At 33.0% G+C, this 72,089-nt stretch overlaps 3 protein-coding genes and 2 non-coding genes across 6 annotated transcripts in view; 1 reads left to right on the plus strand and 4 right to left on the minus strand.

The window, feature by feature from the left end:
* Positions 1-2,509, minus strand: part of LOC107949920 (uncharacterized) — a 3,011-nt gene extending 502 nt beyond the window's left edge. The window contains exons 1-3 of the transcript XR_005911340.1: positions 2,294-2,509; positions 1,466-1,795; positions 662-777 (exon numbers count right to left, since the gene is read on the minus strand). This is a non-coding gene — a transcript (uncharacterized protein). The remainder of the gene's footprint in view (positions 1-661; positions 778-1,465; positions 1,796-2,293) is intronic.
* Positions 2,510-3,922: 1,413 nt separating this feature from the next.
* On the minus strand, positions 3,923-10,216 carry LOC121203138 (uncharacterized). Its single transcript, XM_041089890.1, has 12 exons — positions 10,073-10,216; positions 6,484-6,621; positions 6,316-6,394; positions 6,053-6,200; positions 5,775-5,898; positions 5,447-5,615; positions 5,168-5,196; positions 4,891-5,039; positions 4,699-4,801; positions 4,498-4,593; positions 4,354-4,406; positions 3,923-4,257 (listed from the first exon to the last, which is right to left on the minus strand). The coding sequence occupies exons 1-12, from the start codon at positions 10,214-10,216 to the stop codon at positions 4,011-4,013; spliced, it is 1,479 nt and encodes a 492-aa protein (XP_040945824.1). The 3' UTR covers positions 3,923-4,010.
* Positions 10,217-24,981: 14,765 nt separating this feature from the next.
* LOC107949808 (uncharacterized protein At5g01610) lies at positions 24,982-26,007 on the minus strand. The gene is made up of 3 exons (XM_016884574.2): positions 25,810-26,007; positions 25,636-25,690; positions 24,982-25,468 (listed from the first exon to the last, which is right to left on the minus strand). Exons 1-3 carry the CDS (start codon positions 25,873-25,875, stop codon positions 25,143-25,145), a joined length of 447 nt encoding a protein of 148 aa, XP_016740063.1. The 5' UTR covers positions 25,876-26,007; the 3' UTR covers positions 24,982-25,142.
* A 9,565-nt stretch (positions 26,008-35,572) lies between these two features.
* LOC121215859 (small nucleolar RNA R71) lies at positions 35,573-35,679 on the minus strand. Its single transcript, XR_005911828.1, has one exon. It is a non-coding gene; the product is annotated as a small nucleolar RNA R71 (small nucleolar RNA).
* A 5,647-nt stretch (positions 35,680-41,326) lies between these two features.
* On the plus strand, positions 41,327-44,145 carry LOC107949807 (protein WEAK CHLOROPLAST MOVEMENT UNDER BLUE LIGHT 1). Of its 2 annotated transcripts, XM_016884573.2 has the most exons (3): positions 41,459-41,593; positions 42,036-42,171; positions 42,649-44,145. In XM_016884573.2, exons 2-3 carry the CDS (start codon positions 42,070-42,072, stop codon positions 43,990-43,992), a joined length of 1,446 nt encoding a protein of 481 aa, XP_016740062.1. In that variant the 5' UTR covers positions 41,459-41,593; positions 42,036-42,069; the 3' UTR covers positions 43,993-44,145. The 2 variants fall into 2 exon arrangements, with proteins under 2 accessions (XP_016740061.1, XP_016740062.1); XM_016884572.2 differs by lacking the exon at positions 42,036-42,171 and having other exon boundaries at positions 41,327-41,593.
* The last annotated feature ends 27,944 nt before the right edge of the window (positions 44,146-72,089 follow it).

Here is a 72,089-nt window from a genome sequence, read left to right on the forward strand (position 1 = left end):
AGTGTATCTCAGGGAAGGTTTGAGTATAGTCCTGGTGGAGGATAAAATGATAGTCGGATTCATAGATATACCGATATGGAGACTTAATGGAGGATACTAACTTTAGAAGATGGAGGACAAGACAAATATGGTACAGGTTAGGGTAGAATCCATAGAAAAAGACATTGCTCAAGTTGATCATAATTTGAGCATAAGGAAGAATACGATTAATATGGCGCTGAAACTTCCTACTCCGTTGTTGCTATAGTCAGCTAGGCCTTATATCATTGTTAAGTAAGAAGAAGGCTAGACAAATTTCAGACTTAAAGCCTGATCTCTGGTAGGAAAGAACACTTAACAATGTCTGCTTTGAAAGAATTTGTGAACATGAGCCTCTTGACTGGAAGAGAAAGGCTGCGGAGGAGAAGACAACTTAACTGGGAAAAGGCAAATTTACATAACTAGAGAGCAAAAGTGAACATCCAAAAGGTTTTAGAAATTCATCTTCCGATAAAATATAATTTGCTTGAAAACAGCTAGGTAAGGTTCAAAATAGCAGCAGAAAATATGCATAAATTATATAATTCTGATTTAAGTGACTTATCTGACAAACCCTGATTATAAAAGCCTAGAGATTAAAATTTTATAGCCCAAAAGAGAAAGAAATAGTGTGCCAAAGTACCTTTTGTATCTATTCTTGGAACCACATGGACAAGGAGCATTACGGCTCATTTCTCCACTCTTTACCATGTTAAACTTGGCAAGATCCAATGGTGTTGAACCCATTAGCTTTTGCACCTGCAAAAGAGAAAAATAAAACGAATGACATTTCCAATGGAGAAAGAGAGAGATGCATAAACTAATACTTGTCATTGATATTTTAAACTGTGGGAGAAACATTCATCTGAACTCAAATGCGAATTTCAGCAACTGAAGATGAATGAAGGCAGACATCTCAGTCTTTTAAGCAATCTAGCATTGAACCAAAAAAGCATAACGCAGATCAGCAGACCAAACATCTGTAACTCTATGTTAGTTCGACTCTTTCTTTTCCTTTATGCATCCATGTTTGATGCAAGTCTGGGACCAGAATGAATATAGGGAGATAATCCTCTAAAACTCCTCCAAATACATTAAAAAACTTGGACAACAAATGAACATAACACACCCATGTCAAACATATACATCAGACACTCAAACTATAGTCTGAACAACAAGATATACAATCATCATTTTGACTCAGATAATATGCATAACTAACTCCCCTACCTTCTTAGACAAATATATTACTTATCTTTCAAATAGCTCATCCTACATTCAACATCATATTCACCGAGCAGCAGCCAAAAGACAAAATTACATTAACTTAGAGAATTTAAGATCAGACAAATTGAGCAATAAGCATAAAGACACTAGCTCATACATTTTAATCATTCAACATATGATCAGCAAAAACATAACTGAAAAAAACCAGTGGTGAACCTACCTTAGCAAAGTTCTTTGGCATCGGTTTGCCTTCCTCTTTCAGCTTAACCATCTTTTTATGAACTTCTTTAGCCCATGTGAACTTCGCAAGCGCATTCTCAACATCTAATAAGGTACAATCACACTGTTTTGCAGCTTCTTTCTTTTGACTCAATTGGAGATTCTAAATCCACAATCTAAATCCACAATCAGCGAATTCACCCGTAGGGCTCCAACCATGTTTTATAGTTTGGACGAGAAAATGCAGCACCTTCTTACATGCAATGTCACTGGTCAACAGGACTGGAATGCTCGCCTATTCATCCTGGTGGAATAGGACTGGAATGCTCGCCTATTCATCCAGGTGGAAATTAAATTCTTATATAAAACATAGTTAACATTTCTCAGCATAAAGCCTTCATCTTTTGTGCAAACAAATTTTAAATTAACAGAACTCAACTAGTCGAAATCACAAGCCATTCGGAAAACAATAGAATCAGACAAACATGCAATAGAATAAAAATTATCATCTGCTCAATCTGTTCAATCGAACAAACATTGAAAACATTGAAAAAATTTTCATTTGTTCAATCGAACATGCAATACAAAGAAAAGTTGAATGGAAAACGCTAGAAACGAATCAAAATTAGGAGAACAAAAACAAATATTCCAGATTTGAGCAAAAGCAAAACTAAATCGATTTTACAGAAAAGAGAAAAAAAGAAAAACAGGGAAAGAGTGCGAGCATTTTTCGTTGTTGACAAAATGGAGAAAAGAAAAAAAACGTGAGAAGAAAAGAAACGTACGAGAATAAAAGAAGCAGAAATCGATGGAAGGGAAAAAAAATTACCTTGCAAAAAGTCGGAGAGGATGAGGGCAGAAAACGGAAAAGATGGTAACGAATTGGGGGAATCCTTAATCCGCGCTTAAACATCAGAATGGCTATTACAACCAATGTGGGTAATAGATGCGGAACGCGGAACGGAATCAGGGTGTAATAGCATTGCACCCAACCAGACATTTGTTTGGTGGTGGGCCCGGGGAATTGGGGAATGCATATTGATTCCCCCAATCAAACATAGTATAAGGGTGTATTGGATTAGAGGTGTATTGGGATTAGAGGTGTATTGGATTAGAGGTGTAATAGCTAATCCACTGTTTGGTTGAATGTAATGGAATAGAGGCGTAATAGTAATCTTGTGTTTGGTTGAATGGAATAGAGGTGTAATAGCATAATGGAAAAAACTAAAATGACTAGAATACCCTTAGCATAAAATTGTTTTGGTAAATGATTATTGTTATTGTTATTTAAATTTTAATAAGATTATTATTATCAGTAATAAATATTTTAATCATATTTAAACATAATTATTATTAAATATATTTTAATTAATAATATATAATTTAATAAAATTCTTATAATTAGCAAAAATTTGTTTTGGTAAATTATTATTGTTATTGTTATTTAAATTTTAATAAGATTATTAATATCAATAATAAATAATTTAATCATATTTAAACATAATTATTATTAAATATATTATAATTAAAATATATAATTTAATAAAATTCTTAATAATTAATATTCTTATATGAATTTACTCAAATCATAATATATGATACTGTAAAATATAAAGTAACATAATTATTATTAAATATATTATAATTAAAATATATAATTTAATAAAATTCTTAATAATTAATATTCTTATATGAATTTACTCAAATCATAATATATGATACTGTAAAATATAAAGTAACATAATTATTATTAAATATATTATAATTAAAATATATAATTTAATAAAATTCTTAATAATTAATATTCTTATATGAATTTACTCAAATCATAATATATGATACTATAAAAGAAAATTTGAAATAATTAATATTAAATATATTTTAATTAAAATATATGATTTAATAAAATTTAAAATAATTATAACTAATAAATTATATTTCCAACTGAAACAAGCCAAACAACATAAGCAGTATTAGAACGGGGATTATTAAATCGACTTTTGTAGTATAAAGTTCCAAAAAATTTTTCTTTATCTGTAGATAGAGAGAATCATGTTCATAAAACATATAAAATTTGACGTTGATGAACTGCAGTCTCTTCCATTGTTAATGCAGGTTGAAAGGCTTGATTTCAATAGTGTTACGGCCTTTGTATTTAACTTCAAATAGAAGTTTGTACAATTGCTCCAATTAATATTTTTTTCTTTGCTTCTATTGGCTGGGTTAGAAATTCAAAACAATATTTTTGAAAGACTTGTATAATTTCATCTGCTCAATAATTGGAAAAACTCAATTTGATTTCTTCCTTTAATTGTCTCTTTTTTAAGTACTAATTATCAGCAACAGGCAGGGCGATTTAATGTGGTCAAAACAACCACATCAAGCACTCTCATCTCTTTGTTTGCAGCAAAGATGAACTCAACAGCTTCAAACCATGGCAAAATAAGTACAACATATATAACCAAAACAGGATATGCTTTCTTCAATAACATCTCAACTTAAATAACGGAACATTCATATTATGTTCGGAACACAAAATAGGTAACTTATAAAGTACTGAATAAAAAACAGAAGTGTCCACTGCCATGGTTTATGCAAAGTCCTACCAATTCCTCAACGATTGGCCTTGGCAACTCTCTCGATTTCGTCCTTCTTCTTGATGGCATAGCTGCACAAACAACACGAGAAATGTTCCTACGAGCTTGTGTAATAGTATTTTGTCTTAAGAGATGCTTCACAAAATACTTTGCAGATGATATACTAGCTGTTAACAGAGCAGGTGACCACCAAGTCCTGCAACCAAATAAATGTCCATGCTTAATAAACCGGTTTTATTTATGGATTCTACCAGTATTGCAATCTAGATTCTTCTTCAAGCTTATAATGAACCTTCTTTTATTCGATCCTGAGGCAGCTGAGTTCTCTTTATTGGCAACAAGAATCTGCAAAGTTATCAATGAAGATTATGATAAATCATAACAAACCTAATTTCTATTGTATGTATAGGAACAGATCTCGATAACATTTTCTTACCCGGAAAAGATTAAGAAGGCCTTCAGTTTCATCAAGAAAAGAAAAATCTCCATGGATATATGCATCTGCAAGGCCTATATCAGCTTCTTTCATGATCTGGAGGGAAAGCACATATAATGCTCATAAGCAAAGGTGACAATAGAGTTTAATATTAACAAGTAATCCAACTGAATTAAGAATTAAGTAATGTGTGGTGTGTACCCTCCAGTAAAACTGAGGATTATGCACTTTCAGAACTGTTTTAAGAGGACACTTTTCCATGTTTCCTTTGAAAGTGAAAATTCTGCCTCCTTCCTCTAAGAAACTGATGATAGCCACATGGTCAATTGTGTCAAATTCAAGTAGAAAAACATGCAGTGAACTAACATTGAGTGATTATATTTAAGAACTCACGTTACGCAGCCAATAGATATATATTGTTGAAAGAATTTAGTAACAAAGAGGCGTGCCGTTGTTTCCATGAAAGAGGGTGACATATTCTTTGGACTGTGCAGAACAGAAGAATGCTTTCCCAAGATACCATGTGCAGCATCCATACCAGCCTGAGAAAAAAAGAGCACCTTAGAAACATGCTTTGTGGATTCTTGTACTTTTATTGCAGCCTAAACTAAAGGAATTTATCTTGCTTGTTAAGAGTTGAAAATAAGCAGAAATTACTAGGTAGAGGTACCTTTAGTTCATCCTGATTGAAGTCATAGCCTGAAATAATTGTAAAACAGATACTCAGACGAGAGGCAGTTGACATCGTGTTTTATTATCTTATAATGACAGCTAATGAAGGTTTTAGAACACAAGAAATATAAAAGCACAGCACCATAACAGTAGCAATAATACTTCACAAATCTATAGCTAATGGAAGAGAACTAAAAGAGCTAGTTTCATCCCTTGATAATTTACTTCTCCCCAAAATTTTGGTCCAAAATGTTAACTAATTTCATGAGGATCTCACCACAGAACCAGATTCCTCTCTTCCCCTGAATCTGACCAAGCTCAAGTGAAGCTTTTGATGCAGCAACAGAGGGAATTGCATGGCCAGTCGACCACTTAAGCAAGGTATTCTTCGGGGTATGGTCTGGATTGACAGTCACAAAAAATGGCTCACTTGTTTTCCCAATATACTGTAAAAAGAATAAGAACCACTCAGCATTACTCAAGTTATAACTGGATAAACAACCAAGTATTTTAGTAATTCTGATGAAATAAATGGTATCTGACAAGAATCTTCTATGCTTCCCTAGATGTTAGACAATATTAGCAAACTTAATTTTTTGACATACCTGTAATGCATTGAGCCAGTATGTTAAGAATGCATTATTTTTGCTACTATTGAGAAAATTCAATGCACTCCAAGCTGATTTGTTTTGTGGCATTAAAGTACTATCCCGGTGAAGGAAAATATCACTGCCAACAGAAACAATTGATTAGATTTCATGAATTTTAGTAGCTCACTTTAAATAAACTAAAGAACGTGCAAAATAGATTAGATTATACTTGCATATTAATTTTGAGACGTTCGAAGGCAAACAGATCAACGAGGGAGTACAAATTTTAGTACCTGGTAGCATATTGGAAAGCACCCAGTACTCTTGTTTCTTCAAATGTTGCTTGATTTCCTAATAATTTTAGGGCAGTGGGAGCATCAACAGCCATTATGCATCCATTGTAAGTTTCTTGAAAACCATCTCCACAGACCATGGTGGTACCTGTCAATCCATTTATACACAACTATCCTCAGGGGTCTGTAAAATCTGATATGAAAAAGTCATATTTTTCCTGGTAAATATTGAAAGATGGATGATTTTCGAGGCAAGCACTCACCATTATCAGCAGGCAAAACAGATTGTACTTCACAACCAAGTTTAAATTGACAACCTTTAGTCTCCAGCATTTCACTAACCTGATTTCATTGAATTGGATTATACTTTTAATTAGCTTACATCAATAGAACCGTATGTGGAGAGTTTAGGAAACTAGAAAAATGCTCACCCTTTTAACAAAATGTGAGTGCCCTTTGATAGTCAACCACTGTGGCTGCCCAAATTGCTGAAGATGGAAAAGGAAAACAAAAAGATCAACAAACGAAACCGACACATTGAGTTTTATATAGGAAGAGTCTAATGCAAATTAAGCCTACAATATACGAGATAGAATGATAATGCAGGAGAATTGATAATTTATCCCCAAAAAACCCTAATTTCAACAGACAAAACCCACCATAGTTGAAGAACACAAATCTGTTTTTTGTCAACAAAACAATCATGAGGAAGAAAATTAAAAATCCAAATTAAGTAAAAAAGAGAAGAAGCACTTGCCGCTTCTGTTGATGTTGGTGAAAGATGCCAAGATGAAAGTCGGCGAAAGATCTGAGCGGGTGGAGGTTTGGTTCGGTGGCAACTTCTGTTGATGTTGGGAGGGAGAGGGAGAGGGAGAGGGAGAGGGTGGGGAGAACGATTTCTGCTGGGAAGGGTAAAACAGACACCGATTAGCTAATCCTTTCTTTTGGAAGGGATTGGAAATCAGCGTTGAAGCAGAGAAAATGAGGATTGCGTACGTAACGTAATAGGCCCGTATTAGGGCAATACACCCAACCAAACGTGGGATTAAGTGGGCCCACCGATTAGGGGTGTATTGGCTATGCCAATACACCCAACCAAACATACTCTAAGTTTTAATAGCTACATATATTCGACTTCTTTGATTCTTAATTTGTAAAATTAAAAACAAATTGTAAATATTTTAATAAAATCAAATTAAATTGAATGAAATTTTATTTTATAATTTTGTTATATTGGTGAAAATTTTAAAATTTTTTAAAAAAGTTATAAAGTGAATCTTATTTGATAGTTTGATAGTCAATAATATTCATCATCTCAAGTGTACTTGAAATTCAAGTCACGCTAATCACGTCGATTGTTCGGTCATTGTCTAAAAAATAAAAAGTTATAAAGTGATATGGTCAGACTATGAGTTTATTTCATTAAAAAGAAATAAAAGCATTAAACAGTACACATTAATAGCATTAATTTTGGGAAAAATAGCATTAAAAGCCTTTTTTTTAAATTTACCGAAATGGGCCGGGTATTTTATTATTTACCGGAATGGGTCATTTTCCCCGAAAAGGTATCAATGTCAGCGCGATGTCAGTGGACGTGTCAGCAAAACGCGTCCCTGAGGGCGCGCTTTGCCGCGCGCTTTGTTGCCACGTAGGCAAAGCGCGCTGACGTGGACGCGTTTTGATGTCACGTAGCGCGCCCCCGGGGACGCGTTTTCCCTGCTCGTGAACAGTGCAACAGTCATTTTTTTGACCGTTGCCCCCCCCAAATGGTAAAAAATATATATAAAACCCCCCACCCTTATATTTTTTTCACAAACTAATCCTCTCTCAATTATTTTCTTAATTGGCTCTCAATTTGCTCTCAGTTTTCTTCCAAATTTCTCTCAAATCCATATTTAATTTCAATTTTCTCTCAATTTCCTCTTAAATTTCTTTTAAATCCCTATTTTTAATTATTTTTAAAAAAATTAATTTTTTTAAATTTTTTTGAATCGTAAAAATTTGTACGAATTTAGCAATGGCCGGAGAATTGATTCGTCTTGATAACTAGCACATATCCGTCGAACAAATAAAAATGGTAAGTGTTAAATTTATTTTTTAAATATTATTTAAGATTTTTTTATTTATGCATTTTTAGATAATTAGATAATTATTAATTTATTATTTTTTATAAAAGCCTGTAGATCGGATATTGGAATGCTATATCCGGAATATGCATGGTCTTCCATCACCGTTGGTAGAGAATTACCTGCGGGAAGCAGGTTTTTGGCGCGTGGCGACGGTAGGCCGGGGATGCAAGTTGGACCCAAAACTTATAAGTGCGTTGATCGAGAGGTGGAGACCCGAGACACACACATTTCATCTTCCATGTGGAGAGTGCACTATCACTTTGGAAGATGTCAATCTGCAATTGAGATTGCCGGTAGACGGGTACCTAGTCACCGGGTCTATATAATCTGGCGATTGGGGAGCGGTGTGCTACGAGCATTTGGGTGTTATTCTGAAGAAAATTAACGAAGGTTGGATCGAGATGGGCTAGTTACGAGACACATTCCCAGATCCAGATGATGATTCAACCGAAGTAGAAAGAATTCGATATGCTCGAGCATACATTCTTCAGATAATTGGAGGTTATCTGATGCCAGACTTGTCACGGAACCTCGTACATCTAAGATGGTTGTTGAAACTCGTTGATTTTAGAGTAACTGGTGAATTGAGTTGGGGATCTGCCGTCTTGGCAACATTATATCGGGAGATGTGCGGGCGACGCGACCGAGTAAAGCGAAAATTGGAGGTTGCCTGTCACTACTGTAGTCATGGACACGATTTCGCTTTTCATTTCTACGTCCTCGAGTGGACCACCCATATACATTCCCACTCATAACGAGGTAAATTTTATATTAGATTTTTTACAATTATTATGTAGATTTTTAAAAATAATAGTATGCTAAAAATTTATTTAATTAGGTGGAACCATCCGACAAGTTATGCTCGATTACCTACCTCTCTTGAAGATATACGGCTTCTATTAGACCAATAGTCGGAAGCACATGTAGGTATTAAATAAAATTGATATTTCCATCATGAGCTAGTCGATTGGTATTTAGTATTTAGTATTTAGTATTATGTATATAACTAATATTTCTATCATATTCATATAGCTTTAATGGACACCATACGAGGATCCGACAATTCGGGCAGTAATTTCGGATGAGTTTTTCCAAAATGCAAACGCTTGGCACGCGAAAGTCGCGTTGATCAGCTATGCGACCGTGGAGATGCACCAGTCAGACAGAGTGTTACGGTAATTTGGATGTAGGCAACCGATTCCCGTGGCACCTGAGGTGTTAGATAATCACCACAAAATCAACCTACGGTAATTGCATACGGATTGCCCAAGATTCTGGTTCCACTACATCCAAATGTAGGAAGATCGGTATGATTATATACCTACTCGGGAACCGATCATCGTTCTGAAGTTAGCGTGCGTACCGGAATACATGCCATGGTTTAGGATCCATGGCAAGCTGTATTTACTGTCGGTAGAGGAGAGGCAGCGGTAATTACGTGTCCAAAGGGAACGACGTGGGCCTTTAAATCCAAGATGAATGGACGACGATGCAGGCCCATCAATGAGGCCCAGACATTCACCCGGCCTATCATCAGCGGTCATTCAATCAACAGGTCCAATGAGAGCACCGACACAGTCACCCGACCCAGCAGTTCAACCAACGATACCCACGGTACAGCCTTTTCAGATGATGCCAAGTGCGTATCCTAGCCTTTTTATGTATCCTAACCCTTATATGTTTCCTTTTTCGAGTCCTATGGCAGGTTGGAGCCAATGGCCCGGTTCATCTCCATTTTCTGTTACGCCGAGTGGACCGCCGATGTATAGGCCAGCATCGCATGAGGGATCGCAAGAGGGGCTGTCGGGGAGCTCTTCTTTTTACCAACCCCCATCACCGTATAGGTTTCAAACACCATCGCTGTTGGTGATGCAAACACCTCCACATTCACTATTCTATCAAGGTGGCTCATCGTCCCAACACCGACAACCAGATGCCCTATCGGAGTAACCAGAATCCCCACCGGAGCAACTACAACCTCCGCCGAAAGATGGATAAAGGAGGAATCCAGCGCGTAACCGTCGATGGCCGCCATGTGGTACTGAATCTGGCGGGCACGGAGATTGATTTGTATTTTAATATATTTGTACAAATATTTTGAATATTTTGATATTATTTGATGTAATATAATAGAAATTTATTTGAGTTATTACTTAAAAACCCTAAACTAATTTATTAAAAATTTAAAAATTTATAATTAAATTTATAATTTAATTGACAAACCCTAACAAAAACCCTAACTCTAACCCTAACCTTTAACTTAAAATTCCTAAACTCTTAACTTAAAAAACCTAATCCTTAATTTAAAAACCCTAAACCCTTAACCTAAAAAACTTAACCCTTAACCTAAAAATCATAAACCCTTAACTTAAAAACCCTAAAACTTAATTTAAAAACCCTAACCCTTAACTTAAACCCCTAAACCCTTAACTTAAAAACCCTAAACCTTTAACTTAAAAATTCTAAACCTTTAACTTAAAACCCTAAACCCTTAACTTAAAACCCTAAATCCTTAACTTAAAACTCTAACCCTTAACTTAAAAACCTTAAACCTTTAACTTAAAAACCTTAACCCTTAACTTAAAAACCATAAACCCTTAACTTAAAAAATCTAACCCTTAACTTAAAAATCCTAACACTTAACTTAAAAACCCTAACCTTTAATTTAAAAAACCCTAACCCTTAACTTAAAAACCCTAACCATTAACTTAAAAACCCTAACCCTTAGCTTAAAAACTCTAAACCCTTAACTTAAAAATCGTAACCCTTAACTTAAAAACCCTAACCTTTAACTTAAAAACCCTAATCGTAACCCTTAACTTAAAAACACCAAAACCCTAATCTTAACAAAAACCCTAACCCTAAACCTAACTCTAATATGATATAATTTGATAAATTTACTAACAATTAATACAATTAACAATTAATGATTTGACTAACAAAATGTTAGATTTTACAAAATGTTTTGACTGGTACTAACAATTAATAATTTGATATAATATGATAATTTTACTAACAATTAATACAATTAACAATTAATAATTTTACTAACAAAATGTTAGATTTTACAAAATCTTTTGATTGATACAAAAAATATAATATGTTTACAATGACATTCAACTATTGGGATTTGGGCATGATCGACTTGTATGGCCTGGATTCCTACACCATCCGCACAACTTCTGTTGACTGGTTGTTTCTCGGATATCCATATTGTTACGTATTTTAGTCGAGCAAGGTCGACCCTTTGGTTTGTGACGCAATTCTCTATCCGGTAACAGCTTAAAAGGAGCAAGAGATACGAGCGGCCACTTACGTTTATCAGGGACCGGTGGGAAAACGTGTCTCCAGACATTGTACATGTTTTCTAATTTGTACACTTCGTCCACATAGCTCATCGAATCCAGACGGAGATTCTGACAAGCTGCAATAACATGAGCACCTGGATAACGAAGTGCATCAAACATCCCACAGTCGCAAGTTCTATTTCGTAAGTGTACAAGATATTTCCTGCCAACAACACCTTGGTGCAGTCTGTCAAACTCTGTCACGCGAAACCATAAGTTTTCTCGATCGTGACACACTGTATGCATGGTGTTCGCCCGTACCTTGGCCTTGTTAATTTCTTGCACTACCTTACTGCACCATACATGGCCTCCCTGCGTCTGGCCTGCATAACTCGCTTCTCGCTTTGGAAATAGTGCCGCCAAACAAAAATATATCTCTCGCACAACCGATGTTATTGGTAGATGGCGCATTCCTTTTAAAATAGAATTTATGAATTCGGCCAGGTTTGAGGTCATATGACCATATCGTAGGCCGCCGTCATATGATTATACCCACTGTTCGAAATGTATATTACAATGGTAGTCCGCGCCTTCTCCGTTAATTGAACGTAAAATTGCCAACATCTCGTGAAAACGGTCTTTATTTATTTCATACCCTGCCAATATAAGTTCATAGCGAATATTACATACCACTTCTTCATTTACAACTAATTCAAATTGACAAACGAAATAATATAGATAGAGGCTAAATACCCATGTTGGTCACTTGTCGACGTTCGCTCTTAAATGGATATTGCCTGTAGTAGTTGGAAGTAATGTGCCTTACGCAATATCAATGGTGTGTGCGCTGCCATAAGCTTCTCTGTCAATCAAATGTAGCTAGTATATCGTTGCCCCGATCTGAAATAACACGGATATCAGGTTGGGGGCACACATGCGTCCTTAACCTAGATAGAAAGAAATCTCAGTCATCAGATGACTCCCCCGGTGTTATTGCAAACACAATTGGAAGAATTCTCCCATCGCCATCCTGTGCCACTGCAAGCAATAGCCGATGAATATATCTACCAAATACAAAGGTACTGTCAATTTGTACCAATGGCTTGCAGTATGGAAATACGTCTCGGTATTGCTTAAAGGTCCAAAACAGATGTTTGAACACTTGGCATCCACGTAGCAATCGGCCGTTATAGTATGCATGTTCCGTTTCAAGGTTTGTGATGGCACCTCGGACGTATCTCTGTAGCACTTGACACCACTGTCATATTTCATTATATGAGGCGTCCCACCCACTATGCATCTTATCTAACGCCTTCTTCTTAGCTATCTAAGCCTTGCGGTAAGAAGACATGTACCCCATTTGGCTACGAATATTGGCAATTAACACCGGAACTGAAGTCTTGGGATCTGCTTTCACCTTGGACAGTATCAAGCTAGCTAACATAGCTGAATTCATCTTAGGATGATCTTGTGAAACACCTATAAACGAGGTACATTAAATAATGCAACATTACATAATAATAGTATTATTCAGAAACCGTCAATACTATACCTACAGCACATGTATGTGGACCTTTGTACTTTGTTATCTCCCACAACCCTGTCCTTTTCCTCAACGAGACGTAGATTTTCCATGAACATGTGCTGTCTTGCATGGTACACTTCGCCTCAAACTTATTAGATCAAGATCTAACGATGTGGTAGTAAACGCCATTTTTGATGCTATGTTGTTTCAAAGCACCAATAAAACTATCCTTGTTGGAAAACTGATTGCCAACTTCAAATTCACCCGAATCTAGCCCCCAACTTGTATGATCACGCAACTGGTGTGCTAGATCTGAAAACTCCAACGCATCATCTGTAGACAGGTCGACATTATGCCTGTGGGCTGGAGGTGAGTATGCTCTGAATCATGGATTTTTTTCTTCATTTGAATTCCTTTCAGCATCTTAAGGTTCTGTTGGAATAGGCTTCGGTTCAGAAAATAAGCCAACTTCTACGCCATCAGGCCCGGGCTCTCGAGGTGGATCCACATCGGAGTCATCTTCTTACCCACAATTATCTGTAGCGTACGAGGTCCCCTCACTGGTGGACGTCGTAGGGAGTACATCATCCCTTCTTCTAGGCATTTCATAACGTCCCCAATTGGATGTAGATTACCAACCACTAGAACTTGATGTCGTTCCCTAGTACGTATTTCCAGCATCAAACATCGAGCCACCGACGTACATGCCCCATCCACCGATAGAGTGTCTTACAGGGGATGTGCATTCCACACCGCTACCAAACATGGGTTGTTCCATGTTTTGTAACCAACTAACCGAGTGTCGGCCAGGGGTCGTGTATACATCTCGAACACCAGTCGCAAGTATATCATTTGGTGATGTAAATTGTACATATAACTCAATATAAGATGCTCCACTAGCAAGATGAGTCTGCACCATTGCCTCCAAGCTACGAGCACCTTTTATGTCGAACGAGTCATATGTCACCAGATCAACAAAAACAAAATCGATACGTAATAGACAGAACTTTCATTGGCGTCGTTCTAAAAATTTTACGCCTAATTCTTTTACAAAGTTCTGTCAAATCTATGTTTTGGTTAAAAACCTGTTGCACCGCATTCTCCAAAAAAAAACAACATTGTTCTCGGTGTGGCAAACCTCACCATCATAGTAAATAACAACACTCATATTTAATTTCTAACCTTCTTAGCCTCTTTAAATTGTTTTTGTTGTGTAACTTATGCAATTTGAGAACATTTTTTTGCCTCATTTATAGCTTCAGCCCAAACATGCTACTGTAGCAAAAGCGCGTCCACGAGGGTGCGATTTCATAAATTCTTCTGATAAAGCATCCTGCTTGAAGCGTTTTTATACTATTTGCTCAGAAACGTCAACTCGAAATTATTTTTTCAGGACCTACTATAGCAAAAGCACGTCCACGTGGGCACGATTTTATAAATTCTTCTGATAAAGCATCCTGCTTTGATTTTATCTTAAAAACCCATAAACACGAAACCTAATATAATTTTGAAAAAATTATAATTAATTTAATTAAGAAACCCTAAACCCTAATCCCTTATTTGTTTATTTTTTTCTTCAAAACCCTAAAAATCCTAAAAACCTTAAACCTTAACCCTAAAAACCCAAAACCTAGCATGGGAGAAACGGCAAAAACGCGTCCCCAGGGGAGCACTAAGTGGCAGCAAAACGCGTCCCTGAGGGCACGCTTTGCCTACATGGCAACAAAGTGCGTCCTCGTAAGCACGTTTTGTGTCCACGTAAGCAAAGTGCGCCTTCAGGGATGCGTTTTACTGACACGTCCCCTGACATCGCGCTGACGTGGACGTATTTTCGGGGAAAAGGGCCCATTCCGGTAAATAATAAAATACCGGACCCATTTCGGTAAATTTAAAAGAAATGGGATTTTTTTGGTATTTTACCTATTAAATTTTTTTTGAAACAAAATAGATCCGTACCATTATCGCCTAAAGTGCTTTAGATTAATATAGAAATGTCAACACAAGTTGCAATAATGTTATGTGCAGAAGAATATAAAAATAGAGTATGTTAACTAAAGAGCACATACAATTTAAGATTTAAAAAAATAGTTTTAATGATTTATTTGATTTTTTATTTTTTAAAAAATTATGTTTAATTCTTTATTTAATTTTCCATATCTTTAGTTATTAAATTTATGTTGTTTTAAATCACCCAAAATGAATAAAAAAGTTAATTTTTCTTAACTTTGTTGATATGACATACATATGGATTACCACGTAGATATCATATCAACAATTAATTAACTTTTTAATATTTAAAAAAGTAAAAAATATATAAAATTTATTTTTTAAAATTAAAATTATTAAAAAGTACAAAAATTATAAAAAAATTATTTTTTTAAAATTTTAAAAAATTAATTAACTGCTAATGTGACATACATGTGAATTGCCACGTGAGCAAAGTTAACAAACATTAACTTTTCTATCTATTTTAGAGTGATTTGATAAAAATACAAGGTTAAGAGCTAAAAAGGTAATAAATTAAATAATGTCTTTTCCATAAAGTTGGAGGAGCAAACAAATTATTTTACCAATTTTTTTTAAGTTTAAATTAAATAGTTTTTTTTTGAATAACTTCTGGCATGCTTTATTAATGACATAATTAGAAAAACAAAACAAAACGGTCTGATTCCCAAGGGACTATTGAGGGTGGGTTTGGATGAGTGATTGGGTACAGTGCAGTGCGGTTCGTTTAGTTTACTTTTTGTCTCACGCTACAGTATCGCTACAGTGTCTAACCTCACCGTCATCGCTGTTTTTACACTAACCGCAGTTAAACGCACCGTCCATCCAAACTCACCCTAAAACTAACGAAAACAAAGCAACCATAATTTTTTTTAAAAAAAACAACATAAACAAAACTAGCAAACAGAAAAACAGTCAAGCAAAACCCACTAGGTCCTTTAGCACACAAGACCAGAAAACCCTTCGATCACCCCCATGAAACTCCGACAGAAAGCTTTGACTCGAAGTGGTTTCACAACACATTGCGCAAATACATTATTGCATCTCCGTACACACCCCATACTAGCTATGGATTGGTTCGACTAGGCTTCCGTTCCTCAGCTGCCACCGTTGCTTAGTTCGCCGAGGGACCTTCTTCTACCCACTGCATGTCCCTCCTCCGGATGAATCCCCCATTTGCCATAAGGTAAGCCACTCGGTTCCTCCCTCGTTTGATATGTTGAAACTTGAATCGCTCAAAATCCATAAGTAGATGTTCAACGTCCCATATATAATTGCTAATCTCTGATTTGTCCAAACATTGCACCTGTAACTTGGAGATAATCGTCGTTGAATTGCCCTAAAAAACAACTCGGTGAAACCATTTTCGTGGGTCAAATGGCCATAACCGCAGCCAACGCCTCTACTGCTTTAGCTGATAGCATGTTCCTCTTCCAATCGCATGCCACTCCCACGATTAACTCATCAGCATCCCTAATTACTATTCCTACACTTGCTGTCTGCAGGTCACAATAAAAGCCACCATCAAAATTAGTTTTAACCCACTGCGCCTCTAGAGGTTGCCATCAAACGGTATGCTCATGCGAAACCCTTGGGTAAGTAATCTGTAGCAATTCCAGTTCTTTAATATAGCCCAATGCTTGTTTCTTGATATCCATAGTGCCCAAATGGTGATTGTAATCAAGGCCTACTTCTGATCAATTGTAAGGTGCAAGCGACTAAGCCAGTGACTGAATGGTTCCCCATTCGAGCTCAAATCCCACCTAACCCCCTGCTGTTCCCAAACAAGTGCAGCATAAGGACAGTCAAGACAAACATGCAAATTGTTCTCTGCTTCTAGACCACACCAATAGCAAGCAGCATCTGCCACAAGCCTTTTATGTTGTAGATTAGATCTAGTAGGTACATAATTATGTATTAATAGCCATGTTATAATCTTCATTTTCTCTGGCACTTTTATTTGCCACATTTTCTGTATAACTGTCGCTTTTTGGGATCAATCTCGCTGTACAAATTACTAGCAGTACCAGGGAATCCCTTCAACAACAACCGGTATCCGTTGCGCACCGTGTATTCACATGATTTTTCGAGACACCATCGCAATCTGTTTACATGACCATTCCTTGCCAAAGGGATACTCAAAATTCTATTAGCTTCATGTTTAAGAAAGGTATGATTAACATCCTCTTTCCAAATACCATATCGTTCATCAATTAGATTAGCAACATTAACGATGCCATTCACTCTAGGAGACTGAACAATATATGGTTGATCCCTAGGTAACCATGTTGCACCCATATTGGGATCGATTTGCCATCACCAATGTGCCAGTAACAACCTTTCAGTAAAATCCCTTTTATTGCCCAAATGCTTCTCCATATATTAGAAGGTTGACTTCTTAACTTTAAACTCAAAAAATCACTTCGTGCATAGCATTTAGCTTTCAAAACTTGTGCCACTAAAGAAGTGGGATTGCATACCAACCTCCAACCCTGTTTTCCTAGAAGAGCAACATTAAATTTAGTTAGCTGCCTAAATCCCAAATCCCCACCCTCTTTTAGGTTGAACAATTTCTCCCAAACACACTAGTGTTCCTCTATTTGACTGAGACTTTTGCCATCAATAATGGTTGAACACAACCTCAATTTCCTCACAAAAAGTCTTTGGCAACAAAAAATAGGACATGACATAATTCAGGATTGCTTGTTAAATGAATTTGCCTCCTTGCGATAACCAGCGATTGCACCATCCATTTTTCTTGCCACGGATGTGGTCTAAAATGGCTTGGAAAGCAAGTTTCTTATTACGACCAATCACCATTGGGAGCCCTAAATACTTTTCTGGTTCCATTGAGATTTTCACCTATAACATCTCTTAAATTAGTTGTCGAGCCTTAGTACTAACGTTGGAACTGAAGTAGGCTAGGGATTTATCAAAATTTATAAGCTGCCCCGAACAATCCTCGTATTCTTTTAGTAAATTCTTAAATTTGTTGCCCCCACCACTGTTACCTCTCCAAAAATTAAACTATCATCTGCAGAAAATAAGTGAGACACCATTGGACCTAATCAACTCGCTTTTGCACCCTTTACAAGCCCATCCTATGATGCTAATCGCAACAAGGTAGACAACCCCCCAGTACAAAAGAGCAATAAGAAAGGGATCAGTGGATCACTCTAATGTAGCCCTCGAGAAGAAGAAATGAGTTCTCTTGGTCTTCCATCTAACACAACAAAATAGCTGTTAGACTTAACACATCTCGTGATCAACTTGACCCAATCTTCCCCAAAACCCAACTGCAACATAACATCCTCAATTAAATGTCATTCCGTTCTGTCATATGTTTTGCTCATATCAAGTTTGAGTGCAAAGGATCCACCCTTATCCCTTACCTTCTTAAATGAGTGCAACAATTCAAAAGCCAGAATGACATAATCAGTTATTAACATTCCTGGTACAAACGTGCTTTGTGCTTTGCCAATACAATGTGGCATTATCATTTGTATTCTATGAATAGTAGCATTAGTAACGATTTTAAGCAATACATTACATAGACTTATCGGCCTAAAATGCATAATATTAATAGGATTAGACAGCTTAGGAATAAGAACTGTATTGATGTGATTAATTTTCAACAAATATTCATCATTATTCAAAATATACAGACAGTACTTATTGACATCCTTACTAATTATATGCCAAAACTATTGATAAAACAAAGCTGGCATTCCATCGTCCCTCGATGCCTTTGTAGGATGCATACTTTGAATCGCTGCCTCAATATCTTTCTTTGTAAACCTCGAATTCAAATAGTCATTCATGCCATTAGTAACATGAATCGAAATTCTCGAAAAAGGCCTACGATTATCACTTCTACCAACGGAAGTAAACAAATCTGTAAAATATTAGCACGTAATTTGCTCAATCTCATCAACCCCCACTCGCTCCTGTCTATCCTCGTCCTTCAAATGACTAATATTCTTACTCTTTTTATGTTGAGTAGCCATTCGATGAAAAAAATCACGTGTCTCGGTCCCTATTTAGCAACCAGTTAGCTTTCACTCGTTGTTCCCAATACCTCTCCCATTTGTGAATCTCCAAGTTTAATTGCAACTTCATAATGATTAACTCTTTTAGTGTCTCGTCATTCTTGGGGTGTTATTTAAAACCTCCAGTCAAAATTTTAGCCATTCCGTATTCATATGCGAAGACTTCCAAATCTCCCTAGCCCATCTCATTAAACCCCTCCCTATCGATCGAAGCCTGTCAGGAATTGATCCCTTTGTATTGACCCAAAGCCGACGAACTTCATCTTCACATGATTCTTCAAGGATCCAAGTTTCCTCAAACTAAAAATTACAATACTTATGTTCTTGCCTTTCCATCCAACCACAAGTACTAAGTAAAAGAGGACAATGATCAGATACTGAATGACTGCAATGCTTAAGGCTATATGTAACATCTCAATTTTGGGCCTAGTTGGAAAAGTGGTTTCGGGACCACAAATTCGATGAGAAAAAAATTATTTTTACTAGATTTTTATGGCTTACAATGTCACGGAATAATTTTGTGAAAATTTCGTTCAAAAATTTCAACGTTTGGGTACTCAATTTAGTCAAAAGGACTAAATTGTAAAAAGTAAAAAAAAGTTGAGTTCTACATGTTAGACGTGACCAATTGTTATGAAATTTTAAATTGGAGGTCTTTATATGGTAATTAGACCATTGGTTAAGTTATGGACAAAAATGGACATGAGATAAGTGAAATAGGAAATTTTTAAGTTAGGGACATTTTGGTAATTTAGTAATTAAAATGAATTAAAAGGGAAAAAGATGGAAAATTGTGCTCATCTTCTTCATTTGGCCGAAATTAGCAAGGGAGGAAGCCATAGTTAAGGTTTTCAAGCTTCCAAGATCCATAATCAAGAAGAACGAAATCCGAGGTTAGACCCAAGAAAGAAAAATGTTGAAGTCTAAGTTGATAGATTTGGCCATATTTTGTACTGAGGTAAGTTTACGGTAAATAAATGTAATATTTCAATAATTATTATTAATGCTACTATTTTCCAGAAATTATGTATTTATTTTATGAAATTATTTAATGTTGACTCAAGTATGAGACGATAGAGAATTAGTATTAAAAAGTCCCGTTGAAACATTAGGAATGTATTGGGTACAAATGTCATGACATTTGGGTAAAGAGATCCCATGTAAGACCATGTCTGAGACATGACATTGGCATCATTGAGATTATGAGAGGTCCCATATAAGACCATGTCTGGGACATGGCGTTGGCACTGAGATGAGAGGTCCCCCGTAAGACCATGTCTGGGACATGGCATAGGCACCGATATGAGAACTACCATGTAAGACCATATCTGGGATATGGCATTGGCAGTACAAGAAACATCCCATGTAATTATCAGAAAAGAGACCCAAGTATTCTTATTATTCCAATGTGGCTCAACGGGCTAGTAAACAAATTATGTTCCATGAAAGTTCGGGTAAAAGCATAAATAGAAAATTCAGGTGAGTTATAAGAGTTAAGAACATATTATGTTATCAATTGAGAACCAAAATTTCAGCAAGAGAAGAGTAAATTATAATCATGAGTTATCTAAGTAAACAAGTAAGTGAACGAGTAAGAGATTAAGTAGAGAGGAAATTAGAGATCATGACACTTGAGTATATTTATTTGTGTTAAATGTTGTTATTTATTTGCTTGTAAACTTACTAAGCTTTATGCTTACTTCTTTTATTTTCCTTCTTTTATAGTATTGCAAAGCTAATTCGGGGATCTTAAAGACGTCGGAGAGCGCTCACACTATCAATAACAACAACTCGGTATTTTATGATGATCAATGTTTGAGCTATGACATGTATAGGGACTTAATCATTTTGAATGTATGTACTTATGATATTGCTAAAGGATGATGTGTAAATATGTGATAATGATTAGCTATTAAAATGGCTAAGTAAGAATATGTTTGGTATTATGAATGTCTAGGTGATAGTTTATACCTAGAAATTATGAAAGAGTAAAAAAATTGCAATGAAACAGTTTTGGAACAGTAGTAGTGATGTGACTTTGAAAAATCACCAAGGATAGTATAAAATGAATTAGAGAGTGAATGATATACAAAATTAAAGCTTATCGAGTCTATTTTCATAGAAAAATAACGATGTGGGTAAAGGAATTTTATATTCTGAGATATTTGAATTTTGGTTAGACAGGGTCAGAATAGTTTTTTGAGTCCCCTATTCCGACTTTAGAAAATTATTAAAAATTGTAAAAACATAATTATGAGTTATAATTTATATGTCTAGATTCCTTAGTGAGTCTATTTTCTATAGAAATAAGTGAGAACACCATATGAAAATCATACGAAAAGAGAAAATTGATTTTTAGTGAATAAAGGTCACAACCATCAGGCAATGAAACAAGGGAGACTTTAATGAATAAATTGTACTAATTGGCTAAACCAAAAATTTTGAAAATTTTATAGTAAGATAATATATGAGTCTAGTTTCATGAAAAATTTACGGATCTAAATTTTGAGTTTCGTACTCAAGTTATAGTTAAATTAGTGACTGCCGCGCAGGTGCACAACATTATGGTGAACAGTGAAATAAATTTTAAAAGCAAATTTTTAAACCCCGAACTAATAAGTTAAGTCAAGTAACACCCCATGCTCAACTCCGAAAACAGTCTCAAGTAAGGGGTGTTACACTATAACTCGGGAATAAGTCCTCCCATCCCGGAGTTAACACCCTTCTATCCAGCCTTTCTCGAATATTGTTATGAGACAATCTCTCACGTTCCCATGTAAACCATTGAGCCTCATAACTCACATCTAGCAAATCACAATCATCAAGAGCCGACTGAAAAGCTTCCATAAATTGTTCATCCCCCAACCTTTCCCTTTTATTTTCATAGAAATACATAATCTCGTTGAAATCTCCCACAACCAATCACGATTCACCGCTTCCGACTGAGACATATTTTAATAAATCCCACAAGTAATGCCTCAAATTTTCCACCAGATGCCCATAAAACCAGTAAATTTCCACCTAATATCTTTAATGTCTCCCTTTATATTCACATCAATATGATTCATCGAGAAGCTTTTTAAAACCACTTTAAGCCTTTGTTTCCAACCTAAAGATAATCTCTCATTATACCATCACTACTTACATCAATTCCTTCCAACATACCCCGACTCCTTTTAACTTTCTCCATCTTCGAACTATGTAGCTTAGTTTCCATGAAAAAAGCCAAATCGGGATTAGTCTCCCTCAACACATGCCAAAGGCGACGTCATGCCCGAGGGTTCCCCATATTTCAAAATCATGAACATAACTATGCCCATCAGTAGTTTTCCCCAAATCCATTTCACTAGAAACTGAAGAAAATCAAAAACTACGAGGACACTTCTTCCCTTTCCCAATCTCTATGGGCCAATCCTCCTTTATCGAGTCCCTATTTGGATCAATATTCTCTGATCCACTAATATCATAGTCCAGTTTCCCCCCATATTCAGCCCAAGATTGGCCCCCACTTGATGCAGAAAGTCTGCATTTCGAAACAAGCCCTGTATGTTCGCAAGTTCCCCTTCTTTCCCATTACCCAGGAATTTCTTGAACTCACAAAACCATGGTCCCTTTCCCTTTTCCCCTAACCAAGAGCTTGTCACCACCATTGCTCTTTTGGGTATCGTTTTAACAGAGAGATCCCACTCAAACTCTAATTCTTTTTTCACATGGACAATCCTAGCTGGGTAAAATCTCTCAAAATGTCTCAATCGACCACAAAGAAAGCAAAACACCGATAGCTTTTCATATTGGAAGCGTGCATAAATACAACCTTTGTTGCTCAGAATAAGTTTCTTCTTCCTCATCAACAGATTTCTCACGTCAGTTTGTACTCAAATTCGCATGTAACCCCCGTATCCTTTATTCAGCGACTTTGTGTCGTATTCTAAAAATTGCCCTAAAAAATCCTAAAACTACCTAGCCATTGTTTCTGACATTAATCCCGCCAGAAGGTCATGAACTTGGACCCAAAAATTTGACCAAAACAATGACACAACCATGGGATCTTCCCCTTCCCTTAATCGGTGAAAAAACAACAAATGGTTGTTAAACGTCCAAGGGCTCCCTTCCAAAAACCTATCAAGATTAATCTCATAATAAAACCAAAAAAGAAATCATTTTTCTCCTAGATCTGTAATCGTAACACCCTCGTGTGGATGTCATAGATTGGCTAATGTGGTGCGCATAGCCTGGAATTGTAAAACATTAGCAGTAAAAAACTTCTCACAACACTCAAATCTACCACACCCTCCGTCGAAACCTCTTCCAAATCTACTTGCCATGTCGCCTCTTCCCTACCAATAAGCGAAAGCGCCGCCAAACTCTCTTCCATCACTCAAACGTCGCTGTCAATGTCGTCCTTTCGTCTTACCCACAATGATAATCGCCACCAAGAGACCTATTTTAATTCGAAAACGTGCTATTAGAAGCAGACTCAAAACGTGCTATTAGAAGTAGACAATATGATATTGTATTTTCAAAATATGCAATTTAATAAATTTAACTCATATTTTAAATAAGTCTAAAATTAAATTAAATAGTTTGGGTTTTTAAGTTTAGGCTTAATATTGAAATTACCCCTAAAACTATACGTGTTTTCTTATATTGGTAATTAAATTTTTTAATCAAAAGTGACACTTAAATTATATATTTTTTCTCGCATTGTTACCTCTATTGATAACATGACCCAACCATGTTGTGACATATGGCAAAAAGCCACATCATCACTACCACATCATTATTTATATTAAATAATACACAAAATAAAAAAAATTATTACAAATAAATAAAGATAGAAAGAATTAAAAATAAATTTATGATTTTTTTATAATGTATTTATAATTTAAAAATATAAAATATATATATATAAGGCAACCAATCATTTATTTATTTTTAATTTTTAAAACTTTTTCCTTCATCTTCTTTTGTTTTTCATAAATCTATTGTCTCTTCAACTTCAATAACTAATCTGGTCAAACATGTCTTCCACATCAACTTCAATAACTAATCTTTGCGGCTGCTGGTTCGTGCCCAAGCTGTTCGCAAGGGAGACGTATTTATAAATGACTAGGCTAGTAGTCAAAGCTCAACCTAAATCGAAACTACATCGGTCAATTCTGATGAAGTAAAGGTCACTGGAGTAGGGTTGGCGATGGAGTTTGGGAGAAGAAGATAGAAAGGAGAGAAGGTGAAAAATCTAAAATGAAAGAAAATAAAAAATTCCTTAGCAACATTTTGGCGAGCACTACAGTGACAATGTTGGAGAGAGTCATTTAATTTCTTAAACCAAATAAATATCAAAGTAAATACAACTTAACATTGATTCGATATTGCGGGTAATGGGTCACCCTTTTTTTAAAAAAATTATAAGATGTAATATAATAAAACTTAAAAAATTTTAAAAATTTTAGACATTACGAGATGAAACATTTATGGTAAAAATTTGTAAGCACTAAACATTTAATTAGTTTATTTTAGTTTGAATTTATTTTTTCTCACATGCTGAACTCTTTTTAACCTTAGACTTTGGACGGCTACATTCTCAAACAACCGAAGCCGGGCTTGATTCCATCGTTCTCACAAATAACACCATCAAGCTGATTAAACATTACCATCATGTAAGTGACAATGGAATCATTGTTTCGTGGAAATTGAGCTTTTGATCTTAAAAGCGTGAGATTCAAGACCAGACAACAACATTAACTTGAGAAAATTGTTTCAGAAAGAGAGCTAAGGATCCACCTTAACAAAATTTGATCAGGCTGTGTATTTAGGGTTTGGAATATTGTCAAGGTCTTTAGAGGGAGGCTTGGAGCCATCAGTTGTTGCTCACGAAAATATGGAATAAAAGAGTGGGAGTGAAGGCAGTGAAGGCCTTGGTAATCAGGAAAAATCAATGCAAAATCATTTTACTATTTGCCACTTATTTATTAAAACATCAATTTGCTTAACATAACAAACTATATTTTGGTGAAACAAATATGGTCTTCAGTTGGTTCAAATTTCTTCAACTCTAACCGAATCATGAGGCAATTCATAAGCATCTCTAGGCCTTTATTTCTTCACTCCCGAAGCCATGAACCATACTTTATCAGATTTACAACTCTCCACGCACACTCCCGTCACTTTAACCCACACCACCACCTTCGTTTTCATCCCTTCCATCCCGCTCAACTTCCCCTTCGATAACATGCCTTTCACCCGCCTTCCGTATCTCACCGCCGATCCGTCCTTGAACCTCACTTCGCATGCCGCCGGCATATACACGCTCAGCTTTGATTTCGATTCGTCCATCTCGTAACATGTTATGTTTCTCGGAAAAAGTCCCGGCGGAAGGTTGTGTTCTCGGAGGACATCCGCCAAAGGCTTTACATGTTTACCTGTTAAACAAAATGAAGGTTAGAAATGAATGCTGCAGCCATTTTCAAACATTTTTGAATTGCAGAAACTTAAATTTGAAAATTATCATCTTAAACTTGGATCAATCATTAAATTGAAATCATTCATATATATATATGTATATAAGGAACAATTAAAGCCCCTTTACCTTTGAGCTTATTGAGTATCCATTTGGCCTTCTCTTCAACGGTGTTTGAGACGGCCTGGAAATCAAAGAAAATAAAATTGAAAAACTGGATATGCATAGTAGATAAGAAGCAGCATTATGAAATTCTAGTTATAACGGCAATGAAAGAGGTAGTAAGTTTTAATAGGGGATTACAGAGAGTTCTTCCTTGGCTTTCTTGGAAATCCAGAAGCTACCAACTTTGGTCAAAGCTTTTTCCATTTCTTTACTTTGCTTCTTCACACAGAAGATTCTGATGAAAAAAACCTCTGTTTTTGTTTTTGTTTTTGTTTCTCCAGCCGATAGGAAGGGATTTGGCTGAGCCCAGAGAGATGAAATGAAGAAGAAATGGCAAACTCAAGTAGCCCCTTTCCTTCATTTTTACTCAAATAATTTTGTTTCTAAAATATTTAATTAAATGTTAAAAAGGAGTTAGTCGACTTTATATTTTTTAAATCACAAATAATTATAATTAGAATCAATATCATATAAAAGTTAATGAGATTAAAAATTGAAATATATTCAAATTTAGACAAAAATAAATATGAACAAAGCTCACGTATGATAATTAAAGTAAATTTTTAGAGAAAACCCGGTTAAGATTTTCACACATGATAAAAATTCAAACCTAAAATATAAAAGTTTTCAATTTTTCTATTTCAATCAAGACTACATTGACATTTGAATATAAATATAGTGGGTTAAGAATTTATTTACATGAAAACCAAATGTTCGGTTTTATTGGGGAGCAAATTATTTGTCGAAATCATATATTTATTATCGATAGTAGTGATTAATCCTCTTATCGCGAGTGCTCTTTAAAAAAATCATGGAAGGCGCTCAATAGTGGAAGCAAATTATTTGAATATAAGAAAATAAGGGTTTATTTAATTGTAAATTTAAGATTTTTTATTATTTTAGTAAAAAAATTTAATTTAGTGTAATAGTAACCCATTATATTCTGAAAGAGAATTTAAATGTAAATCATTAAAAAATATTGTTGAGTAAAGTAACCATGAAGAAACAATAAAAATAACTCTATATAAAAATTGAAAATTCTAAAATAAAGAACACCAATCAACTATTAACAATATAGTTCTAACTTCCCTTGCCTTTACTTAAAAAATATGAAATTTTTATAAAATTAGGGAAATATGTGAAATTGAAATTCTTGATAATTATAGTAGTAGATGGGGAAGTTGGTTCATGCTTCAATCTTAATTAAAGCTACAATCAGGGCTAATTATTTTGTAAGACATGGTAGACAAGGACAGCTCACCCCATTAACTTGCAAATTTAAATGAATCTAAAAATAGGTTAAAATATATCATAAGTCCTTACACCTTTTGTAAATTTGAGTTTTAATTTTTGTACTTTTATTTTTAGGAATTTAATCTTTTTACTTTTTAAATTTAAAAATTCAGGTTCAATCATTAGCACTGTTAAAACTATTTGTTAAATTTAAGTTTATTATAATGTTAGTTTTTAGTTACATAATTACCAAGTGAATAATTTTTAACTTAAAATGGCACGTCAAAAAATTTAATAAAAAATAAAATTTTAACAATGTTAACAATTATACCTAAATTTTAAAATTTAAAAAATAAAAGAACTAAATTCTTAAAAATAAAAATATAAAGATTAAATTAATTTTAAGTTTATAAACACTCCTGTCATATTTTAACCTTAAAAATAATATTAAAAATCCAAAAGACATGGACAGGTTGTGTCATAATTATAAATTAAATCGGTAAAAAAAATAAAAAATTTTAATTACTATAAGTACTCTAATAAATAGTACACAGTTGAATAATTATAACTAAAATCTAAAAAGTTAGCTGAAAACTAAAATATATCCGGATGTAGATAGAATAAATTTGAACAAACTCTAAATTAAAATTAAAAATTTTATCACGTGTATACATGTAGAAATTATATATTTAAAACAGAAATATTAGTTTCAAACTAATTAATGAAATGTATGGTTTGAAACTAATTAATAATAAAACATGAAATATGTATGACATTAAAATGAAAAAAATAGATTAAAATGTGAGTAAAGATGAAATCTAAACATGTAAATACATCATATTATGAATACTAAATGCACTATAATTTTTTACCATAATGTTGTCATTAATCTTGTGGCTAGTGTCACGGGGCTAATCCTTTCGTCTCGCAATCCGTGCGGCCTTAGGCGATCCGTTCGCTCCAAACTCGCCTAAATCAGCCTTTACGCCCAAAAGTGAGGATTCTTTTAGAACTCCTCCAAGGCACCAATTTGTATAGCGGAAGCGATTGTGCCAAAAGAAGTTACAAATGAACAACAGAAAGTCAAAAAAATAATGCACACAAAGTGTTTGAGTGAATGCTCAAGGAGGCTTTCTATTTATAGTTGAGCTCCCCCAAAACCGACGGTCAAGATACATTTACATCGACGGACGAGATTAACTATATCCCTTGATTTTAGGGATTTACAAGATATGTCATATCAAATCTAATCTAATCTTTATAAGATATGATTCCCTTAATCTTCTAAGATTAATTACCCCAAGTTGCCATATCTTTTTTATTGGGCCAACCGGGCTTCAATCTGATAGGCTTCTCCAACAGTTCTTTGAATCGGGCCGATTCTCATGGGCTAAATGTTCCCCATCTAATCGATAGACCTTCATGGGGCGCATCTTGTGCCATGGTCACGGGCTTTGCACTTTGGCCTGTGACACTAGTATGAAGTTGACTCGTGACACCAACCCAATATTATCAATATATACAATCGATTGAGGTAATAAAGTATGAATAATGCAATTGAAATGTGAATATTATATTAAAAAATTAAACATATCAAATTAAAATTTTGTTCCAATATAACTAGTTTCATGTTATAGTACATAAAATTGAAATCATGTATATTTGAAAACTTTTTAAAGAAAAAGAAAAATAGATACTTTTGTATGATAAACATGAATTGGTAATTTACTTGTTTATGTTCTTAAAATTATTATGTTGAATTTTTCCTTTTATTTATTTATTCTTAAATTTAATTTTTTTTAAAAAAAATTATGATTTTTTTGTTCTTTTGCAAATATTTTGATTTTTTAAAAATTATTTTGAATTATTTTGTTGAAAGAGATCGATTTGATCATTTTTTTAAAAAAAATTATAGAGACTAAAGTGATATTTATACCAATATGTTATTTGAGTTATTCAAATTATAAAAATTCAACTCAACTCGAAAAACTGATTTACTTATTCGAGTTTACTCGAAAAACTGAATAACTTGAATAACTCGATTTCAATTAACTCAAAATTTGAAAAAAAATCAGTTTTTTCGAGTCGAATCAAGTTTTACTCACCCTTAGTAAAGTTAACGTTTTATGATCTAAATAGTACAAGTTCAAATTCCATCATATGTAAAATTTTTATTGACTTTTTTGAAAAAATGAAAAAGATTAAAGTATCATCGAATAATATAACTTATTTTAATTACGAAAGAGCATTTTCGTAATTTCTCTAATTGATTTTGTTGCCCTATTGATTCATGACACCAACTCAGGGAAGAGTTTAAATAATAACAAGTATAGATACAATTGATGAAGGTAATAAATATGCATAATATAATTAAAATGAAATATCTACTAAAAATAAAATTTTGGTTAAGTGGTAAAGTTAATATTTTATTGATATAAATAGCATAGGTTTAAATTCCATCACATGGATTTTTTATTGACTTTTTAAAAAAAAGATTAAATTACTCTCAAATAATATAATTTATTTTAATTACGAAAGGATATTTTCGTAATTTCTCTAACCGAGTTGGTGCTCGATTGACTTGTGACACTAACTCAATCAGGGTCTTAAATAATAATATAGATAAATAGGAGTACTTTAAGTGAAAAATAGATAGTTCTCCTTTGGTCTAATTGTGAATTTCATCCCTCTATTTTACTACAATTGAAAAGTTAATTTCTTTACTATAATTTGTGGTCATCATATTTTATGAAAATTAAGAAATTAGTCAATTTATTGGTAAACACATGAAAGATGTCATAAAACTCGAGAAAGATTCTTCTCATCAAGGAATAAAAACTAAAGAAATCTTATTTCTAGATTGAACTCTTATCACCACTGAACCTACAAACATTCCACACTAAAAGATTCGAAACCCAAACCACAAACAACCACCCATGCGAAAAAACTCAACACAAAATCCATCTACTGCAATAAAAAAAAGAATTAATGCTTGTTGTTTCAAAGAAGTTAAACCAAACCTACAAACAGAAAAGCAAGTATTTAAAGAAGGAAAATAAATTGAAAAGAATAAGGGGATTTATCTCTATTTGAGTTTGGGTTTTGGAGCTCTAAGATTTCATTTAGCAGTCTAAATTGTGACGAGTTGTATCTGGTTAAGGAGAGCCACATATCAAATATCCAAGGTGATTTAACCACAAAAGTGGTAGATCGAGACAAGAGAAGTTTGAATCTAATTTTATGTTTTTGTGGTTTTCAGGTGAGTTTCAAGAATATTTGAACCATTAGATTGAAAGAGAAAGGAAAAGTGAATTGTTTGGTGGTTAGTTTGACTAGTGGTGCTGTTGAAGTGTGGCGGTTAAGGGAGAATAGTGTAATAAAGAAGATGAAGAAAAAGATAGAAGACGAGAAAAAAAAGGGTAAAAGAATAAAAATAAATAAAAGAAAAAAAATGGGCTTTACGATGGAGTTATCTGTTTGGTAAATTTCTTTAGCGGTGGCGACTAAATTAACCAAAATAGGAATGATCCTTTATTCGGAGTGGCTAACGTGATAGTTTACTAAAAAAAGAAATATTTGATGCATTATCGATGCATAAGTTTCATGCTTTATTAGTGAATAACAAACATAACATCTCATCATTAGGGAAAACAAAAAATATATATTGGGAGACTTATGAATAAACACTAATCATATTATTTAAATATAATTAAATATTAATTATAATTTTTATATTTTATTTGATTTTGAATTTAGGGTTTAAAGTTTATGGTTTAAGATTTAGAGATTATATCTAATTTTAGGTTTATGTGATAGGTGCTAAAAGTAACATGTTTTAATATCATTTTAAATGCGTTTTTGGATGATAATTCGATGTTAATGGTGAACTTTATGCTCCTAATCTTTTAAATTCATGTTTTTATACTTAGAAGAGCATTTGGGAGCAAAAAGAGCGAAAAATGAAAAATCGGAACGAGTTACAAGAGTCACAAGGGATGGCTATTCCACACGGCCTACCACACGGCCCGCATTGCACTTCGAATAACGAAAAAAACGCAATTTTTAGGGTTTTTTGGGCATTCTGAGAGTTAAGGTCCGTTTGTTTGACTGAAAATGGTTTTTGAAAAATAATTTTTGGAAAATGACTTACTTTTTTGGAAAAGGTAATATTTTCTGGTGTTTGGATGAATCTATGTAAAATATTTTCTGTTGTTTGGTAGATTTCCTAAAAATATTTTATAAAAACTATTTTAAATTAAACAAACATATATTCGAGAATTTATCATTTTTTTATTGTTTAGTTGAGCTTATTTTATATCTATTAAATTTATATTTTACATTATTTTTACATATATTGCACTAATTTATTTATAAATAAATCAAATTAAATATATAATAGTACTCAATTATTAAGTTAGAATTAGGGAATCAAAATCTCAAAATAGTACTCAATATATAATAGTACTCAATTATTAAGCTAGATTGTTCAATAGATTCAAAATCTCAAAACATGTATAGTATTAAATAAATAGAGTGAACTGCAAAAAAAAACAAGTTAAAATATTATTGAAGTTTTTCAAAAGAAACAGATAATTTTCATTTTTCATATAACAATACTCAAAATCTTGGAATCACAGCATCATATTGGTAACATTTGCAGTAACTAAACTCTACAAATCAAAACATCTCCACTTTTAGACCATTCTTTTAAACATCCTATCCTAGTAAATTATTAATTACCAATGGAGTAACATATTCCTAGTAACACAACAAGCTGATAATAACCGGAAGGATTTTCCCATCATAAAACCTTAAAAAGCAATCTCCTTGAAACTGCTTGCTTGTTGGGTTTTTCATGGACTCCAAAATCAGATTCATCAATAAACCACCCCCATAGATTTTTGGGCCTCTAGCATAATCTGTGATATACCTGCATTTTACACTCAAGAAAAGCAAAAAAGGGCATCTAGCTTAAGTGTGAAAAGCAAAACTGTAGATTGGTATTTGCAATCTAGCAGATACTCTAGATTCATACCTCAGCATAATTATTGTAATTGAGAAGCTTAGCCTTTTTCAACCGAAGTTTCAATATCTGGTTGATGATTGGTGTATTATCCAAATCACCATTTGATGCCTGGGTTATATAAGCACGGTAGACTTCCTCATGAAAGGCACAATTACGAGCATGTTGCATAACAAAAATAAAACTTGGAGCATCCAATGTAATCATCCATGGTCCATTCTCAGCAGTTGCATTTTCATGCCCCTAGGTGAGTATAGAGAGAGAACATATATTACATGACAGAAAATAGAAATTGTACTAGATTTGACAATGAGAGACCATTAATAAATGCAAACATGTGCTGAAATTTGGAAAAGAATACCTTGGACACTGTTGTTTGAGCAACTAGCCCAAGAGCAGTTGCAGGCAAACCATCAATTTTTTCTAATCAGTTATCAGCTTTTCAAACTTCTTTGTAGCATCCAAAACATTCTCACTAAATTTGTGAGACAACCTCTCCAATTCCTACAAATTAGCTCATAGTAAATAAAAAAGAATAGCCAAAAGGAATGAACATGATATAATTGAGCATAAATGTTTATATGGTTACAAGAAGAAACCAGACACCAAGAACTACTATATTGTACATTTTTAGTTTTGTTAAACTATTCTATTTTATCATCTTCAAGTGAAACACCATTAAGAACAACTTCCTTTATTTAGACTTAATATATACAATAAAACAAAAGAGATATCAAGTCAAACACTTGCAGAAAATAAAAGGAATGGAAGGAGCATCTTGCAATGAGAACATTTTTATATTTACAATATTTACATGCATCAACACTAAGTTGGTTTGTTTGTTTGTTTGTTTTGTTTTGTTTTTTTAATAGAATGCTCATATTAGTATCTGCTATAGCAAGCCAACTAATAGATTGTACACTCAGTATTGAGTAATGGTTCTAGCTTTGAATTAAGGAACCAAAACGAAAAGGGAACATATATTTACCATCTACAATACGTTTGTGAGCTTCACTCAACGATTGTTAATCAGGAGATTCTTTAATTGCCTTGAAGGCACTATAAATGGGTTTACTTTGTCCCAATCTTAGTTGAAGCTTCACTTTTTTAGGTTGTAAGGAAAAACTAAACATAGTAATGACAAAAAGTTGCTTAAATGAGGCTATGGAGTAATGCACCAATGCATATTTAATTAAGCTCTACAAAATACTAGGATCAAACTAAACAACTGCCAAGCCAAATTTCTTCAAAACCAATAGGATCAAAATACTTGGATTCATCAGTAAACCACCCCACAGATTTCTGGACCTCTAGCATAATTTGTGATATACCTACATTTTACACTCAAGAAAAGCAAAAAAGGGGGCAGTTTCAAATACCAATCTGCAACTTGTAACAATGGCAAAAGAAAAGCTAAAACTTCATTCAAAGTACTTACAGAAGTTAATATGATGAATCCAGGCTAAGAATTGCTTTACCCATTATTACATTGTTACTAGCTTTGGGAATCCAGATTAGGTTTTCAAATAATACTAGCAGAGCCAATTTCCCAAAGGGCTTCATTTTTTTTTGGGATAAATCACAACCCTTCTTCAATAAGTACAAAATTAAACAAAGACAATCACTTTTTTTTCGTTCTTATCTTTGAGAGAGGAAGATTAACATCGTCACTAACTGGTGGTGTAGTGCAGATTTCGACAACAAAAGACGAAGATAGGGAAAATCAAAGATGAACGCCGACAACTGGTGTGAGATTTGTTACTGGCTGACGGCAAGGAATAGATCGGGGTGGCAAGGATGGGGGAAGGGGAAGAGGCTTCTTTTCCCAAAAATGTCTTTTCAAAATAAAAAGGAAAGACATTTTCCTAAAATAAACATTTCTTTTCCCCTGTTTTGTATAGGTTTTATCGTGGGAAATCGTTTTTAGCCAAACAAACATTGGAAAACGCTAAAAACCTTTTATGGAAAATATTTTACTGGCAAACAAACGAAGCCTTATATATTAAAAAATAAGAATATAAGAGTGAGCCGTCATAGAATAGTCAATAAAACAACTTAAAAAACACCATTGAAGCTGATTCTAAAGCAGATTTCCGTGAAGATTGAAGATTCCCAGTTGATTTACTAGGAGATTATCATGAGTTTCTTTATTTGTTTCGATTATACTGTCTCTGGGTTGTTTTTATTTTCTAACATGAACTAATTTTCTAAAAACCTAGGGAGATGAACTCTATGATGGATTATGTCGTTTGATTTTTATTTTACGCAATAAAGACTTAGATCTTGTTCTCAATTATGTGTGCTTAATTCTTGGTTTAATATTTCTAGACTATTGATTCATGTTTGATGTGTTTAAATTAGAGAAGGAATAGAACCTGTTTAAGAGTAGATCTAGTGTAATTGAGTGGAGTTATATGCAATCCTAGAAATAGGAGAACATAAATCTACCGGATTAGAGTCAAATCTAATAAGGGAATCCATAGATTGAGTTAATGTGATAATAGGTTTTAATTAGAAAAAAAATTCAATTAATCAACCTAGGGTCAGTTGCTCTTATTCTTGAAGAGAGATATTAACATAATTTAGGGATTTCTACAAATTAAGATATTAAGTGAAGAAATTGCATAATTTAGATTGATAATGACAGATGAAATCTTGGTGAATTCTTTCCTGAGTATTGTTTCGCTTCTTGATTATTTTCCTGATTTGTTCTTTGTAGCGTTTATAGTTAATTAATTTAGTTAGCTTTAGTTATCAATCAATCACTCCAATTATTCGGTTAAATAATAGAAAGACGATAATTACTAGTACTTTTAGTCTTCGTAGGATTCGTAGGAAGGATATCTTTGCTCACCGTAGCTATACTATTAATTGATTGATATGTGCACTTGCCTTAGTTAGATTTTTAGTTGGTTTCGTGGACATCAAGTTTATGACGACGTTTTCGAAGACTAAAATATTAAGAAAACTTTATTTCAATTAATTTATTCATTTTTTATTTTATTTTTAATATTTTTGTTATTAATTTAATTTTTACATTCTAATTTTTTTGTTTGTTTGATTCTGACAGGTTCTTTTGGTTTATGATTATAGGAAACTCGTTGGAACCGTTAAATTTTGACAGTGAGATTGAAGGAACCACTCGTAGAAATCAGAGAGAAGTTAGAGAAGCAAGGTAAGATCAGCAGATTTTAATAGACGATCAATAACAAAAGGACATTATTGTGGAGATGGATGATAATCAAAATAATCAGCAACCTCTTGCACGTCTTGCTCCTTGGACTATGTATGATTACGCTAAACCCATTCTAATTGGGGCTAAATTGATTATTGTTAGACCAAAAATTGCTGCGAATAATTTTTGAGGTCAAGCCAAATACAATTCAGATGGTGCATCAATATGTTCAATTTGTTGGATTGCAAGATGAAAATCCGAATACTCATTTGGCTAAATTTTTAGAGATTTGTGACACTTTCAAGATCAATGGTGTTACTGATGATGCCATACGCTTACGGTTGTTTCCAATTTCTTTGAGGAGTAAGGCAAAATATTGGTTGAATTCACATTCACGGGGTTCTATCACGACTTAGGATCAAATGAATGAGAAGTTTTTGTTCAAATATGTTCTGCTTACAAAAACAGCTAAGTTGAGGAATGATATCTCTTCTTTTGTTCAATTTGATATTGAAACTCTTTATGATACATGGGAGAGATTTAAGGATTTTTTGAGAAGGTGTCCTCACCATGGACTACCTTTGTGGTTACAAATTCAAACCTTTTAAAAGGATTTAAATCCCTTAACTAGACAACTAATTGATGTAGCAACTGGCAGAAAATTGAATAATAAGACACCTAAAGCAGCTCAAGAGTTTATTGAGGAGATGACACTGAATAACTATCAGTGGCAAGTTGCAAGAGTAAAACCTGTTAAGGCAACCGATGTTTTTAATATTGATGCAGTTTCTATGTTAGCAAATTAGGTTGAAGCTCTTGGTAAGAAAATTGATGGTTTGAATTTTTCTAAGCAAGTGAATCCGGTAGTGCAATGTGATGCGAATGGAGCGGGGATGATTAATTCAGAATGGTACCTTTCGGTTCTAGCATGGAGCATGAGCAAGTTAACTTTACGGGTAACAATTCTAGACCTCAAAATAACCCCTATAACAATAACTACAATCTAGGATGGAGGCATCATCCAAAATTTTCTTGGGGTGGTCAAGGAAATCAAAGGTTATAACCCCTCCAGGTTTTTAGCAACCTTATCAGCAAGAAAAGAAATTGAACATTGAGGAGATGTTAGCTAAATTTATTTTGGTGTCCGAAAATTAATTTCAAAACACTGAGACAACTCTGAAAATCAGCAAGCATCAATTCAAGGGCTTAAAAATCAAATTGGATAGCTTGCTAAATTGGTTTCAAAGAAACAACAAGGTAGCTTACCTAGTAACACTGAAACTAACTCAAAAGAGTTAGTCCACACAATCACTGTTCGAAGCTTAGAAGGGTTAGTCGAGCCTAAAAAGAAGTTGAATCTAGAAGCTATTAAAAAAAATAATGAGGTTGAGGAAAGCAAGAAAGAGTATAAGCAGATATTTAGAGAATACAAACCACGAATTCCATATCCAGCAGCATTGAATCAAGACCACATAAAAGAACATAATGGTAAATTTCTTAAACTTTTGAAAAAATTCTTACCTTTTGTTGAATCCTTTTCGTAGATTCTAAAGTATGCGAAATTTTTAAAGGAGTTGTTAACAAAGAAAAGAAAGTTAGACGACTTGTCAACTATGGAGCTCAATGAGGATTGCTCGGCCATTTTCCAAAACAAAATTGCCCAACAAGCTTAAAGATCCAAAGAGTTTTACTATTCCTTATCTTATTGGTAGTTTAAATGTTGAAAAAGTTTTAGCTGATTTGGGAGCTAGTATAAATGTTATGTCTTATAAAATGTTCAAACAACTTGGTTTTGGAGAACCAAAATCCACTAGGATGAATATTCAATTATCTGACAGATCAATTAGATACCTTAGGGGTATTATTGAAGATGTACTTGTTAAAGTCGATAAAGTTATATTCCCTATTGATTTTTTTATATTAGACATGGATAAGGATATTAAGGTGCCCATGATCTTAGGTCGACCATTTTTAGCCACTGCTAGAACTGTTATTAATGTGGGTAGTGGTGAACTTGTGCTGAATGTAGGTGATGAAAATGTTACTCTTCAAGCACGTGATTTTGTTAGAGTTCCTAGTGAGCGAGATGATACTCGTTATTCGGTTAATGTTAGTAATCATGTGGCTTGACATTCTTTGCAAAAATTCACTAATGAACACGTGTCCGAACAATATCTGTCTCAATGTGTTAAAACTCAAGGGACAAGTGAAGAGTGAATGATGCACCTCGATGAATTAGATGAATGGCGAACAAATATTGATGAGACCTCAAGAATGGTCAAAGAAATAACTAAGCAACACTATAGTGTGCATGTAAAGAGGATGAATCAATTCAAATCTGGGGACAAAATGCTGCTAGATAAATTAGATCCAAAAATGTTCCTTTCAGAGTTTAAGTCAAGAAGGTCAAACCCATTTGTGGTACAAAACATATTTTCATACGAAACCATTGAGGTAACACACCCTGATTACGACACATTCATGGTAAATTGTCTTCATCTCAAACTTTATTTTGGTGGTAATACTGGCAACGAGATGGAGGAGTTTCAACTCCAAGATCCGCCTTAATCATGAGTTTGAAAAGGGAAGTCGAGCTTAGACTCTAAATAAGTGCTTCTCGGAAGGCAACCTGAGTGTTTTTATTTTACTTATTTATTTATTTTAATTTCAAGTTATTTTTGAAAAAAATGATTTTTTTTAAAAATATTTTTTTTAAAAAAAGAAAAAAATGAAAAGAAAAAGAAAAAACTTTTCAAAAAAATTTAAAATAAAAAAGGGCCCACACGGTGTGGGGTGATCCACACGGCCTGGAGACACGATCGTGTGGGACACATGGCCTGGACAGACGGGTGTGTCCCAGGCCATGTGCATATTGGAGCTCATTTTTTCCAATTTTCTTTCGATACACATGGCATCAGTGAGATACATGCCTGGAGACACGACCGTGTAAGACACATGGCCTGCCACATAGGCGTGTGATAGACCGTGTGACCCACACGGTCTCGTACACGGGTCTGGGAGAAGTGAACAAACATAGTACACGGCCGTGTGTGACACACAGCTTGGACACCCGGGCGTGTCCTAGGCCATGTGGATACTGAGCTTATTTTTACATTTTTTATCACACAAAGTCTGATTGGTTCCACACGGCCTGGCCACATGGTCGTGTGACTCCCACGGCCATATGGCTCATATGACCATGTACTTTTTTTTCCTCTTTAAAGCTATTTTTTATTTTATTTTGTCTTTTCGTTCCTTTGTTCCTCCCTACCCTAATCTCTATTTTTATTTTTTATTGATTATTTTATTTTCTAGATTTATATATTTTATTTTATTATGCAAATTTTTTTGTTATGATTTTTCAATTATTTTTTCTAGTTTGTAACCTTTTTTATCTTATTTATTTTTGTCTATTTTCTTATTAGTTTGCTCGGAAACATGTATTTCTTTAAGAATCACCTACGATTTCAGTTTTCACTATTCCGACAAATTCATCCAAATTTAGGGCAGTTTCAGTTCTCTCCCTCCCTTTTGATATTTTACTTATTCTGTTTCTATCTGTTTGTACATTGAGGACAATGTACATCTTAAGTGTGGGGAGGTTACTTATATGCTTATGTGATATAATCCTTGAATTATTTTTTTGTGTTTAAGTAATTCTCTCACACCTACCATTAGAGTTAATTTTTTTTTTTAATTTGCAGTTTTCATTGATTTTGTTTGGGAATAATTTTTGGATTTTTGTCCATTATTTGATTTTTGTCCATTTTTGTCCATTTTTGTCCATTGTTTGAGAAATTATTGTTTTAGATTGTCTCACTGAATTGAAATATTATCTTGAAATTTTAAATTTACAAGTTTGACATGAAAAACATAATTTTTTGTGAGCTTTTGAGTCTATAGAGCATTTATTTATTTCGTGCTCATTTTATTTTTGATTGTGAGTATGTCGACTTGATTTGTTATTCTAGAACTTGCTTCAGTTATACATGTCAAGACCACATTATTTATTTGATATACTAAGATGATAAAGACACTTAGGATTTAATCCACCTAACCTTTAATCAACTTACCTGTTGTATTATCCCCTAGTAAACACCGTTGATCCTAACACATTTTTTTCTCTAACCCGTTAATGTTAACTTGTAACTTGTATCAATGTTGTAAAATTATCCTTTTTGTTACTCCCTTTTTGTCGAGATTTGATTTGGTTAGTTGCCTAACTATATTTCATTATTTAAATTGCTAAATTTTATTTTGTTCTTAAAAAAAGGAAAAAATATAAAAAAAAAATTGATTGAGTTTGAATCATTAGTCTAATACTCCATTGAAAAGCTTATTTTTGTTTTTTATTATTATTCTTGTTAATGCAAATTCCTTTAATTCAGCAACTAATTTTTTTTCTAGTTTGATAACTTATCAACTTGACTCTCGATTATAATAAAATTTTCTGACCTTTTCCATACCCTTAACCTAAGCCCCATTATAACCTTGTAAAGACCTTTTGATTGGTGTGTCATCTCATTCTATAATGGTGGAGATTTGATTTTCAAGCAAGCTTATGGTGATGACATTTCTCGTTTGACTATTGATTGCATATTACTTGAACCTTAAACACTTTAAATGCTTTGAGTGAATCTTTAGTGAAGATGTTATTTCTTATTGAATTTGAATTTCAGGTAATTATTGAGATAAATGAGATGCATAATGTTTTTAAAGCTTAAAATTTTCTACTTGGATTGCTTGTGCTGTTTAGTGTCATTTTAGTGTAAATTTCCAATGCATGATTATCTGTAAATTATCCTAAGACATTATCAGTAGAAATAATAAATTAAGAGAAGTTAACTTGATTGTGGGTTGATGATTTTGTTTGAGGACAAGCAAACGCTTAAGTGTGGGGATATTTGATAGGTACTAAAAGTAACATGTTTTAATCTCATTCTTAATGCATTTTTGTGTGATTATTCGATGTTAATTGTGAATTTTTTGCTTCTAATCCTTTAAATTAATGTTTTTATACTTATGAGAGCATTTGGAAGCAAAATGAGTGAGAAACGAATGAAAATCGAAAAATCGAAGCAAGTTATAGGAGCCACACGGGGTGGACCATTCCACACGGCCATGTGGATTTCACGAATTGTACTCCGAACAACGAAAAAACATGATTTTTAGGAGTTTTTGGGCATTCTGAGATTTATATATGATAAAAATAAGAAGATATGAGTGAGCCGTCATAGAATAGTCAAGAAAACAACTTGATAAACACCATTGAAGTTGATTCTGAAGCAGATTTCCGTGAAGATTGAATATTCCCAGTTGATTTCTTAGGAGATTAACATGAGTTTCTTTATTTCTTTCGATTATATAGTCTCTGGGTTGTTTTTATTTTCTAGCATAAACTAATTTTCTAAATATCTAGGGAGATGAACCCTATGATTGATTTTGTCATTTGATTTTTATTTTAATCAATAAAGACTTAGATCTTATTATCCATTATGCGTGCTTAATTCTTGGTTTAATATTTCTAGACTATTGATCCTTGTTTGATGTGCTTAAATTAGAGGAGGAATAGACCCTATTTAAGAGTAAATCTAGCGTAATTGAGTGAAGTTACATGCAATTCTAGAAATAGGACAACATAAATCTACCGGATTAGAGTCAAATCTAATAAGAGAATCCATAGATCGAGTCAATGCGATAATAAGGGTTTTAAATAGAAAAAATTGTAATTAATCAACCTAGAGTCAATTGTTTTTATTTTTGAAGAGAGATATTAGTATAATTTAAGGATTTCTACGGATCAAGATGCTAAGTGAAGAAATTATGTAATTTAGATTGATAATGACAGATGAAATCTAGGTGAATTCTTTTCTGGGTATTATTTCGCTTCTTGATTATTATTCGATTATTTTTCTAATTTATTCTTTGTCGCGTTCGTAGTTAATTAATTTAGTTAGTTTTAGTTATCAATCAATTGCTCCAATTATTCGATTAAATAATAGAAATTATTAATACTTTTAGTCTTCATGAGAACGATATCTTTACTCACCGTACCTATACTATTAATTGATAAGTGCAATTGCTTTAATTAGATTTTTAATTGATTTTGGAGATCAAATTTTGGTTCAGAATTATAATAGTTCTAATAATTTTAAAGCCTTAAAAAAAATTCCTAAAAGAAATAAACTGAGCATATTTTAACCAAACTCATAATAGTAGTCGGCAAAACGGCCGCGAAGTTTTGAAAAAAAAGAAAGAACAAGAAACAAAACAAGGGGTTTTGTCGATCGCGATCGTTCCAAGAAAGGTTGAGAATGGATGGAAATCAGCAACTTTGTAAACATTTTCATCTCAGACAAAAATGGCTGACATTGTTTTCTCCGTTGACGAAAACAATGTATTTGTTCTATGAAACTTCAATGTCTTTCTCTCTTTTCAAAACCACCGTTTCCTCTGCATATTCCTTGCACTTCAGTTTCCACCAATTCCAGGTATTTTCTTTCTCAAGTTTCTTTTTAATCTTACAATGTTTTTTCCCTACATGCGATTGATCAAACTTTATGTAAGCTAAATCAATGGCTGTTTCAAATGAATTTTGCAATTATTAATGAAAATAAAATTTTCTGCCCAAGTATTTATTTATATTTGAGTTCCTAAAGCGCCATACATCTTTCGAAATTCCAGTGTTTTTAAAATTGAATCCTAATATCATCTCTATACTCTCTCTGCTGCTTCGGATTCTTTAGTCTTGATGGGCGGTTACTCCTTGCTCTGGGTATTTTTCTTTACCAAGTCCAACATATATTCAAAGATTCTTTAAACTCATCTCAAATATCCATATTCGAGACTCACACTTTTAATTTAAATAAATATGAATTCTCAATTTATCTGCATTTCTTTCAGACCCATTTTAGTGTTTTTCTGGTTTCACAGTTTTTAGTACGGAACACTTTGCGGCGTTTCGCAAATGGGTGAGATTGATACCAAACCTATTGAACCTGTTAAAGTTGCAATATCTTTGTTTGGTGAAAAAAGTGATCAGTTGAGACGCCGGTCAAGCAGCAGCGATGTAAGATTTGGGTTGTTATTATGGTATTCAAAGCTTTTGCAACTCATAAAACCCTATATCTATGTTAAGCGGATACGTCTGACATGAATCTGTTCAGTTCCTTTTTATAAGTTTTTCATACCCCATATCTATATTTGAATATGTATCGGATACAGGTTTCGGACATTAATACTTTGCAAGTGTCTGGATAACATCGTGTATCACGGTTGGATATCACACACGGGGACTCACAAATTAAGTTTTTCTTACCCCATATACCTATCGGAGGATTGCTCCGACTTTTTCATTTTCCTTAAATCATTTGTGTGTGACGTCCAGCATTGGTTTAGGGATATAATTCTCGAAAGATTCTTTAAATACATGAAAAACCTTTCAAACCATATTAGACACTCACACCCCGAGTGCGAGTACCATATAGATATTCAACTCTTGTCAGTAAATATGCTTTTTCTTACGTCTTTCTTCCTCTTTTGCCAGTCAGATATGGAAAAAGAGAAAAACACCGAAGGGTTAGAAAAGGAATTGGCCAACTACAGGCTGCAAATAGAAGCAAAGGACTCTGCATACATGCAGGCTCTTCTTCAACTAGAACACTACAAGAAAACAGCAGAAGAACTTGCTGTCCTACTAAGGAACTCCGAGCACGAGAGAGATAGATATATAGAAGAATGCAATGAATTCAAGAATCGGGTCGATGAACTCGAATCAAAGACGAAAGGGATGGTAGATCAGTTGTCTGAAACAGCAAAGGTGCGCGAGCAGCTTTCGTGTGTTTTAAATGAGCTGAAGGTTACACAAGCTGATGTACTTAATATGGAATCACAACTTGCTCTTGCAAAAGATTTAGAGATCAAGGCAATTACACAAGCTGAAATTATGGAAGTCTCCGCTAACATGGAAATGGAAAGATCTGAAAAACTTTTAGGGCGCATTGCGGAGCTTCACTATGCTGTTCTTATTTCGCAGCTTTCTGCCACTGAAGCTGAGAATGAGAAGTGCAGAGTTGTGTCTGAGAAAGATGCTGAAATGGAGGCAATGAAGGCGACAGCATTTCAAGCACAAGAAGAGATGGAAGATCTGAGAAAACAGTTGGAAACAATTCGAGAACTCGAGAATAAGCTCGTAGCCAAGACCGCATATATCGAGTCATTGCAGGCAAAGCTTGAGCAGGTAAGTAATGTACTCAGTTCAATGGAGAATGCTAGTTTGGACGGCGGAATTGATCTAAACCAAATAAAACAAGACTTGGAGTTCAAGGAAAGAAAGATATCAGATCAAGCATTTTATATCGAGGCGTTGGAAACGGAACTTAAACGATTAAAACTTGAACTGGAAAATGCTAATCAAGTGGCAAAGAACCTGAAGAATGATGCACAAGTTTCACACCATTTTGTTCAAACAGAGAAGTGTGTTGATCATATAATGATCTCGGTCGAAGAATACAACTCTTTGATCCGAAAAGTTGAGAAGGCAGATGAATTTTCAAGGTCTTCAGCAGAAGATTTTGATCAGTTAACCACAGAGTCAGTAAGCAAGAACCAAGTTGAAGCTTTGAAGAAACAATTGGAAGTTGCAATGGCGAAAATCGGGTTGTTCCGGAACCGAGCAGAACAAGCGGCTACGAGGGCAGAAGCAGCGGAGAAAGCCAAAGCAACAGCAGAGGAGCAGCTGAGGAAGTGGCAATTACAAAAGCAGAGAAGAAGAGCTGCTTTAGCTGCCTTAAGAGAGGAGTCTGCACCTAAAGAGTTCTGTCTGCCCACCATTGAAAAGTTACCCACAAAACATCAGCCATTGGGTAAAGTTCTTAACATGAACTTCTAGTGTAAGAAAACTTTTCAGAAATATATATAGTTGTGAGTGATAGTTATATAAAAAAGTTCAAAGCTGCCAGTTCTAAAGACTGAAATTATCATGTTGGTCCATTTTCATGGAAGATCTTATATCCATAATGGTAAATCTATTATGATGTTTGTACTTGATTACAATACTTTTTTAACTTGGTTTTGCATGACAGTAGAAAAATGCATAACAGTCGTGTAAACACTTTAAGGGAATTAAAGAAAACTGAATATTTAAATTTATTAAAATATTTGAATTTAATAAGTAAAATAAATTTTTTAAAAATAAAACTGTTAATGAATTAAGGTATCTAAATCTAAAATTATTATCTAAGAGTGGATTGGAATAGGGGATTTCTACTAATATTCCCTACGATAGTTATCATTTGTATCACCATTAAATTAATACGGTTACTGTTATAAAATAAAATAAAAGAGAAATATATGTATTTTATTCTAGAATAGAGATATTTATAATGCATCTTCAAAATCTATATTTATAGTATAAATAAAATAAATAATAAAATATTTATAATACTTCCCCCTTGGATGGAAAAAAAATTCTTAGTGAAGGAAAAAAAAGTACATATATCTATAATACACTTAATATTCTACTTCACTAAAACCCTAACTAGAAAAGCCCAATGAGGCAAAACATTAGTCAAGGAAAAAAGAGTACAACACTTACTAACTCCCCTCATGGTAGTATCACATGATATCTCAAATTTTACATATTAAAATCTCGAATACTAGATTTTCAAATGATCACTTGAACATATTTGCTAAACATTTATATTGTCACTCTTCTGAATGTCATGAGTGAGGAAGAATTTTGGGGAAATATATTTTAATTTCTTCAGGAGGTTCAACAATAACTATAGCAAACTTTGATCATGATCCTTTTATAAAAATACATATAGGTATTTTTACATCATTTTATAATCTTCCTTCGACTACTATTCACTGAGTTGAATTTACCACATAGTTTCAAATAATTTCAATTCATATAAATATTTACGCAAACATATTTAACAATTTACCGAGAATTTCTATATACTTCCAGGATTTTAAATCTTTCAAGGATTTCAATATAAACTTCACTATATAGTGATTCGTATAAATGTTCTAACAACATCCATTAGATACATATCAAATTTTCATAAATTGCCAAACTAATAAGATATCTAAAGGTTTATTGCATCTATCACAAAAGAATATTATATCTTTTCATAATCAATACTAGGACTTAACGAAAGATATCTAAAGGTTTATTGCATCTATCACAAAAGAATATTATATCTTTTCATAATCAATACTAAGATTTAACGAAAAAAAAGCTTCATTTCCTTATTTTATTCACAAAACTACTTATTTGTATCCCACTGGTTTTATACATTTAGATGTTTGGACGAATGGTTTAGAAACTTCTCGAATTTAATTCTACTCGAATTTCAAATCAAAACATTTGTTGGTATATACTTGGTTATTCTCATAAGGGTTAGTAAATACATTTGGCAGCTAACTTGCAATAAAATTAATTATCCTTTTAGACTTCTAGTTTGAATTACTTTATAAGGGAATATAGATAATGATAATTCATTCCAAGTAATTTATTTCATACCGCTATTATTTCTATGCTTTAATGTTGGGAAAACTTGTTAAATCAAAGTTTTAATCACCAAACCATGTCATAATTGAATCTCAAATTCGATCAAAACATTTAATAATAAAATGAGACTTATAATTAATATATACTCTCAACTTTATATGAATATCCATTTTGTGCATTCTGATAGTGCAACTTGAATATATGCTATATATTAAAAAAAATCTAAAATGGATTGTATTTGACTCATGACCAAAAGTCAATTGCAATGGGGCATATTTTATCATAACTTATAGCATGATGCATACAAGTGTTAATTCATGTAAAATATTATATCCTTATACATATACAAAAAAATTTGTTCTCAAAGCATATGATTTAACTACTAACTGGAAGCATTTAATCATTAAATTTGCTAAATAATTTTATACATTAACAACAAGCTTTATGATACTTACATTGACAATATAACATTCATTAAAAGCCTAAGCAATAATCTCACAAACATTAGCAAAAATGGTCTCAATTGCTTAATCTAAAAATAATCTCACAAATGACAGGTTACGAGTTAGTAACTCAAATATGATTATATTGTAATTTTATTTACCAAAATAATATCAAAACATTCCACTTGTAGGACAAATGTCCCATATTTTTTTTAAAAATGTAAAAGATTCAATCTCAACTTTTGTTAGTGAGATTCTAATAAATCATCTTTTTTAGAACAAATGGCAATGATAATTCCTTAAAATGAAAAATCTTCAAGTTCTTTAATAAATATTCATATAAATTCTTATTTGTCGCATCATTATTTATTGAGATGGTACTACTTGATCATGTCAACTAATATAAAGAGTATGAACTAGAGAAAAATATAAATAATTTTCATTAGAAAATTCTTTCGATATAATAGATAGAAAATAATCTGACATTAGTTTCAACAATATACCTTAAGTACTTCATAGCAATTAGATAGTTTTAAAATATAATCTAACAAATAGAAGGTAAAATCATGCCAAAAAAATTGTCAGCCTTGTATAAAGAAAACATCAAAAAAAAAAAATCAGCATTGTATCAAGAAAAAAAAAATCATATTACTAAGTATAGAGATCAAATAGAAAATTTTTTTGAATGCCATCTTTTAAGCAACCAAATATAGAATATTGGCCTTAATAGAATAAAATCAAAGTCGAAGCTACATGCATTTGTTGCAAATAAATCTTATCAATTTACAAAATGCACATAAATAAATATTTTCTTTGCCTAGGTGTATGCACAACATTAAGTAAAGCGTGTGAGCATGCAATAATTACTCAATAATTAAAAGCTAAAATATAGTATGTAACTATTAATATGAATTTCAATACCAATTTTATTAACTATTTCTGCATTATCTTCATTTTTCCATTTCTAATGGTGAGAAAATTTATTACGACCATCTCTTTTACGATCATTATAGAGCCACTTACTATGTCGATGTTCAAGATTACATCTTTTGAATTTATTACATATTGTTGCATTCGCTTTAGAGAATGGAATGGATCCAATAGAACGAACATTTTTTATTTTTGATTTGATATGTCTGTTGGCATAAGTTCATCAATTTAATGAAGCAAAAGTGTGAATTGAATAGCCCGAGGCGAGTATATTTCACCATATTGTGTATTCCCCACGATTCAAGAAGTTCTTTTGTTATAAAACGAGAATAGAAATCAACAATAGATTGCAATAAAAAATACTTAGGGTGGGTTTGGATGAGCGATTGGGAGCGGTGCGGTGCGTTTAGCTTACTTTTTGTCTAACTCTACAGTATCTAATCTCACCGCCACCGCTGTTTTTACACTAACCACAAGTAAACGCACCGCCCATCCAAACTCACCCTTAGTAAACTCAAAAGAAGGAGAGGATGAGTGAGAGGATAATGATAGAATTTTTTGAGGTATGTTTAGAGTGCAAGTGATCCATGGTATATATAGGAGTTTTATTGGCTAAAAATAGTAAATGTAAGTAGTTTTGACTTAGCTAAAAATAGTTTTAAAAGGTTCAACAAATTCGTGCTTAACTAAATATAGCTTTTATCAGTTAAGTTATCTTTAGCTTGGCTAAATATAGTTGTTACTAGTTAAATAGTTTACTTTTCTTTGACTCTCAAAATTCAAGAAGAAAGAGTTCAAAATAACAAAAGGGTTCAAATGTACATTACATTAGCCTTTTGGGCTCAACGCACAAGTCCACCCTCTCAATATGGTTCTTACTAGCCTAATGAAGTATAATGCTTATAAACAAGAGTCTCAATGTCTTCCTTTAGAAATGTGAGATTCGATTCTTTTTTGTAACACCACTTGCCCGATCTGATAATAGATTCAGATAAAGAATGTCATAATACAAACTTTCAAAACTTTTCATAACATTTAGACAATTAATTTACTATTATTGGACTCAATTTCAACCATTGAAATTGAATTTCGTATTTTATATCAAAATTTATACTTATATCCACCATCTGAGCTTATTTCATAGCCTTAAAATTTAAGTTTTTTGTTCTCACTAATTCATCACAAATTCATATACACAACTTGAACAAATATTCAAAATGACATACCAATTAAAACCACTTGAACATACCAATTTCAAATTTCTATTATTTAATTTTATACGTAATTATTTATTAAATATTTCATGGAATAAAATATATAATTATTATGCCCAAATTTATAACTAAATGTTTCAAGATTGACAAAACAATACCTATTCCTCAAATTTTATATTTTTTACAAAATAGTCCATTAACTTTCAATTTCGTAGGTTTTATGATTTTAGTCCTTGAAATCCAAATTTTCACTGTTCTACAATTTAATACTTTTAAAAACAGCCTAGAATTTCAAGATTTTACAAATCAATCCCTTTTACTAGATTTTTTTAAAAATATTTACAAGTTGGTCCCTATAACCTCAAATCTTATCAAACAATGTTCTCTTTTCAAATTCTCATATCCATAATCACACAAATTAATTTATGCATCTAAAGTCTAGAATTCCACATCTCAATTCTCATAATTCTAACTTTTCAAAATTTTACAATTTAGTCTTTTTTCAATGTTTATCAAATTAACCTCTTAACATATATATTTTTTCAACCAAACAATGTACAAGATAAATATTTACCACTTCCAACATAATAAATCAAAATTCCATCATTCAAAATAACTATTTTCAATTTCAAATATTCATTGATGGGTGTCGAATCCACCAATATAAACCTAAGCCTTAGTTTGCAAATTATGCAGTATAGGGAGTAGGGTCGATCCCTTAGAGACTGGTTTACTGTAAATTGTTGCTCGCTTGACCAGATTTATGTCGGGGCAGCTGTCGTGCCCAAGACGTTTGAGGGATAAAAATTTGAAAACCTAAAATTAACAGAAAAATAACGTCAAAAGTAAAAGTTGAAAACAGAATAATAAAAACTGTGAAATAAATATTAAGAAAAATTAATTAGAATGAGCTCAGCTTTAGGCGCGAATTTTCCTCGTCTTTGAACCGATCCTCGAGATTGGATGAACTCCCCTTTTCCAATAAGCTAGTTATAGCTACCAAGGACGCCTCAGACACCAACTCTTCCTTGTGTAAATTAGTTATGGAACGTCCAATAACTAACCTTTACCGATCGAACAACCACGAAACGTTCATGATTTAGAACTCCGGCAGCTTTGCGTTCTAGAAGAGCCTAGCTTGAACCAGTGCCCTCAACCGCGTGGGGCATTTAAATCCGGTTACTACCTCCCTTGACGGAACCAAACAGCTATCTCCACTTGGCACGCCAATGTGTTAACAGAAAACCGATTAGAAACGTTCCTTTCGGAATTCCAACTGTACGTCTAACCACACTAAATCAAACGACGTCTTTTTTGACTTAGTATTGATCTGAATTTATGAGTTGACAAAATCATACTCTTAATCTGGAGAAGTAATAAGTACTGGAATTTTAGGAGTTAAATGGCTCGGGTTCGTAACTCACAGATTTTGACGAGGCTAATTTCGGCCTAAAGCTGAAAATGGGTTTAGTTGGCTAAGGTTTGGGGCATGTTGGTATTTGATAAATTAATTAAGGTAGAAAGGGTGAAAAGATGGGTGATGTGATTGAGTATGGGGGGTGGTTGAAAAAGGGAATTTGAAAAAAAAAAGAATTGTAAATGGTAAGTAGTAACAAGCTGGAAGTTTAAGGAATTGAAAGTTAAAGAAACTAAAGACAATAAATAAATTTGTGAAAAGTTGAAAATAAAGGTGAAATGGAAGGTAGGCTACTGGAACTAATAAATTGAAGGAAGACAAACTAAGAAATAACAAAGGCTACGTGAGAAAGGAGAGAATTTGAAAGATAAAAGCTAAATGTTTTTTGATTGATGAATTGATGAACAATACAAGCTCTATTTATACTAGTGGATTTACTAAATTAGGAGCCAACTAGTCATAGGAAATTAAGGAAAAATATCCCATAATAAATTAAATCCCAAAATAATCTCCCACTAACTCAAAAATTTCAGCTAATTAATCTTGGAAAAATTCTTCTTTGGCCCTCCTTTTTCGCTTCTTTCTTCAATTCATCCCAATTGTTTCCTTTTTCTTCTATTTAGCCCCAAATTACATTTCTGCACAAAATTCAATAAATATGACAAAATTAGTGGTGCATTCTCATAAATTAACCAATTTAGTTACATAAAATATGTAACTTTAGCTTTTAATGATTCATAGTAAAATTACCCACACTTTTTTACTTTCAATTAATCACATAAAAACATCCACCAAATTATTCATAATATCATTCACCATTCTCTTCATACATAAACATAATAATTTCATCACTTTAAACATAGAAAATAATTATGCAGACTTAGTTCTTACAATTTCACATCAAAATATACAATTAAATAAATAACATAATAATTTATGCAACTTACCCATGTTTCCTCTCACATGCATCTTCCTATTCACGCTTCTATGTTTGGTTTCATATGAAAGAACACTCTTAAATTAGATTTTAGTGTCAAATCTCTATTTTTAATGAAAATTTCAAAGATTTTAGGTCTAAAAAAATAAGAAAATGACCAAATTGAATAAAATGATTTTTTTTCTTTTATAAAGATAGTTTTGAAGAAAAACATGGCAAAACCTTACCCAAAATTCAACCAAGGGATCTATTTATAATGATGGGAGAATTGTCTCCCTTTTTTTTTCTCTAGATTTTTCCTTTCTTTTCTTTCCTTCATTTATTATTATTTAGTTGCTTGCTATTCCTGCCAATTGCCCCTTATAATATGTAGAAATGCTACATATTTCTTCTTTTTTCAATTTAATCCTTTATTTACCAACCAATCAAATTTCAACACATTTCTTCCTTAATTTCCACAAATTTTCTCTCCTTTACACCCCAACAGCTAGATATTCTAATCTCATGATTATGTCTCCAAATATCTATTAAAATTGGAAATTTTCATTTAGGTCCTTCTTTCATAAAAAGGGAAATTTCACTTTAGTGTGAACCTCCCAAACCCACCCTAAACGTTATGGTCGAATCTTAAAGGCTACATTAGCCATTGAAATGGCCAAGTAAATCCATCCAGTTTAAAAAGCACTATTTTGATCAAGTTAGAAAACTTAGCTTGATTACCTGGGGTTTATTAAAATCATCAGATTGTTGGGTTGTCTATGATTTAAGTTCAATTATTAGAAAGTTGTGTCATTTGAAAAACTCAATCGATTCCGTCAGTAAAACTTTTAAATAAAACTATGTTTTATCATTACGCGGCAAAAAAATGTGATGCCTTTAATTTTTGTAAGAAAATTCGTGTTTTAAGTCATATTAGGCCTGTTATTAAATTTGCTCATTTTTATCCAAAATTCCATGTATGCAAAAAAAAAAAAAAAAACCCATGCCACAGTCCTTAAAGATTTGCAGTCCCAAAAATAAAAATCACAATAAATAAAGTAAGACTAAAAATAATTTATTAACCGAAAATCCAAGACAAGACCTTCATATTTCAAATCCAATCTTAATCTTGAGGGTTATCTATAAGAAGTAAGCTAGAGGGTGAGCTTAAAAAGCTCAATGTGAGTCTAAGCATAAATAAGCATTGTATAGGCATACAATTAGTCAATGAAGAATACAAATATTGTACTAGATCATACAATAAATCATGACATAACAGTATTTTGTACATGACATGTTCATATGAAATAGTACAAAAGTCCTACCCATCCATCGACTACACACCATGAGTTCTCCAAAACCCATCATCAGAACACCAAAATAGTAAGAGCCGAAGCTCAATATCGATAAACCATCAATAACAATTTGCAATAAAAACTACCAATAATTTGCAAACAAACTGCTAGTAAGTTACGATAAGTCGCTACTACTCCAACAATACTCTAGGGTTGTAGATTAATTGCCAGTATAATATTGCGAATAAACCACCAGTACTCCACCGAACTCCTCCGTCACCCATCAAACCCAAACCCTATGCAATGCAATATGTTAATCCATTAATATAGCATATTGTGCTGAACATTAACAATGTCAATAACAGTGGCATGCTTAACATGCTTTCAGTTTTTCTGTTTTAGTGGTATTCTTTACATGTAATCAGTATATACAATAAGATTCAGTGTCATGCTTTTTCACGCAATCAGTAATCATTAATACATCATACAACTCAATAAGTATACAATCCATAATCACTTTCGACACATACTCATTCAATTAATCATAGATAAAAGGCCCTTAATCATTCGAAAATTACCATTTTGCACTTACCATGGTAAACAACCACTTAGTTAATTTAAATCCATTCGGCTATGCACAAATCAACATGTAAAATTGACAACATGCATATTACACAATTTGCAATAATCATCAAACACTCAAAGGTAAGACCTACACTTGATTAACGCAAAATCAAAACACTATCGCTATCATGCAACTCCAACGTTTAGATCTAGACAAATCCTAATCAAATCTATACTTAACACACACAAAACACGACTAAAACCAATCTTCAATCACCCATATAAGGTTTGGCCAAAACAAGGAATAAACTACAAATTTTTAAATCTAAAGTTAGGGATCAACTCTATTTGGCTTACGATGGGATTGCAAATAGATTTTCGATCCTAACAAATTGGACCGAAACCTTCAATTAACAAAACACAAATAAATAGGATTAGTGAGATTTGACCATGATCCATGCACTAGTCGACCATTATAGTAATTAAAAAGAGGGGAAAATGACATAGATCTAGAAAAAAAATTACAGTTACGCTACCCGACTAGATCTGTAATAACAGAAAAATAAAAAGTGTAGAAGTATTGAAACAAAGGGGTGGTGACAATGGGGAAGAAAAATGGAAACAAGGTGAATATTTTATAGAATAATTGGTGAAACATAAAGTTTTTATGAACCAAGAATTCTTCTAAAACTTCTCATCAATCACATTATACCTATATTGTTATTGTTCAATGCGGTTGTGCACTAATAGACCATACACGTGCCTAGTTTTTCATGAGTGCTTTAGTGACTTTGCCATAAATCTCATAGAAGCGACCCTACTTCACACTAATATAGGTCAATCCATCAAGTGTATCCTACAAATCAATACACCACCCATAAAGGATATGGATTTGATTAAGAGTTTTTACTTATCTTCACTTTCTCTACACTTTTAGCATTATTTAGACCATAATTCTTAACAAATCAACTAATGACTTCATTATTACCCATTTAAACCTAATTCATAGGATCTTTAATCACATAGGTAGGGCTTCATTCATTGTTGATGTCCCCATTTTGAAGTAGTCTCATTCCCCTTGATGTTTCAATGACTAGTTTCTTCCTAAGGGTTATGCTAGAGGATTGGTCAAATCCACTTCCAACTGCATAGTCCATGGATTATAACTCAATCTTTTTGTAGCTAATTGATACCTCTTAAAAAGAGTTATATTTCATGCCTTTAGATGTAGCTAATTGCCTGTACTTAAGTACATTTAGTTGCATTTTAGGAATTTATTTTAGCATTCTTTAGAACATTGCATAAGAAGCTTGGACGGTGCTTAAATATTGTAATTTTTTACTTTAAATTGCATGTGGAAGGGTTATATTTGGTAGTTTTGCAGGTGCAGGATAAGGAATGAGAAATAAAGTAGTGAAGGTTTGTCGAGGCAAAACGATAGACAGTTTGCCAACTTGTATGTCATGGCAATTCGTGATTCTGGAAAGATGGTCGAGTCAACAGTCAATGTGTACCAATTTCAGCCAACTCTACTTGTACCGGATAAATCTACCTAAACAGAAGAGGAGATAAATCTTGGGCTATTAGTTTTATCTTAAAGAAAATAATTTAAAAAGAGGAAAAAGATCATGAGATAATGAGCTGATAACCACCTACCCAAAAGGAAAGGATTTTAAACCAAAAAGAATTTAAAAATATAGAATATAATCTTTGGTTATTAGATTTACCCTAGTGAGATCTTATAAATAAGCCAAAGGATGAAACCCTAAAATGTAACAGCTCGATTTTAGTTAAATTAGAAAAGTGGTTTTGAAACCATAAATCTGAGGTCAAAAAATTATTTTAATATTATTTTTGGTTTTTATAGCATGTGAATATATATGTGAAAGTTTCGTAAAGAAATTTTACTATTTGAATGCTTAATTCGGTAAAAAGGACTAAATCGCGTAAAGTGTAAAAGTTGTGTTCTATAAGCTAAAGGTTTCTAATAGCTATAGAACATTAAAGTAAAGGTCCTTAAGTAGTAAATAGGCTATTTATGAGTTAGTGGATGATGGTGGAGTGGCATTTGGTGTAATTACTAATTTTTTTAATGGTAAAATAGTAAATAAGTAAATTAAAGATAAAATAAATTAAAAAAGCCAAAATCTTGTTCATCTTTCTTCCTTGGCCGAATGTTGAAGAAGAAAAACTCCATTGAAGAACACTTAGGGTTTGGCACATACATAGCTTGATTAAGGTATGGTTTGAGCTCGGTTTTTGATAATTTTTACTTTTTTGAGATTGTTGCTTCGTATTCTAGTTAGCCCATTTTTGAATTTTTTGATGAATTTGTGAGTTTCCATTGATGATAGCTTGATTTTTTTGAGTGTTGATGATGGAAAATGAATAGTTGTTGATAGATTAATATGTTTTGTAAAGTGAGTTTTGACAAAAATGTCAAATAGGGATTAAATTGTGAAATTTGCAAATTGAGGGGTTGAAATGTGAAATAAATGGAATTAATGGGCTTCTAGGGACTTGGGGAAGATTCAGCCAAGCATGGGTTTAATGAAATTATGTGTATTTTGTGTTGTTTTGAAATAGGGACTAAATTGAGAAAATGTAAAAGTTTAGGGGAAATGTGAAAAATAGCCCTAATGTGTGTTTTGGACTAAATTGAATAAATAGTTGATTAAATAAACTGATTTTGATAATATATAGATCAAGATAAGTCGAGATTGAGATTAGATCGGGGAAAAAGAAAAGCAGATGAATAGTCGATAATTTCCATCCGAGCAACTTGAGGCAAGTTCGTATAACTAGAATCAAACTTTCATTTAATTCCAATTGTATGAAATGAATATGTATATATATGTGTGAATTGAATGGTTGAAATAAACGATATTGAATTGCTTTATTTGAAATGTATAGAGTAATACCGTGCCCCGTTTGAACTATAGAAAATCATAGGATATGAGTGACATGTCACTAGGGTTACCGTTTAGTTGAGCTCCTAAATCTATTGTGGACTCACCATAGCTAGTATGAGCTTACCGATATATCAGCTCTTATGAGCTGACCGTTTCAACTAGATAGAGCTTACCGTTCTTCAGCTGGGAATTAGCTTACCGATCATGGCTCGAAAGAGCGAAAATGATAATGAATTGATCGATTACTGATTAATGCACATAGTGTGTATCACCTAAGTATCCTTCGATGTTTCATTAGGTTCAACGGGCATTATACTATTACCGATTATATGATTGAGAATGAAATGAAATATAATCTATGTGAATTGTATAGATGAAATATGATATGTGTTAGGAGGACGTATGAAACAGGAAACGAGATTTTATGAAATGTATGAATGAAATGCTATGTGAGTTGAATGCAGACTTGGATCATTCATGGATGAAATGTTGGTTATATGCATAGTTAAGACTCTAACCTATTGAGGTGTATGTGTGATAGGCATTTGAATATTCGAGTTGGACATATTGATTTAATTGCTTAAATTATGCAATGTGGTAAGTTTAATTCTATTATACGGGTTTACTAAGCTTTAATTCTTACTCAGTTTATTTCTTCGTGTTTTATAGAGGTTCAGTTTGTTTCTTCGTGTTTTATAGAGGTTCGTTATCTAGCTTGATTCAGACGACGTCAGAGATAAGCATCACACTATCCAGTCGATTTTTCGGTACTTTTGAACTCATAAAAGTTGTGTAAATATGGCATGTATAGGCTAGTTTATGGGAATATGTTTGAGGTTACTTTAGCTTATTACATAGTTATGTGTTTTGATGTTCTTAAGCCATTAGATTTGGCTTAGTTGTTATAATGGTCAAATGTGTATAAGATGATATGTTTTGGCAAGTTTGCTTATGAAGGATTTGATGCAAATGATAATATTGGTATGTGATGAGTTGGTGATTGGAAAAGGCTTGAATGTTATTTGATATTAGGATAGATATGAGGTTGAATCATATTAGTTTGATATATGTTTAAATGCACAAATGGTATTGATTTGAGTATGTAAATGATTGGTTTTGAAATGGCATATATGTGCATTGAAATGGTTATTTATAGTTGCTCATGTTGTATGCGAATTTGGTACTATATGAATGGTTTAGGTACATGTGTTTTTTTGGTGTGTTAAAAGTAGCTTAAACCAAGCCTATTTCAGGCCACACGGCTTGAGTACATCGGCGTGTGACCATTATTTGAAAATTTTTCTAAGTTTTCTCAAAACTTTTATATGCTATCGATTCAGTCCCAAACGTATGAATTAAGATTTGTATGCTCGATTTAAGCATGTTATGAATATGAATGATTGAAATTTTCTGAAATGAAATCATAATTGTTAAATGTTTGATGAATTACCGATATGAACTGAGTTGAAAGTCCGGTAATGCCTCTTAACCTATTCCGGCGATGGTTACGGGTTAGGGGTGTTATATAAAACACAAAAAAAAGTGAACAACAAGACGGGAAAATCCTAAGGCAAGAGTAAGAGGGTTCGATTGAAAGAGGAAGTTATCCTCTCAACTAACACAAGGCACTGTGCTGCTGAAGTGTGGACCAGCGGAAGTTGTTCTCTCGACGTTCTTCCATTATTTCCATCGTGTTCTCTTATGAATTGATTTGGTTGTAAACTATGGTGATTGTTTAGAATTTTATTTCCCAACCGATGAGTTAAATCTCATCGGGTTGGGATTATTTTGATGACACTTAATTGGTTTTAATTTTCATGGTATAAATATGATTATCTTGCTGCCCATTCAATTGTTTAAGTGCAATCCTTAGGAATAGACGATGACATATTATTCTTATTAAGTTAATTTAATACGGAAAATGTTAGATTAATTTAACTAATATTGGATGGCATGAGCAAACATTCGAATGATGCTTGTGTCATACAGAAAGAATTACACAGGCTGCTATAGTAGACTCTGTATGAGCAAGGACAGTAACTTGAGGTTTTGCCCCCGAAAGAGGCAAACCACTTTAGGACTTTTCTACACAGTAAGTTAATCAAAATTTTTCCATAGCATTATCGACATGAAGGTTGATTCTGAATAATCCCAACCTGCCACATAAATATCGTAAACACTATATCTTTATTTTTTGTCGAAGTTTCTTTGCCACAACATATTTGGTAGTTATTTATTTATAAGATATTTGCATATCACTCTCATATTTGCCATTAAATTCCTACTATCTCCTTTGCCATAGCATCTCTAGTTATTTACTAATTCCATATATTACTCATCATTGCATATTTACCTTAGTTTTGCCATAACATTTCATTCAATCGTTTTGCCATAGCATTAACCCGACTTTATTAAAATAACTTGACCAACTTTTTGCCTCAATCCGATCCTCGTGGGAACGATACTCACTCATCACTTTATTACTTGACCCAACGTGTATACTTGCACAAAAATCGCATATCATTTTACACGCGACACTAATCTATCACGTCACGTGTTAGAAAAAAGTGACTATTTTTGTAACACCTTTAATCCGTCTATGTTGCTAAATTAGAGTTATAGAGCATTACAATAAAATTTAGAATATTTAACTTCCAAATGAAACTATTATTTAGATTAAATACTAACATTCAAACACACATTACATGTATAGCACAAATATACTTATGGACCTTAAATCAAGCTTACGAGACCCTAAAAATATTTTGGGAGCAATCCAGGATCAATTTAAAACAAAACAAAAAATTTTGGAAAAACTTGAAAAATTTGAAAATAGGGTTCACATGACCGTATAACATAGCCCAGACCATTTGTGCATTCGATGTTGGGCCATATGGCCGTATTGTATGTCGTGTGCCAGACCGTGTTACATACTGACTTGGGACATACAACTACGTCGCATGCCGTGTCTCAGACCATGTGAAACCTACACTTTAAACAATAATGACACACGACTGTGTGGGGTGGCCGTGTGTGGCACTCGGCCGTGTGACAGCTCGTGTCCTAGGTCAAGTGCTCCTATTTGTACCTTCAATTTCAAGTTTACCAAAAAATGCTTACTTGAACATCAAGAAACCTAATTTCCATAAATTAAACCTACTCAAAATACAATTAAACAAGCTCAAAACATGTCAAAACATCCATCCTAAGTGCCTAACCAATGTGCCCTCATTGACACCACAATTCAATAACCAAACCAAAATTACATTTCAAATCAAAGTGATTGCATTCAAAGTACTCAAACATCTTTAATAACTCATACCAAAATCACCATTCCTTTCAATTCATAACACAAATTGCCACACTCAAACACTTTCATCAGACTTATACCAAATATACCTAACAATTTTCAAAACATATATATACCAAAACAAAAACATATTCACATGTACTAAAATCCATCCAAAGACAAGCATCATTCAAGCTTATCACAAGCAACAAGTAACCAACATAATTACAATTCACCTATTACATGTCATTTATAACCTTATACCAAAGTAACCAAAACTACCATAATGATGATTGGATAGTGTGATTGTGCTCCGACGAAATTCCAACCGATTGAGCTTTCTGATGATCTACAAAGAAAGAAAACAACGGACGTAAGCAAATCAATGCTTAGTAAGCTCGTATATATTGGAAACTAAACTTACTGACTTTGAATCATTTTGTAAATTTCATGCAGAATGTCATCAACAAGCTTATGAATTCATTCATTTCCTATACACACAACAAATCTCACAAATTAGTGATTTCACATATATACATGGAACTTGAACATACTATAGCAAAAACATTCAAATAGAATATTTACCCATCAATTCATCCAAATCATAGTCAAGTGGTAAATTACATTTCATTTTATGACACCATGTTCAATTTCTCCTTTCAATGATTGATTCCATGTAGCTAATGCATATACTCTTTTCATTTTACACAAATAAGAACTTAAAACATATCATACCATATAATGTTCATAAATAATAAATGCAATTCAATTACCCTTCTCAATCTATAATATGTGGCACATTCCATTTAGAGCTTGTACCATATAGCCATTTCATAACTGTTCTTTACATAAGTTAATTTACAAATATAGTTATTTCAAGTATTGCCCTTATCCTAACATGATTCAACAATTTTCAAGTCATTAAACATTTAAACATACATATATTCAGAATTCGTAATCTGCTTACTCCAATAAAAAAATTCCGTATCAAATAGCCCTTATTTTTTTGATAGATCTTTGTAAAAGTATTCAATACATAAGTCCAGAAACACATAATGCTCATAAGAGTTAATCAAATACAGAATAAATGTGTCAAGTTACCTGTCCAGGCTAAACCAATGACAATACAGATAAACTAGCTTGGCTAAAGTTAGGTAGACATGTAGAAGGACAATGGATTACCAGTTTAGGCTAAATCTAAGTCACAGGTAAATTCGAGTTCGCAACACATGCAGGTCGTCGATCCAAATAAAAAATTCAGACAGAAATCTCATGTATGAAACTTTGACTCGATCCATTGAAATCGTTCCAGAGATTTATTTTATTCCACATAGATTAATTTCATTTCAACAAAAATATATATGTATCAATAATCACAATTAATATTGAATTATAATAATGGATATCAATATGAACTTACCTGTACTCAAAACGACTTCTAACACGAACCGGCTACTATACCATTACTTTGACTTTTTCGCGATTTGTGTCCGTTTGAGTTATTTCTTGATCTAGATAAATATTTTTATTAATCCTATTCCAGTACTTAAAATAATTAATTCAAGCCTATAAATCTTATCAATGTGAATTTACTAAATTACCCCCGATATTTTAACATTTATGCAATTTAGTTCAAAATCTTAAAATTCATGAATTGTCCACATTTAATCAAAATACCAACTAGCCGAATTTCATATGATTTATAAACAGCCCATATCTATCATCATTTCCCAATCTTTACATGAAGTTTTACTATTTTAACAAACTAATCCTTAAACATTAAAATCATTAGAAATCACTTAACAAAATAAGTTTATTTATCAATCAAGCTTAATATTCTATCAATTAATTTCACAATCACTTAAAATTCATTCATGATAACTCCCTAAAATTTTAAAGATTTTACGAATTGACCCATGGGTTAGCAAATCATTAAAAATGAGTGAAAAATGGACTTACACGCATGGATTCTAGTTAAACTGAAGCTTCAAAGTCTTCAATGGTGTTTTCTTTTCTTTTCTATTTTCGGTGGCTCAAGGTTAGAGAAGATGATAGTTTGTTTATTATTATTTTCTTTAACTTATGCTTATTTTTAACTTAATTACTATATTACCCTTAATGATTTCATTCAAGTAACAAATTTCCTAGCCTTTAACCATACATTTATATCACCAAAGGTATATTTTCCTTTTAAATCCATTCACTTATGAAAACTAAACAATTTAATCCATAAAATTCCATAGTGATTAGGTTTTACATTTTTTACGATTTAGTCCTTTGTAATTAATTAACTATCCAAATATTAAAATTTCCGAATCGAACCTTCACATACCAAAAATAATAGCCCCGTAAAATATTTACAACCTTAATTTATAGAAACGAGGTTTTGATACCTCATTTTTTAAAACCACTTGACTTTACGGGCCTACCACTTAAACCTAATTATTCGTTCAATTAACAAAAACCATTAAATCAAATTTCAACGTGTTTCTATATTTGACTCGTAAATATTAAATAATTATATTTACGAACTCATTCATCAGATTTTTGTCCCCAAAACCACCGTTTCTAACACATCTGAAAAATGAGCTGTTACAAATTTTATCATTGAAAGTTTAACCCTTTATAATGGTTAATTCTGATTGGTAATCACAATACATGGACACAAAATTTGTTGGCTTTGTGCCCAATGAAATCTTTGCTAAGAAGTTTTTTGACGACTCAACGTCAACACTAGCCAATTCCAGAGTAATAAATTCTGACTTCAGGATAGATGTGCTATAATAGTTTGTTTGGTTGATCTCTACAATATTACACCGCCACTAAATAAGATATCATAATTCATGGTAATTTCCAAATAATTTATGTGTATCTGGTTAGTTAACATATATTCATCAAATGAATCAAACTTCTAATAGTTTATGCATACTCTGGTTGAGCAATAGGCTCACATTTATTTTTCCTCAATTTCGAGCTAGCATCATAAGGAGTACTCACAAATTTGACATCAAAGTGCCTAAATGTAACACTCAGTTTGTGCAAGTGTACACAGTCGTTCAAGTAATAAATAAGTAAAGGAGTTATCGTCTCCACAGGGACTATGCATGTTAACCGATTAATTGTAAAATTATAAGCTAACAATTTGGTGATAAAAACACAATAAATTGAGTGAAGATGATTAAACTATATTAATTTAACTAAATGCAAAATTGATCCCTAATGCAATTTTAATCTAAGTATGCAAATTAACTATATGTATGAATGAATTTAGCAGTAGAAACACAACTTCAACAATCAATAACATGAATAGGATAGGATAATAGTGTTCGGAAAACATTCCATGGCAACTCGATCTTTCATGAGTTTGGAAACCAAATTAAGTCCTTTCGAAATCTTTTACTTAGTGAAATATGCATTTTACTGATCATATTAAACTAAGGGTTTCTCAGTATTTATGCAAAGTAACAGGGACGAGTTAGGTTTGAAATAATTTAATCACATAAACCCAAAAACTATGCAAGATAATAAAGCTCGTTAAAGTTATTATGAACCTTCAATTTAGTCGAGTTAGGATCTAAATTAAGCATGCACTTTTTAATTATTGCGTTCACAAGTCGTCGTTTGGTTAGGATCGCTTAACTAATTCTAATGCATCCAATCATGTATGAATGAAAATCATACTTGAATTTAATTGAAAACATGATCGACTGAGGCACAAACACTTTAAAAATGAATCAAACGAATCTCATTGAATTAAATCTCATTGAATTAATACAATTAACCTAGCTAAACAGATTTAAGCTACCATTGTTCATGTCAAGATCACAAAACACATTGCTAACATAATTAATTTAAAACAAGTAAGGGAAGAATAAACTCTATTTCAAGTTGGGAATCTCGTAGACTTTGATTGAAGGTGTTTTCCTCCGCTCCTCCTATGGCCAGCCATGATATGTGGAAGAGAAGGTGGTTTGGTTGCTTGATTCAAGCATGAAATCATGCAAGGGGTGAACGGTTTCTCAAGCAAATCTTGTGTGTCGATTTCCAATTTTCTTCCAAGTGTGAGAACCTTCAAATAATTGTCCCAAAATTTATTTCTTGGTTACCGAATTGTGGTTGCCGAATTGGGCCTCTCTTCTCTTGAACTGGATAGTTAATAACCCAACTAGCTTGTAGACTTGACCAATATGTATCATCTTTTTTTATTGGGTCAAGGTGGCATCTTGATGACCCATTAAGCTTGGTCTTACCATCTAACACATGAGAATAATAGCTCATTCCATGCAACATTATAATAAAACCAACTTTATGGTCCCACTGCATAAGTAAATTTAACATATTAATAAATAACATGAAATACTTTAATTTTATGCACAAAATCATATACTAAAACAAAAATTCACATACTTTATAAATTCATGTCCATTATTAACATTTAAGCAAAATTCACTTAATTAATTAACAAATACTCAAGATTAATATTATTTTTAATTAAAAAGGTGGTAAAAATTACTAGAAAAATCCTATATAATTTCAAGTTTACACTAAACTTCTTTAGAAGTTTCTCAACTTGATTTCTTTATGATAAGATTATGCTATCACATTTCCTTATGATTTTAACACCCAATGTAACATTTGCGCCCCATGTTTTTCATGTCAAATTTGGAGCAAGACATCTATTTATTTCAAGTACTAACTCATAATTAGTACTTAAACTTAACATATCATGGACATATAAATAGATAATCATACAATTACCATTAACAAGTTTTTTATATACAAATTTATCTCCTCCAACAAAAGGAAAACCTTCATTTACTAGTGTTTGATCAATTTTCTCATGCCACTATTTGGGAAGTTTACACACATTAGATTCTTAACTTGAAATGACACAACTTTCAAGTTGTTTCATATGATTTCTTGCTCTAAATCGTTTAAAAAAATTATTTTAACTTCCATTTGATGTATAAAAAAATTATGCAACCTGTGTTGCTTTACAACTAAATCATTTTTTTCTCAAAAAGATAAGTGTAAAAATTATTTCTAAAATACTTTTCAGTTCTAGATCTTTTAGACCTTCTCAAATCTCCATATCCACAACCATTTTGTATAACAGGTGCATGAGAAACTTTATCAATTTTTTAAAGGAAAAATATGTTAAAAATTTAATTTTTTTAAAAAAAATTATATGCAACACTATATTCAACATAGTTATTAAATATGCAATCAGAGCTCATACTCATTTTCTTAAGATCAAAAGGCATAATCTTTAGACACCCTACATTTTCATGCATTTTAAGTTAAAAAATAATCTTAAAAACATAAGGTGTCTTACCATTTCCATATAAGGAATATAACACATATAAATTATATGAAAAGAGTTTTCAAGTATATTTGAATTAACAATCACACATTTTAGTAAGTATTTTAATGCCCTAATTTTGTTTCAGTTACCCGACAACATATATTCACAAATCTCATTATTAACATGCAACATAGATCATGATATTTCAATCATGCAAGCAAATAGACTAGCATTGTCATTAATAATTTCTAAATCAAGCAACAAATAATATATGGTTACAAAAGCATTTTCTCACTTAGGCTAAGATCTTTCTAGAACTAAGTTTGAACATAACATTTCCTTTTCCAAGCACATAGCACATCTTCTCTTTCTTCTAGTTGGGAGTATGACACAAATGTATTTTAGTTACAACAAATGTGTCGAGTGGCACCACTATCTATCACCTATTCTTTTATATTAGTGATAATATTGACTTAAGAAATGACCAAAAAATTATATAATCCGCTTTGACCAAATTAACATTTGGCTTAATAAGATGATTATTTCTCTATTCTTGATTTCCGCACAGAGTTATATAGTGGCCCAATTTGTCATCACAATTGGATACTAAAATAATGACAATAGTTTACCAATAAAGCACCAGTAGGTTCTCAGGAAAGAGAGGTGTTGTTTATGACAATCTTAAGTACCATGTATTTCTTAGCTATAATCGTTCCTACAGATGCACTTTCACGCTATCACATTTATTTCCAACAATCAACTATGGATTTGCCACACAAAATACTTTCCCCTTTTCTTCCCCATCTTTTTTGAAAATTTTATTTTGGGCTTGTAACCATATATTCATCATAAATCATCTTTAAAAATAAATTCAACTCACATATGCATAAGCATGCAATTCAAATAATTAAATTAAAATTACATACTCAAATAAATTTGATAATATGGTAAACAAGAAATTCTCATCATAGTTACAATTTAACATCTTATTATTAAAATCTTAGTTTTTTTTAACGTAAGGTTTGATCCAACCCGTATTAAAGGTAAAATTAATATTAACCAAGTCCAGAGTAAATTCACATTATTACTATTTTAAGAATTTCACTTTATTAAATTCTAATTTAAGAAAAGACTCACTAATTTTTCAATAATAATAAATGAATTCATGCAACATAAAATCATGGATTCGTGTTTCATTCAAACAACTAATCATAGAGATAACATACTTTACATGCAATCAAAATTTTATTTTTACAAAATTAAATCAATCCTAACCTTTTAGAAACATTTAGATCTCAGCCCTTCTTTTATAAATGTTATTGATACATGGGAATCTCAAGCAATAAGAATATACATGTCATTAGGACATGTGCAGCAAGACGATAGTAAAAGCAGACACAAGTTACCTTCATGGAAAAATGACATAGGCAACATCGCGTCAATAATGGAATAAAAAACGTGAGAATTGGCAATGTGGGCAGCATTGAAGTAAAAAAATATCCTTAATATGTTGGCATATATTCATCAATTTAACGAACCAAAAATACAAGTTGAATAGCTTGAGGCATGTTGAACACTATCCTTAAGAATATTTCATCGTGTAGTGTATCCCCCATTATTCAATAAGCTCTTTTGTATAAAACAGGAATAGGAATCAATAATAGATTGCAATAAAAAATACTCAACAAACTCAAAAGGAGGAAAGGAAGAATGAGAAGAAAATGATAGATTTTTTTAGGTGTATTTAGAGTGATAGTGAGTTATGGTATATATAAGAGTTTTACTGGCTAAAAATAGTAAAGGTAAATGTGTAAGGACCTGGTTTCCAGTGGTGTTGGAAAGTGTGGTTTTGGGAACCAATTTGTAACACTCCAAACCCAACCTAGACGTTATGACTGGATCTTGAAGGTTACATCGACCACCCATAAAACTAGATTTGCTTGCCTCATTTAACTTTATTTGATCTTGTGTAGATATTTTGCGAAACCCATTTTATTTTTCTTCCAAAAAGCCTCACTATTGCTAAGCGAGAAATTTTCAAAACATTTGTTATTATACTATCAAATTGATTTAGAAACCGTATTATTAGCTTAAGATATTTTTTGGAAACTCATTTTTGTGTTTTGAATTTGTAGTGAAAAAACTAGTGACTTATCAATATTTTGTAAATGGTTACCTTATTTAATTATCAGGAAAATCATGTTTCTCGTTTAAAACTAACCTACTAAATCAAGTGTCAAAGTCCTGAACCAAACATTAAAGTCCATAAAGATAACTGACAGTCCAAAAGCCCATACTTAAAGAATTATTTTAAACCAGTTTATTTTGAGAATCTGAATCAAAGCTCCTAAGCGCTGCCCAATCCTAATCCTGAGGATTACCTGAGAAAATAAATAATAGAGTGAGCTAAATGCCTAGTGTGTGTCTTGGCCCAAAAACTTAACAAATAGTAAACTATTGCACAAATTATAACATATCATAGCATAAACCAGATAACAAGGCATGCTTAGCAATGCAAAGTATCATTCAGAAAGAAACCTACCCCCAATTGCTACACACCAACTCCATCCATCCAACACACCAATTAGGGTTATTAGGAACCCATCCATCCAACACACCAAAATTGTGGTCATAAGCCATTGAAATATTATGTAGTCAAGCTACCAAGTATAATGTGGAAAATCGCCAAAAATGAATAATTCAGTTTAACTACCAAAATTAGACTTTGTGGTTAACTTGCTAGTATCGCAGATCATAATCTACTAGAACTTCCTCCATACCATATGCATATCCCATTCCCAATACATATGCAAATGGCATAGCCAGTTATGTATGATCAAATCAGATATACTTGTATACAAATATACGGATCGAAAATATGCTATTTAACATACAAACAAATAGATCGAAATCATACTCTTAGGCACAATCGACCAACACATTAGTAAACAAGAATTCACAATAGGTTATCGCCAATAAAGCACATATGCATTCGACAATCTCACATATTAAGTCATACACACTCGACTTACATATATTAGGGCATATACACAACATACACAACCGGCTAACACATATTAGGGCACTTAAGCATTCAACCTATACCATATTAAAGTTTACTCACCTTCGATCTTGACCTCCACTCACTTAGCTATCTTCGGCCATACAAAAAAAAAAACACAGTTCACATTTGAATGATTTCGAATAAGGAACACAAAACATTTGATTAACCACACCCACAGATCACGAAGGGTTAAAGCACACACCTAATTTTTTAGGGAAAAGTCGACACTACAGCACAACCTAAGCTCCTTATAGAAAGAATTGTTGAATTATCAATTGGCTAGAAGAGTATTTTCCACCCGCTCTTCACCTAAACAAAACCAAAACGATCAGATCGTAACCTCATTGGCCAAACTAGATAATCACATACCTCCTATGTGAAAGAGACCAAAACAACATCATTAAAAAGAGTACGAACGACGTTACGAAGAGATAAGAACACACTATCTAAACACCCAGATCATGCATGGCTAGCAACTAAAACCACCAAAGGCGACAACACAGGTTAAAACGATAGCAAAATATAAGAAAAAAGGCCGACAAAAGGAATATAAATGAAGGAGAATGGAGAATGAAGAATGAAGAAAAAGAAGAAACAAGGGAGAGGACGGCAATAAGAAAATGTTCAACAACAAAAAAGAAAAAGAAAAGAAAAGTGGAGAATAAGGGAGAGAAGGGGACGATAGGGGAACAAATTTTAGGAGATAATTCCTTAAAATTTAAAATTTAAAATCCAAAACATAACTTCTTATCAAATCTCATTTGATCACAATCTAACAACTCAGAGTTTGAGTTTTACCAGCATTTTGATAGCTTGGACCACACAGCAGTGGAGAAGCAAAAATTATTTCTACTTTGAGCACCACGGGGTTCAAACTCTGGTCACAAGGAAACTTAGAACCCTTTCTAACCACTAAGTCAATACCTCACACTTGTTAACAAGCATACAAAAACTAAAAAAAAGCTAGGTGTGTGAAGCTACATTTTAGGGCAGAAATAATAAAAATTTTTAAAGAAAACAAATCGAACACAAGACCTAAATCTCATAACTAGATCACTTAACCACTGAACTAGGTCAATTTACATGCTACAATTAACGCTCAATAAAATAAGAAAACAGGGCATTACAAATCTCCCCTCCTTACAAAAATTTCATCCTTGAAATTTACCTGGTCCAAATAGATGAAGATATTGCTAACGTATCGAGTCTTCCACTTTCCAAGTGACCTCCTCGATACCATTTGTCCTCCATAAAACCTTAACTAGAGGAATCATTTTCTTTCTCAAAACTTTTACCTCATGATCCAAAATCTAAACTGACTCCTCCTCAAAAGACAAATTCGGATTTACATCGATCTCCTCAATCAAAACCACATAAGATATAAAACCTTAACTAGAGGAATATTCTTCTTTCTAAACAATTTTACCTCATATTCAAAAATCTGAACTGGTTCCTCCTCAAAAGATAAATTCAACCTCACCACAATTTCCTCAATCGGAACCACATGAGATGGACCAGATCGATACCGTCTCAATATAGGGACATAGAAGACATCGTGGATGGAATCCAACACAGGAGGTAGCTCCAACTGATACGCGACTGGCCCTACCGCCTCAAAATGCATAAGGCCCAATGAACCTAAGGCTCAACTTGCCCTTTCGTCAAAGCCTCAAAACCTTCCTCCACGAAGATACCTTGAGAAAAACCATGTCCTCTACATAGTACTCAATATCATTCCTCTTAAGGTCCACATACAATTTATGTCTGTTCAATGCCACCTTTAATCGATCCTAAATCAACTTAACTTTGCTCTCAGTCTCAAGAACTAGATCCAAACGCAAAATTTTCATTTCGCCTAACTTAGTCCAACACAATGGTGTACGACACTTACGACCATATAGAACCTAATAAGGTGCCATCTGAATGCGGGATTGGAAGTTATTATTATAAGCAAACACAGCCAAAAGGAAAAACTCTTTTCAACTACTATAGAAATCAATAACACAACTCTGTAGCATATCCCTCAATATATGAATAACCCTCTCAGACTATCCATTAGTCCAATTAAGTACCCAGATCCTCATGCAACTTCTTTCAAAATCGTGACGTAAAACAAGGGTTTCAATCTAAGATAATCAATACAGGAACCCTATTAAGTCTTATAATCTCAGAGATGTACAACTTAGCTAATCTCTATAAAGAATAATCAGTCTGAACCGGAAGAAAGTAGGTAGATTTGGTCAATCAATCCACAATGAACCAAATCGAATCTTTCTTATTGGGTGTCAAAGGCAACCCACTAAATAAATCCATTGTTACCCTCTCCCATTTCTATTGCGGAATCTTAACACCCTGCAATAGACTAGAAGGAAGTTGACGCTCAGCGTTCACCTGCTGGCACATTAGACATCGAGTTACAAGTTTGGTTACTTTTCACTTCAAACTCGACCACAAATTCAATTTCTAAAGATTATAGTTCATCTTATTCCCTTTATGGTGCATAGTATAGAACTATTATGCGTTTCATGCAATATAGACTATCTCAACTCTATATCATCTGGTACACAAAGTTGGACTTGGACACACAAAATACCCTCAGTATTAAACTCAAAATTTGAAGTCTTACCCTCCTCAACTTGCTTAACCTGAAGTACTAAAGACTCATCTAGAAGTTGCTTTTCTCTAATCTCATCAATCCAAGTAGGCTTAACCTATACACAACACACTTTTTTGTTGACTTAAGTTGCATCAAAACTGGCACTTGAGTCAACACCGACTTAAGCTTCCCAAAGCTTGCATGCTGACCGTCCGTCTACTTGAAAAGACCATTTTTACACAATAACTTCATCAAAGGACCTGCGAACAATGGGAACCTTTCCACAAATCTTCGATAATACCCTACTAGACCAAGAAAACTCTAAATCTCTAAGACACTCTTAGGCTGATTCCACTCAAGAATAGGATCTATCTTTTTCAGATCCACACGGATACCCTCGGCAAATGCCACATGTCCCAAGAACATGACTTCTCTCAACTAGAACTCACACTTGCTCAATTTAGCATAGAGCTTCTTCTTTTAAAGAATCTACAAAACTACCCTCAAATGATCATCATGCTCAGCCTCGATCTTAAAGTAAACCAAAATATCATCGATGAACACTACGATGAACTGATCTAGGAATGGTTGAAATACCCTATTCATAATATCCATAAATATGGTCGGAGTATTGGTCAAACCGAAAGGCATAACTAGGAACTCGGAATGACCATAATGAGTTTTAAATATGACCTTTCACTTTCAAGTAATGGTACCTAAATCTTAAATCAATCTTAGAGAACATTGACACCCTTCAAAACTGATCAAACAAATTGTCAGTCCTTGGCAACAGATATTTATTCTTTACTGCTAACTTATTTAGTTGTCTATAGTCAACACACATCCTCATTGTTCAATCCTTTTTCTTAATGAATAACATCAGTGTTTCCCAAGGTAAAGCACTAGGTCTTATGGATCCTCCATCCAGAAGTTCCTGAAGTTGAACTTTTGGTTTCTTCAAATATTTTAGTGTCATAAAATAAGGAGTAATGGACACCAAAGCAATCTCAGACAGAACCTCAATTCCAAACTCAACCTCTTATTCCTATGGTAACCCTGGCAATTTCTTAGGGAAAACATCGAATAGTCCTTAATCGTTCAAATTCCTTTCACAACTGAACCATCAACGTTTGTATCATGAACATAGGTTAAATATGCTTTACACCCCTTCCAGACCAATTTCTCAACTACTAAAGTGGAGATCACGTTAGATAGGTAATCTCGATGCTCACTTACCATTACAATCTCCTTATCATCTATTATTTTCAAGGTCGCCCTCTTTGTAGAACAATACAGACTGACTTGATGCTCAACCAACCAGTCCATGCTCAAAATCAAATCAAAATCCTCAACTAGACACTCTAATAGATCAGCTGAAAATACAAATCCCTAAATCTCAAGCGAATACCTCTTGTAGACCTTATTTACCCGCACCAACTGCCCTAATGGACTAACCACAGAAACCTCATTAACAGTTTCCTCAACAAGAATTCCTAACTTACTAAAAACACATCTAGCAACATACAAATACGTGGAACCAATATCAATTAAGGAAAAATACTAATGAGAATGGATAGTGAATGTACCTACTATAGTATCGACTACATCTCTATCCTCGCGACATCTCACCGCATAAACTAGTGCAAGCTGCCTAGCCTTAGTTCAATTAGCACCCTGACTTGGTGCCCTCTATCCTTGACCATTACCATTACCAACTCTAAACTGTCTCCGACCTTTCGGAGGTTGCTAAACAACCCTCTGTGGCTAAACGCGATTCTAAATTAGAGCTTGCATTGGCTCAACCCATGGTAGACACTCTTTAATCTAATGCTTAGTGTATCCACGTTTAAACTATGGCTCCATTTTCCTTTAACACTTGCTCGGTTGACACTTACCACAATATGCACAAGTCGAAACTCGATCAATACCCACTGTTGCCTCAACCTATTAAGGTTTGTCTGCTCTGGCCCGATTCTTAGATCACGAGGCTCCACCAGAAAGACCTGAATCCTTCTTATTCTGATTCTTACTCAATTATATTTTTACGCACTCCACGCGCTTAATCTCCTCGACTACCTTAGCATTATCCATAAAAGTTTTAAAGACCCAATCTTACTATGGAGCAACCAGAATCTTTACATCATATCAAACTTTGTCCTCAAAATGAACGCTCTTATCATAATTAGTTGGCACCAAAATCTAAGCATATCTGTTTAGCCTCAGGTACTTGGTCTCATACTCAGCCATTAAGATCTCGCTTTAACTAAGTCCAATAAACTCCAACCTTCGAGCCTCAATATACTTTTCCCCTACATATTTCTTTTGGAAGGCATCCTGGAGATACTCCCAAGTTACACGCTCAGCCTCTATGCCCCGCACCACAACTTAATTTTTTGCATCATCCTCAAATACCTAATTATCACCCTTAGTAACCAGTGTTTTAGCTTTCTCACTAATCTCAAGGTTGGGCATGCTTCTTAGATAGGAAGACTCAGCTAAAGCCACTCGACGGTGCCCCACGACGCC

This window comes from Gossypium hirsutum, chromosome D03 (assembly GCF_007990345.1).
Source record: "Gossypium hirsutum isolate 1008001.06 chromosome D03, Gossypium_hirsutum_v2.1, whole genome shotgun sequence".
Taxonomy (NCBI): Eukaryota; Viridiplantae; Streptophyta; class Magnoliopsida; order Malvales; family Malvaceae; genus Gossypium; species Gossypium hirsutum.

Excerpts from the sequence above, each read along its gene's own strand:
- LOC121203138 (XM_041089890.1), bottom strand. The coding sequence starts at position 10,216 with ATGGCGGCCATCGACGGTTACGCGCTGGATTCCTCCTTTATCCATCTT. Across the intron at positions 6,622-10,072 it reads TGAGCCACCTTGATAGAATA|TTTGCATTAGACTCTTCCTA; the intron begins GTGAATGTGGAG and ends TTGTAGGCTTAA. Across the intron at positions 4,407-4,497 it reads GCCTTCTTAATCTTTTCCGG|ATTCTTGTTGCCAATAAAGA; the intron begins GTAAGAAAATGT and ends ATAACTTTGCAG.
- LOC107949808 (XM_016884574.2), bottom strand. The coding sequence starts at position 25,875 with ATGGAAAAAGCTTTGACCAAAGTTGGTAGCTTCTGGATTTCCAAGAAA. Across the intron at positions 25,691-25,809 it reads AAGCCAAGGAAGAACTCTCT|GCCGTCTCAAACACCGTTGA; the intron begins GTAATCCCCTAT and ends TTTGATTTCCAG. Across the intron at positions 25,469-25,635 it reads GATACTCAATAAGCTCAAAG|GTAAACATGTAAAGCCTTTG; the intron begins GTAAAGGGGCTT and ends TTTGTTTAACAG.
- LOC107949807 (XM_016884572.2), top strand. The coding sequence starts at position 41,417 with ATGGATGGAAATCAGCAACTTTGTAAACATTTTCATCTCAGACAAAAA. Across the intron at positions 41,594-42,648 it reads TCAGTTTCCACCAATTCCAG|TCAGATATGGAAAAAGAGAA; the intron begins GTATTTTCTTTC and ends CTCTTTTGCCAG.